At 50.8% G+C, this 50,776-nt stretch overlaps 3 protein-coding genes and 1 long non-coding RNA gene across 4 annotated transcripts; 2 read left to right on the forward strand and 2 right to left on the reverse strand.

Annotated features, from left to right (window-relative positions):
• Positions 1 to 4,630: 4,630 nt before the first annotated feature.
• Positions 4,631 to 16,232, forward strand: ALOX12B (arachidonate 12-lipoxygenase, 12R type). The gene is made up of 15 exons (XM_004433102.3): positions 4,631 to 4,777; positions 5,900 to 6,104; positions 9,103 to 9,184; positions 9,282 to 9,368; positions 9,483 to 9,605; positions 9,964 to 10,067; positions 10,413 to 10,585; positions 10,802 to 10,945; positions 12,113 to 12,316; positions 12,558 to 12,644; positions 12,968 to 13,137; positions 13,409 to 13,530; positions 15,390 to 15,490; positions 15,700 to 15,870; positions 16,053 to 16,232. Exons 1-15 carry the CDS (start codon positions 4,631 to 4,633, stop codon positions 16,230 to 16,232), a joined length of 2,100 nt encoding a protein of 699 aa, XP_004433159.1.
• Positions 16,233 to 16,376: 144 nt separating this feature from the next.
• LOC101387996 (polyunsaturated fatty acid lipoxygenase ALOX15B-like) lies at positions 16,377 to 24,965 on the reverse strand. Its single transcript, XM_014789798.2, is given in 16 exon segments — positions 16,377 to 16,532; positions 16,534 to 16,557; positions 17,061 to 17,222; positions 17,324 to 17,424; positions 17,525 to 17,646; positions 19,095 to 19,264; positions 19,381 to 19,467; positions 19,551 to 19,754; positions 20,553 to 20,696; positions 21,432 to 21,604; positions 22,941 to 23,044; positions 23,186 to 23,308; positions 23,595 to 23,676; positions 24,348 to 24,570; positions 24,664 to 24,731; positions 24,734 to 24,965. Coding segments are annotated over 16 exon segments (2,175 nt in total).
• A 335-nt stretch (positions 24,966 to 25,300) lies between these two features.
• Positions 25,301 to 27,485, forward strand: LOC147914903 (uncharacterized). The gene is made up of 3 exons (XR_015554579.1): positions 25,301 to 25,341; positions 26,193 to 26,264; positions 26,650 to 27,485. It is a non-coding gene; the product is annotated as an uncharacterized LOC147914903 (long non-coding RNA).
• A 2,061-nt stretch (positions 27,486 to 29,546) lies between these two features.
• Positions 29,547 to 42,906, reverse strand: LOC101395773 (polyunsaturated fatty acid lipoxygenase ALOX15B). Its single transcript, XM_087440175.1, has 14 exons — positions 42,721 to 42,906; positions 42,412 to 42,634; positions 42,033 to 42,114; positions 35,074 to 35,196; positions 34,681 to 34,784; positions 33,180 to 33,352; positions 32,800 to 32,946; positions 32,494 to 32,697; positions 31,354 to 31,440; positions 31,033 to 31,202; positions 30,727 to 30,848; positions 30,521 to 30,621; positions 30,273 to 30,443; positions 29,547 to 29,900 (listed from the first exon to the last, which is right to left on the reverse strand). The coding sequence occupies exons 1-14, from the start codon at positions 42,865 to 42,867 to the stop codon at positions 29,721 to 29,723; spliced, it is 2,034 nt and encodes a 677-aa protein (XP_087296301.1). The 5' UTR covers positions 42,868 to 42,906; the 3' UTR covers positions 29,547 to 29,720.
• Between the last annotated feature and the right edge of the window lie 7,870 nt (positions 42,907 to 50,776).

Here is a 50,776-nt window from a genome sequence, read left to right on the forward strand (position 1 = left end):
TAGTGGGAAGCAAGCCAGCCCTTTTCCTCAGCTGGACTTGAGCAAGTCCCTCAGCCTTGGTGGCCCAAATCTGTCAGATAGATAGAACGGATGAGAAGACCTGGAAAGTCCCTTCCAGCACTGACATTCTAGAATCTGCTTGCCTCATGGCTCCTGTCTCCCTAGACGGGTTTCGAGACGTGGTGGAAGAAGCTGTGAGTCCCCTGGCACCATCCCTACTTCCACTGACTTACTGGGAGACAGACAACAAACACATAAATGAACACAGGAACAGATAAAGCCTTTCAGATGCTTGCTAGTGCAGTTGAGAGATGAAACCAGACAGTGTGTTAGCGTGACCGGGGGGTGAGGAGGTGAAACCCTAGGTCTAGTGGTCAGGGAAGGCCACTCTGAGGAGGTGACAGTTGAGTTGTGACCTGGATGAGAAGAACAAAACACTTGGAATAGCTTGGGGGGAAGGTGTTACAGACCAGAGGCGGCGCAAGCGCAAGGGCCTTGAAGGGTGTGGGTTCGAGGAGCATAGAGAAGGCCAGAGTGGCTGGAATAAGGTAACCGAGGGGTGGACAGAAGCTGGATCATGCACGGTCCTGTAGGCCACACTAATCCTTGGATTTGATTCTAAGGGCAACTTTGTTTTAACCTCTGGCAAGTTTTAAACAGAGGAGAGACCCAATTTGACTTTTTTCTCTCTGTCCTAGGGGGTGGGGCCCAGGGGTTGCTCTTTGCCTTGCAGGGCTTCAGGTGGAGTGGGGCGGGAGAGGGGAATGCCCCAGCAGTGAGCACTCGGCTTCCTGTGTGGGTGGCCCATTTTGAGCCAACCCAGCAAGCTTCCCAGGGGCCTCCTCTGCTCTCCAGGCCCACCCCGGGTCCAGGAGAACCAGTTCTTCAGCCCAACGAGCACCTACCCAGAGTCACGTATCCACGTTTTGGTTGGAACTGGGGAGTGCCCCATCTACATGCCAATGCCCAATGCCATGCATGTCCCCAGGCACGTTCATATCCCCACCATCCCATTTCCGTCTCTGTTTCCCTCAGGAACCTAATTCCCACTCTAGACCTGAGCCCTAATCAAACTCAGAGCCACCACTCCTGCTTTGTTTGGGACAGAGGGATTGCCTGGGTGACCTATTGATAGTGCGTTATGATTTGAGGAGGCAGCTTTTGGGGGATGGAGGTAGATCCCTACCATTTGTGGTGACACCCAAACTCTTCTACACCTTCCCCAAGGACCCCTCCCACCCTACCCTCCAGGCCGCCTGTGTGCCCCTGCCTCCTCCCCACCCCCTCACAGAGTAACCTTTCTGCTGGATGAGAAGGTTAAGGCTGGACCTTTTCCCCCCACTGCACTAGGACCCTGAATCCCAGAGGGGCCTGGAGGTGCAGTTTCCCGACCCCCTGAGCCTCAATTCCCACTCCACACCACTCTGCTCCTCACCAAACCTTAGTGACCCCCTGGGGGCACAGTCTCAAGGGAAGGGGAGTGGCTAGAAGGCAATAAGCTGGGATAATTTGCATGGAATTGACATCTTAAGAGGTGAATTTGCATCATCAGGCTCCTAGCAACCCCCAAGAGTCATCAGAGTGGCTGAGCGGAGCCCAGGAGGGAGAGCCTGACAAGCTTGACAGTTCCTGTCCTCATCTGGGGACAGGACTGTGCCCAGGCAGGTGAGACAGCCCTGCCGGTCACCCAGAGCACAGGCATAACTTTCATCCCAGCCTTCTTCCCAATCCTCTCTATCCCCTTAACCCATTTCCCTCCCCTACATCACTCCCTGCCCCTCACGCTTACCCCAACCTAGCTCTCCTCTCTGAATTTTCACCCTAATTCCAACCTCATTGTTGATTCAGTTCCCAACCCTGTACTCATCCTCATTAACCATCAAACCATTAAGAATCCTGTTTTGAGAGTCTCCCAGGTACCAGATACCATTCTAGGAGGTGGGGAGAAAACCAAGCCAGATTACAGACAGTCTAATCTAGTGGGGAAGATGGACATCAATCAAAGACATTCGCTACAGTGCTGTGAGAGCCATTAATAGTTAAATTTGGCCTTCCTTGATGAAGCAATTATCAAGCTAAGATCAGAAGGAAGAGGAAACGTTAACCAGGTCCAAGAGGTAGAGAGGGAATAGAGTATGCAAAGGCCCTGTGGTTGGAAGGAGCTGACCTCATTTCTTTCATGTCTTTACTCAAAAGTCCTTTTCTTAAAGAGCTAGTCCCTGGCCACTCTCTGAAGTTTGCTCCCCTGTATTTTATATTATCCTTCCCTGCTTTATTTTTTCCCTTCAGCACTTATCACTATTTAACATATTTAATTTACTTGGTTGTTAGGTAATATGGTCTGTTTCCCCCACTAGAATGTAGGCTTCAGAGGGAGAGCAGGGATTTGCTTTGGTTACATTGTATTCTTAGGGCCTGACAATGCCCAGTTCTGTTAGCGTCTGCTGCTGATGAATGAAAGGCACCCAGTCCCAGACAGAAGAGAGCCAAGGGGGACGTGGGGGCCCAGGGGGGCGGGGGGTGAGACCTACGAGGAAGCCACAGGGGCCACGTGAGGGGATGAGGTCATTATTCCAAAGGCAAGGGGGAGCCACTGCTAGGCTTGATCTGGGGTTGGAGGGGGTCAGGGGTGTTAGGAACAGATCTGGGCCTTAAAAAGGTAATTTCACTCCCTAACTCCAACCACATCCCTATCTCTATGCTCGACTCGAATTGCAATCTCATCCCCATCCCTCACCCAATATTGAGCCTACCGGAACCTTCTCTCCATCTCAGAATCCCAGCCTCCTTTGGCCCTAACTTGGCCCGGGGAACTGTGTGACCTTCCCTCAATGGTGACTGAGGGTGCCACCAGGGGCTGGTGCTTCCTGGTTGGCGAGAGCTGCTCCTGGGAGACAGAAGGAAAGAGGGCAGGTCCGGGAAATGGGCACAGGAACAGGGCTCTCTCCTCACTCTCCCTCGGTCCCAAACGCTGCTGAGAGTAGAACTCCCACTCTCTCCTAATCTAATCTTAGTCCCAACACCTCCCTCAGCTCAACCCAGGGCCTGATCCCACCTTTCCTCAGGGCTCTGGCTTCTGTGATTCATCAGAAACTCACCCCCAATCCCACCCGCCCCACCCTAGTTTTATTTTCTTCAGAGCACTTGATATCCAGAACTATAGCAAACAAATTCTTGTTTGCTGTTTCTTGTCCTGTGTGTATTTTATTTCTTCTTTGTATCCGCAGTGCCTGGAGCACTGTGTGTGCTCCATAAACATCTGAATGAATGAAGGCATGAATGACTTGGTTCACAAGAAACCCAATTCCTTTGAAGTCCAATCCTGATTCCAACTCTCTTCCCAGCTTTATTCTGTTTTTCTTTCTTTCGTTTTTTTGTGGGGGGTGAGGGGGTGTACTTGATAAAATTGAGGGATAACATGAATATAGTAAAATGCATCAAGTGCCCTATATACCACCCAGATCGAGATACAGAACATTTCTAGCTCCCTACGTGGCTCCCCCTTGCAGGTGTTCAGTCTGCACCCCCATTCCAGAGCACTCACTAGTCTGACTTTTATAAGAATTGTTTAGTTTTGCCTGTTCTAGAGCTTCGTGTCAATGGAATGATAGAACATGTGCTTTATTTCTGTCTGGCTTCTTTCACTCAGTATAATCTTTGTGAGATTCATCCACGTTGCAGTCCATTTTTTTTTAATTGCTGGGTAGAATTCTATGTTATGATTATACCACAAATTATATATCCATTCTTCAGCTTAATTCTTGTGCCCCAAATTTCACTCCAACTGTCTTCTCCTTTTGTATTCAATCCCAGTCCCTCCTCAGATGATCCCGGCCCTGCAGGAAGCGACAGACACCCACGCTCACATCTCCGATCACCTCTTCCTGGAACCTCTCTGCACCCTGGGGTCCCTGAGCTCCTGCTTCAGCACCCTTCCTATCATGGGCTCTGGGCCGTGGGGCAGAAGGATGGGCAGCCTTCCCACTGTGGCCACTGCCTGCTCCATCTCCCAGGGAGGAATGGCTGGGTAGCAGGCCAGTTGGACAGCTTGTGCTGTGCCCCCTCCCCTAACCCCCAACCTACCAGGGGCCCCAGAACCAATGCAGGTAACCCGCTGCCCATGGCCCTGCTTAGCAGGGGTGCCCAGCGCTGCAGCCAATGGAGGCAGACAGAAGGAAGAAGCTTATTAGGCTGATAGAGATCTGGGGGCCCCGCCTGGCCCCTCCCCCACCTTCCCTGGGGCCCTGGCTCAGGCTAGACTGGCTCCCCCACCCTGAAGTCTCCTTCATTCAAAGCATCTTCCACCCGCCCTCTCAGAGACAGGCCCAGCTCTCTGCCCCATCTGTTCCTCCCTGCCAGATCCCAGAGGGCTCGCAGCCTAGCCGCCTGCTCACTCGACAGGAGCACAGCCCCGCCCCAGCCTGCCCAGTTCCTATCCTGCCCATTGCCCATCCAGGGCAGCAGCTTCTCCAGGCTCTGGGCTGCCAGTGGGCCTCACCTCTCCACCACGGGAGGCTAGCCTTTTCCACTCCTCTCTGTGTCTGGCTTCCCCCGCCTGGCTTGGGCCCTGTGTGCCCACCCCCCCAGTGTCTGTGATTGAGCCCCCCGCTCTGCCTCCTGAAGAGCAGCCATGGCCACCTACAAAGTCAAGGTGGCTACTGGTACTGACCTCTTGTCAGGAACGACGGACTCCATCTCTCTGACCATCGTGGGGACCCAAGGAGAGAGCCATAAGCAGCTGCTGAACCACTTTGGGAGAGACTTTGCCACGGGAGCGGTGAGTGTGTGTGCATGTGTGTGTGTGTATGTGTGAGTGTGTATGTGTGTCTGTGTCTGGGGAGCACAGGGAGGGATGGAGCTGTGCAGGGGAGAGAGCCAGGGAGCCAGAGCTTGGCCAGGAGAGATTGGGGAGCTTCGGGAGAGGTCTGAAAGCAGTGGGGCTCCAAGGGTGGCTCGAGATGCCCCTCACCCCAGACCTGGCTCCCAACCTTCTCCTACTTCCCTGGTGGCTGGGCCATCCTTCTTCGTCCCTGTCTCTCACCTCTTATCCCTTCCTGGTCACTCCTCATTTCCTTCCCTTCCTTTGTCTCACTTCTCTCTCTCTGCCCATCATCCCTCTCCCTCTCTCTCATCACTCACCCCACAGCCCTCATCTCTCAACCCTCTCTCCCTTTATCTCTCTTCTTTCTCATCCCTTTCCCATTTCCTCTCTCCCCCTCTCCCTCATCCCTCTCTCTCTCATTCTCACTCACGCTTCCTAAGTTAAGTTGCTTCATAACTGGCTTAAATTCACATTGGATTCTCTGTGACTTGAAATGGCATCTGACCAGCCTGTCCAGTGGGGACCTGCCTGCTCCTTGACGGAAAGCACCCTTTGCTAGGCTCTCAACCCTCGGACCTGATTCTGAGTCAGGTCCAGCCACCTGCTGTTATGTGACCTTAATAGGTCACTCTATCTATGTGGCCATTTCTGAATCGCCACATCTTCATTGATAAGTGGGAGAAAAAGGGACTGCATGGACCACCTCTGCCCACTTTACGACTGCAGAAGCCTTGGGAGGCCCTGGACCCCATGGGACCCCTTTGTACACCAGCCCCTGGGGGTCTGCATGGCTCCTGCAGCCTCAGGTGATTGGGGAGGGGGTGGGAGGATGGGAGCCAAGGACCTGGGAATGGAGAAGGGAGTGCCTGGGGTCCTGCCCAGCCCTGGGCAGATGGGCCCAGCAGGAGACAGTCAGGTGGGAGGGGTGGGAGGAGAGCCCAAGGATCAGGTCACTCCTTCTAGGGAGGTGAGCATCTCCCAGCATGAGCACGACCTGGGTGAGGGGCCAGACCAGTGGGAGGCCCGAGGAGCCAGGATCGAGTCATACCTGCTTAGCTGGCCCTTTGCCCTTCCCAGGTGGACCAGTACACTGTCCAGTGCCAGCAGGACCTGGGGGAGCTCATCATCATCCGTCTGCACAAGGAGCGCTACTCCTTCTTTCCCAAGAAGTCCTGGTACTGCAACTACGTGCAGATCTGTGCACCCAATGGCCACACCTACCACTTCCCCGCCTACCAGTGGATGGATGGCTACGAGACCCTGGCGCTCCGTGAGGCTACAGGCAAGACCTCACCACACCATCCCATGCCATTAGGCCCCTTGCTCCAGCCTGGCCACCCCAGCCTGGCCATTCCAGGCTCCCAACAAGCCAACCAGGTGCCAGCCCCACAGGGACTCCCAAAAATGCCTGCCACTCTCACACATTACTCTCAGTCATTGCTGCCGTGCTGGTCCCAGCTCTGGGCTGCACCCTGGAGGAATGGAGATGAATGAGGCCCAGGGCTACCCTTAGGATCTCAGGATCCCAGGTTCTAGCTGAAGATAAGAGTGCTCTCCATTACCTCTCCAGTCCTCCCCTCAACTCTCACAGGGTGCCCAGCCACTCTAAAAAGACCCCTTGCTACTCTGAGTACAGGTCTCAGGACGCTGATAGGATGCCCTATTTATGCCAAATAGCATGTCCTGCTGCTCTAAAAAGACTCCCTGTTACTTCAGCAGGGCTCTGTTACTACAATAGATGACTTAGTACTCTAATAGGATGCCCCATTATTCCAACTGCTGCCTTATTGTTTCATAAGAAGCCTGGTTAGTTCAATAGTTCTCCGTGGTGCTGTAACAGGAGGGCTTGTACCTTATTATCATGGCCTGGTCTTCTTTTTTTTTTTAAGATTTTGTTTTTAATAATCTGAAATTTATTTTGGTTTGAGGTGTTTGTGTGTGTGTGTGTGTGTGTGTGAGGAAGATGGGCCCTGAGCTAACATCCATTGCCAATCCTCTTCTTTTTGCTGAGGAAGATTGGCTCTGAGCTAACATCCGTGCCCATCTTCCTCTCTTTTGTACATGGGACACCGCCACAGCATGGCCTGATGAGCGGTGTGTGGGTCCGCACCTGGGGTTCGAACCTGCAAACCCCAGGCAACTGAAGCAGCGTGCGCGAACTTAACCACTATGCCACAGGACCGGTCCTAAGGCCTGGTTTTCTAAATGAGCATTTTTTAGACTGATGGGACATTCTATTGCTCCAAAGGACTCCTTATTACTCCAATAGGACACTTATTTCTCTAATAGGACTCACTTCTACTGCAAAATGCCCCCTTAATCCAGCAAGGCTCCACAGCACTCTAGCAGGAGGTCCTGTTACTCCTACAGACTGCCGGGGATTTCCTTGGTGGCTGCTCAAGGCTGCCCAGCTGTTTTCCTGGTCGCTTCCTGCTCCCATGGAAGAGGGACAGGACCTGAGTGCCTCCTTGTGTCTACCCCCACCAGAGTCTTTGTCTAGTGGGCTTGGGTTGGCTTCCTAATATGTGGCTGCTGTAGGGGGACTGCAGGCCTGCCCACTTTTGGCCTCCCTCAAGGTGGATGGGAGGGGAGGGCAGAGCTGAGTGGATCCAGGGGCCTGGAGCCCCATCCTCCTTGCAGCCTACTACCCCTCTTCCGTCTCTCATTTCCCTGTGGTGAGAGCCTTTCCCTGGGAGCAGGGGAATGGGGAAAGGGGAGGCAGAGGCAGAGGGAGGCAGGCCTGGGAGAGGGTGGAGAGGCCAAGGGGAGGGTCTCACTGGGGATGTGGAGCAGCTTCCCACAGTGATGGGACTGAATGGCATGGAAGCAGGGCACAGGCAGGGTGACGCTATGTGGCCAGGAAGGAATGGGGTGGGGTGGGGCAGCTGCCACGCAACACCAGGGCAGGGACACTTGAGTCACTTTCTGGGCCCTGGAAGGAATGAGGCTCCCACCCTGGGGATGAAGCCAAGCTGGGTCTCCGGGTTGCACAACTCCAGGGGGCACTGTTCGTCCAGAATACAATGTGAGCTAAGGCAGATGGAGGAGGGGGAGGGTGGCGAAGGGGGCCTTGAGGGAAAATGACGGGGCTGCAGCGATAGGCACATGCCAGCTGGGGACTACCAGCCAAGACGCTGGAGAAAGACAGGCCTAGATTTGGACCTCAGCTCCACCACCTACCAGCTGGACATCTGGGTTCACTTCCGAAGTCTTCTAAACCTCAGTGTCCTCATCTGTAAAATGGGGCTAACAGAACCTACTTAGTAGGGTTGATGTGAGAATCCAATGACATAACCTCTAAAAGGAGTTTTAAAAAGGCTTAACAACTGTTGGTGGCTGTTAGCAGGTGATGGGTGAGTGGTCAGAAGCAGAATGCCTTGGTTCAAATCCCAGCTCACTGTTTTCTCTCTATGTAATATTGACTATTTTCTCCTTGTAAAATGAGCACGATGATATTGTCCCTTAGCTGAAACTGTTGGGGCCAGAGGTATTTTGAAATTCAGATATGATTTAGAAGATATATGTGTGTGTATATATATATATGTACACATGTATATATATGAAATATGTTTGTATATATCTATATATCTTCTATATATACAGACATACCATATATTATGTGATATATCTGCTAATCAAATATACTAATATTTCTGCAGCAAAAACTATGAATAGTTACACAAAATGTGTTACATAGAGACTATCTAGAGCCTCAGGTAAATTTAGAGCAGGTTTTGCCAACCAGGGAATTTGTGCCTAACTTGTGAATAAAACAAACCAACCTGCTTTCTATAGCCTGATGGATTTTGGAATTTGGAGACCAGGTTGTGGGCCTATAATAATAGTCACCTGCCTTGTAAGGTTGTTCTTGTGCTAAGTAATTATTAATACAAGTAAAGTGTTTAGAAAGTGCCCAGTACTTAGTAAGCGCCAAAGAACTGCTACTAACGTCTCAGTGGGTCTAGAAGAGGGACTTGCCGGCAGCAGCAGAGCCCAGCTTGAGGGGTAGAGCCAGGGGGAGGAGGGAGGTACCTGAGGCAGCAGCAGAGCCCAGCTTGAGGGGTAGAGCCAGGGGGAGGAGGGAGGTACCTGATCCTTCCGTCTGAGTGTTTGGGAGAAGACATACGCTCCGTCTCTCAGAGTAAGCCTTTCCCATTTTTGGCTGTGGGCCCCCCAGAGCCCACCCGAGAGGCAGAAGCTGAATTCTGATCCCTGAAGTGGGCAAGGGCAGGCAGGAGCCAGGGGTCAGACTTTGAGCATCCTCTTTGGTCTCCCTACAGGAAAGACAACAGCGGACGACAGGCTCCCCATCCTCCTGGAGCACCGACAGGAGGAGATCAGAGCCAAGCAGGACTTCTACCAGTGAGGGGCTGTGGGAGGTGGGGGGCCAGTAGTGCCCCCTCTGGCCCTGGGGTAGTGCATGGGCCTCAGGGCCCACCATCTCGGCTTCTCTTTGCAGCTGGAGGGTCTTTGTTCCCGGCCTGCCCAACTATGTGCATATCCCCAGTTACCGCCCTCCTGTCCGAAGAAACCCCAACCGGCCTGAGTAAGGACCTGAGGCTGCCCTAGGGCCCCTCCGATAGCTGACCCCTGGAATCTGCCCCTTCCCCAGCTGCCGGACCCCAGGTGCCTGGCCTCAGCTGTGCATTCCTTCCCACAGATGGAATGGCTATATCCCAGGATTCCCGATTCTCATCAACATTAAGGCCACCAAGTTCCTGAACTTGAATCTCCGCTACTCCTTCATCAAGACGGCCTCCTTCTTTCTCCGCCTGGGGCCCACGTTAGTGTGTGCGAGTGAGGGCGGTGAGGGCTCCTGTAAAGACTGTTCTTCTCCCCCTGCTCCGTGCCCGCCTCCACCACAGCCCCAGAGGTTGGAATGGCCGGGAAGGCAGAGGGAGCTGAAAGGACAGGCCAGAGGACCTGAGAGGTGACATTCAGAGACCTGGACATACAAAGACCTTGAGCTATGGGCCTGGGAGACCCTGAGACCCAGAGATCCAGAGCTCCAGAAATGCAGACTTTGAGACTCAGAGACCCCGAGATCTAGAGACCTAAGTGGGGTGGGGCAGCTCTGCCGCCGTCCCAGCGGGCGCTTGGCACCTGTCTGACGGCCTCCCCCCTCGAATCCCATCTCCTAGGGCACTCGGGTTCAAACTCCGCGGTCTGGTGGACTGCAAACGGTCGTGGAAGAGACTGAAGGACATTAAGAAAATTTTCCCGGCCAACAAGTCTGTCGTCTCCGGTATGGGGCGGGGCATCCCGAATCGAACACGGGGGAGCCGGGCGAACTCTGGCGGGAGGAACTCGAGGCGCCTTCGAGAGGCAGGACCCCCACGTCGCGGCAGCGGGATGGGACAGGCGGAACGAACCTCAGGCAGGAATCTCGAGTCGTGAGAGGCGCGCCCTCTGGCGGCTTATTGGGAAACGTCGCCCTAGGCTCCGGCGGCTAGAGGCTGGGGGCTTCGTTTTCCTCCCCCAGTCTTCTCTGCTGTCCGCTGTCTTCCTCTGTCCCGGGCCACAGCTCCATGCCTCTCTGTCCCTGAGGGGGATCGGGTCGCGTCCTGATGCCTCCGCGCCGTCCCCCCAGAGTACGTGGCCGAGCACTGGGCAGAGGACAGCTTCTTTGGGTACCAGTACCTCAATGGCGTCAACCCAGGCCTACTCCGCCGCTGCACGCGGATCCCAGATAAGTTCCCTGTCACAGAAGACATGGTGGCCCCGTTCCTGGGCGAGGGAACGTGCCTGCAAGCAGAGCTGGAGGTGAGGCCCGCTCTGGTGGAGACCCCCACAGCCTCCCTGCCTCGCTTTCTCCGGGGCATCCCCGTCTCTCCCCACTTCGGTCGCCCGCAGAGTCCTACCCCGACCCGCATCCCCCAGTCGGGTCCTGGCCAAGCCCTGCACCTGGGGGGCCAAGGCGTGGGTCACGGGTGCCCTATGTTGATACCTACCTGCCCGCCCATCATGGCTCCCCTCCAGAAGGGGAACATTTACCTGGCAGACTACCGCATCTTGGAGGGCATCCCCACTGTTGAGCTCAACGGCCTGAAGCAGCACCACTGCGCCCCTCTCTGCCTGCTGCACTTCGGCCCGGAAGGGAACATGATGCCCATCGCCATCCAGGTGCCTGGGGTGCAGGCCTGGGGCCACTGTATGAGCGTGTTGCCAGTGTGTCAGGCCCTGTGTGTGCATGAATGTGTATGTGCACTTACGTGAGTGTGTGGGTGTGTGTGTGTGTGCTTGTTATGCCCCTCTCCGTGTGATTGTATGGTCCGTGGGTCAGCCTCTGTGTGTGTGTGTGCATGGGAACCTTATGTACCTGGGTGTGCACTTATTTGTGAGAATTTGTGCCTGTTAGTGTGCACACCTGTGTGTAAGCACGTGTGTCCACGTGAGTGTATGTCCCTGTGTGTGCATCTGAGAATACACCTATGTTTATGTACGTCCCTATCTGTGTGTGTGGCTAGTGGTGGCCCTGTGTGGAAGCCTTGGGCTGAGTCCCTGTGTGTCCCTAGATGTGCGCCTCTGTGTGCGCCTCTGTGTGCTTGTATGCCCGGTCATGAACTTGGGTCCCTGCAGGTGCACTCGTGGGTGTGCTGTGTGTATATGCACAGAGGTGACCAGATAGGACTGTACTTTGGTATCGCAAGCTTGTCTCTTTGACTCCATTCACCCATCCACTTGATAAACCAATGCCCATTGTGGGCCAGGCCTCTGCTGGAAACACTGAGCTAATCAGACTTAGCTGCTGCCTTGAGAGTCCGGTCTGGCAGGAAAGGGAACTGCGGTGCTCCATTCCCAGAGGTCTCCACCAGGGTCATGTCCAAATTAGAAAAAGGCACCCCTCTGAGGGGGATCAGTCAAGCCCTGATGCTCCTAGCTCATTAGTGGAACACTGTAGGCTAGATTTCAGTGATCCCCCAGCCCCCCTGCCCCGGGGGCGCTGGGAACCCTCATGCAGTGCACAACCTGCACAGCTGAAAGTGGTGGCTGGGGCTTGAGATAAGGAGGGCTTCTCAGAGGAGGCAGCTTGTGAGCTGGTTCGTGAAGAATGAGTGAGAACTGCCAAGGAGAGAAAGGGTTAGGGGGAAGGTACTACAGGCAGAGGAAACAGCAAGAGCAAATGTGGAGGGAGGAAAGGCCCTGATGTGCTCAGGGGACCAGAGGGAGTGGAGTGTAGGGGGTGGAGCTTTTACGTCCTCAGACTCCCCTCTGCTTTCCTCCTGCAGTGAGGGCCCTTGTGTGTGTGTCTCTGCCCTCACCTAACCCTCCCTCCTGACGCACTCCCAGCTCAGCCAGACCCCCGGGCCCGATTGCCCCATCTTCCTGCCCAGTGACTCCGAGTGGGACTGGCTGTTGGCTAAGACATGGGTGCGCTATGCCGAGTTCTACTGCCACGAGGCCATCGCCCACCTGCTGGAGACCCACCTCATCGCTGAGGCCTTCTGCCTGGCCATGCTGAGGCAGCTACCCATGTGTCACCCCCTCTACAAGGTACGGGCCTGGGCGAAGCGGCCTCTAGGAGGCATTACTGCCCTCACTCGGCCTCAGAAAGCCACCTGGCTCACTTGGCCGTCAGAGGGAGTCCAGTTAGACTTGGGGAGGCAGCTGGGACCCACAAGAGAGGAGTTGAGATGGGTGGTGAAGGGGTTTGATGTTGCAGAAATGGGGGTGCTGAGGTTCTTTGGGGGTAACTTCAATCTTCTCTCATTGTCCTCCTTGCTTTCTCCTACAGCTCCTTGTCCCCCACACCCGATACACCGTCCAGATCAACAGCATCGGGCGGGCCCTCCTCCTGAATGAGGGGGGACTCTCGGCCAGAGTAAGACTTCTGTCCCCACCCCCACCAAGATATTTGCTTTTCTTCTGGCCTTTGCAGTTAGACTAAAAGCAGAACTTCGCACTTGCCTTCAGATAGTGAGGGGGCGTGGAGGGAGGGGGCCGGTTAAAGTGGGTGCTGTGTCTATGAGGGTGCAGAGGCAGGGGCTGGGTGTGCTGGCCTGGAATGTGATAATTCCTGGAGTGGGGCAGCCTGGGTGGGGGCTGGAGGGGCCCTCACTAGACTGTGGTGAGGTGGGTGTGATCCTCAGAAGGGGGGACTTGCAGGGACCTCTCCAGCTCCAGGGTCTGCCTCCTCCCTCACAGGCCATGTCCCTGGGCCTGGAGGGCTTTGCTGAGGTGATGGTGCGGGCTCTGTCAGAGACCACCTACGACAGCCTCTACCTCCCCAACGACTTTGTGGAGCGTGGGGTTCAGGACCTGCCAGGATATTATTACCGCGATGACTGCTTGGCAGTGTGGAACGCTCTGGAGAGGTGAGGTCAGGGCAGCAGTGGGTGGCACTTGGGGTGGACACCCTGGGATGTTGGAGGGGGTATGGGGAGCTTTTAAGGACCTGAGCTTAGGTCTGGTGCCATCTTCTGACCTTACCAAGCCACCCTCGCCACCTCTGCCCCCAGGACTTGCTCACCCACGGGCCTGGGGCAGCTCTGGGGCAGCCAAGGCCAGGGCATCCTGGGGGAGGTGGGAGAAGCATGGTTGGGGAGGACAGGGGGGATCCAAAGTGAGGCCCTGTCCCCCGGTCAGGTACGTGACAGAGATCATCACCTACTATTACCCATGTGATGCAGCCGTGGAGGGTGACCCGGAATTGCAGTCCTGGGTGCAGGAGATATTCAAGGAGTGCCTACTAGGGCGTGAGAGCTCAGGTATGGGCCTGGGCCCCCAGCAGGGCCCTGGGGCTGTGGGGAGGGCCCTCTGGGGCTGGGCCCGGAGCATGTCTTGTTGGGGACTGAAAGAGGCCAAATCACTGGCCTAGGACTTTGATAGGGCCCTGCCCTGGCCCCTGGAGCAGCGGCATCTTGGAGAGGTTGGGGAAGAAAGCATGGCTGGCCATTGGTCCCTCTCTGAGCTCAGGTGCTACGGGTCATCTCTGTAGAGACCTGGAGGGGTCCCAGTCCCCCATCCCAGAAACAACCTTTGTGGACTGAGAAGTGAGGCATGAGCTCAAAGAGGAAAGGGCAGAGCGTCCTGGAGGCTGGGGAGCTGGTGGGGATCTGGCCGGCTCCAGGAGAGGGTGGGAGAGCATCCTGAGGTCATGCCACGTGAGCACCCACTCAACAAATATTTAATGAGCGTCTATGATGTGACAAATGCTGTGCTGGTTACTGAGGAGGCAAAAGGGAACAAGACAGGTGACGGTGCTGCCCTCAAGTTCACAGTCTGGGAGGTGGTCTGCTTAAGTAAATAGCGGGACTGGTGTAGTTTGCGGTTGCATAGGAGCCCAGGGGAGGCACCTAACCCAGCTTGGGGAGGGGTGGTAGGTAGAGAGTGGGGTGGGTAGCAGAGGGTAAGGTCTAGCTGAGATCCAACATCGTGGCTAACATCTAGCTAAGATCTGCAGGATGGGGAGGTCAGCTGTGAGGTGACAGAGGTGGGGCTGGAGAGTTCTGGGTGGGAGCAGCAAGTGGAAAAGCCCAAAAGCAAGAGCAAGCAGAGTGACTTCTGGGAGCTGCTTACAGGTCCCTGCAACTGGTGTTGCGAGTGGGAGTTGGGCAGGCTCCCAGCAGGGCTCAGGCTGAAGCCATGAGCAGGGCCCGGGTTGCACAGCCTGGGTAGGGAGTTTGGAATTACCCCGAGCACCAGAGGGAGCCATCGAGGGGTTTGCAAGGAGCTCAGATTCGTAGGTTAGAATATTAGGCTGCACTGGCGGTCAGCAGACAGTTTGGGAGGCTGCTGTGGTGTCCAGGAGGGAGGTGACAGGGACCTGACTAGGGTGGGAGCTGTGGGGATGCAGAGAATTCCAGAGCCAGTGGGGATATAGAAATGACAGGACTTGGTGACTGGTTTGGGTTTGGCAGTGGGGGTTAGAGTAGGGGGGGCGGCCAAGGGTGACTGGCAGGTTTTAGGCTTTTGCAGCTGGGTGGATGGTGTGTGTCCTTCCTTGAGCTGGAAGCCGGGACAGAGGAGCGGTTTTGAGAGGAAGATGATGGGTCTGGTTTGAATGTGTTGGGCTTTTGAAACCTGGGGTCACCATGGCAACCAGGGCTGGCCACTCATTTGGGACAACAGGAAAGAGAAGCCAGCAGCTTGGTTAGTTGTAGGACAGAGAGCCAGGCTACTGAGAAATCCACCTGGAATGAGCAGAGTCTGGAAAGAAGTGTGTGTGTTTTGGGGGGTGTGGATGGGGGACTGTGCTGAGTCAGGGGAGGAAAGCCAGGATTCTTCTGAAGACTTCCCCCCCCCAGAGGCCTGGGACCAGAGAGGCACCCCTAAGAGAGCTGGAGCAGAGATCTGAGGGCCCCGCCTCAGGCAGGCCCCTGGAGCAGCCCTGGAGGACATCTGGCCAAGGCCAGTTGAGGCCCCCTCCCCAAGGCTTGTTGTGGTCTGGACTAGGGGAGATGGGGTTGTGGCCACAGGAGAGCCAAGCAGGCAGGATGAGGGCATGATGTGGTAGCTGGGAGTGTGGGCAGGACAAGGTGAGCCGGCTTGGTCGCACCCTCTGCCTGCCAGCCAGGACCAGGGCAGGACTGACGCTGCCTGCCTGTGCCCCCCGTTCCCCCTCCAGGTTTCCCCAGGTGCTTGCGAACGGTGCCTGAGCTGATCCGATATGTCACCATTGTCATCTACACCTGCTCTGCCAAGCACGCAGCTGTCAACACAGGGCAGGTACCTGTGCTCAGCAGCCCCTGCCCCAGACTCTGGCCCAGACCTAACCTTAGTCTCAGCCCCAACCTCAAACCCAACCTCAGCCATAACCCCTAGCCCAGCCCCGACCTGTCTCAACCTGAGTCCCAGCTTCAATCTCAGCCTCAATTTAAGCCCAAGAGTCCCGGGGTGCTCTCTGACCCAGAATCCCTCCTCTACCTCACCTCCAGCTGGAGTTCACCGCCTGGATGCCTAACTTCCCACCATCCATGCGGAACCCACCGATGCAGGCCAAGGGGCTGACCACTCTGGAGACCTTCATGGACACTTTGCCGGATGTGAAGACCACGTGCATCACCCTGTTGGTGCTCTGGACGCTAAGCCGGGAGCCCGACGACAAGGTGCCCTGGGGCCTCGGGGTGCAGGTGGGGGTAGGGGAACTCTGAGCATAGGAAGAGGGCTGGGGGGCCAAAGACAGGAGAGGGGGTGTCGAGGGCGGGAGGCAGGGAGAGAGAGGCTGCTGAAGGGGCAAGGCGGAGGAGTGAGGCCGCTCCGTCCCAGCTGCCCGGTTCTGTGCTCGCAGCGGCCCCTGGGCCACTTCCCCGACATCCACTTCGTGGAGGATGCCCCACGGAGGAGCATGGAGACCCTCCGCCAGCGCCTGGCCCAGATCTCGCACAACATCCGCCAGCGCAACAAGGGCCTCCCCATCCCCTACTACTACCTGGACCCCGTGCTGATCGAGAACAGCATTTCTATCTAGGACGGTCCTCCCCGCCTTGCCTCTCCCCGCCTGCGCGCGACTGTTTTCCAAAAAAGCACGTCAAACACAAGCCCTGGGTCCGTCGGCGCGCGGGGCCGTTTACCGGGGGCGCGGGGGGCGGGGAGGGGAGCGCCGAGCGCGCGGTCACACGGCGGCGCCGCTCTCCACTCTCGCGGGGTCCGGGTAGGCGTAGGGCAGCGCCAGGCCCCGGTTCCGCGCCCGGGTGTCCCGCGAGATCTGGGCCAGGCGGCTCTGGAAGGCGGCGATGCTCCTCCGCGGGGCTTGCTCGGTGAAGTGCTCGGTCTGGGTAGGTGCCCAGGCTCCCCTTGGGCCGGCAGGAGAGAAAGCTGGGACGTCCGCCCCGCGAGGCTCCGGCCTCATCTTTTAACCCAAAGGGATTCTGGTCCATCTTAAGTCAACCTACCTAGGCACCCAGACTACCGAGGACCCCAATTCACGAGAAAATCCACCCAAGGACACAGACCACCTGAGCCTCGCCCACTCACACCGCCCAAGACCCACGCAACTTGAAACATAAACCACCCACCCACCTAGGCAAAAGACAGCCTAAGCACAGCCTACCAGAAACCCAGACTACCCAATCCATGCTCACTTTGAAACCCAGACCGCTCTAAGCTCCACCTACTAGAAACCCACACTCCCCTAAACCACACCCACAGCAGCCTACATCACTCCAGGCCCTGGCATCAAGGAGCCCAGCCTGCTAAGTCCACCCTCCAAGTAACCCATTGTCCCTAGGACCCCTTCCTCACCCCACCTACTCTCCTGGAACCTGACTCCCCCACCGCCACCCTAGGGCTTGCTTACAGTGTCCTTGGTTTCGTTGCTGACACCCCAGAAAAGCACAAGAGCATGGCACGTGGCGTTGACTTCAGGGAGTAAGGCCACCAGGTCTGTCTGGCCTTTGGCGGTGGGCAGGGGGAGCCACATGGTGGTGGGAATATTGGGCATCCAGGCACTGAATTCCAACTGAACCCCCCAAACTCAGTAAGCACAGAGCTGCCAGTGCTCCTGCTAGGTCCACTCTCCCCATGACCCCGCTTGTCCCCCCGGGTCTGGCACAGCCTTACCTGGCCGCTGTTGACAGCAGCATGTTGGGCTGAGCAGTTGAAGATGATCATGGTGAGATACTCAGTGAGGCCAGCGCAGCTGTCCAGGGTGGAAGGGACCCCTAGAAGGAGGTGAGGTAGAGAACACAGAGCTGAAATCCAAGGGGCTGCTGCCGTGGGAAGTGGGGTCTAGAGGGCAGGAGACAGGGATGGACACCTCGCCTGAGCTCATGTAGCTTGGGAAACCCTCCTGGAAGATCTCCCTGACCCAGGCCTCCAGCTCCAAGTCCTTGCTCACTGCACTGTCCTCTGGGTAGCAGATGCCAACAATGCCGGACACAAAGCTGGGGATCCAGGAGTGCATGGTGATTAACAGTTAACAGATAACGGGAACCTTTGCTGCCCCAGAGGTATGAGCTGGAAGAGGCCACTGAGACCAGCTGCCCAAAAAGGAGGAAACTGAGGCCAGAGAAGGAAAATGGCCAACCACACCTTGTATGAAGCCTTGAGCTGAGCTTCAAACCTGAAGGCCTCAGTCTCCACCAGGGGGTGCAGACCTGGGCCTAGCCATAATCAGTTTGCAGGTGTGTTTTGATTGGCTGCCAAGGTTTTTTGTTTGTTTCTTTTTCAAGTTGAATCAATGGCCAATATTTAAATATTAGAAAATGTCTGGTTTCTCGTGAAAAATCTAAAGATCTGGCTATAGTCGTAGCTGGGTCGCCACTGTCCCCATCAACAAACATGAATTCTCCATTGGCCACAGTCTCTGCCCACTCCTCTTCCCTAGCTTTCTGCTGTTTACTGGGCCTGCGGGTATTTGCTTTCCAGCCTTTTGAGCTAGATCAAGCCACAGGGAAGGATTAGATACCAGGTCCCTCCGTGTGGGGACTGGTGGATTGGGACTGTCTCCTCCACTGTTTCCCAAAGGGCAGAGCTGGGTCTGCCTTGCACACCAGGGCATCCACTCTCAGCCACAGTAGGGCTCACGAAGGGTGTGTGGATCCATTGCTAAGAAAGGTTTTGACACTGGCAGCTCTAGCTGTGGGTGTTCATATGGGAGGAGTCCCTGAGGCCTTCAGGGGGAGGTGGGGCATGAGCTGGGCTTGAAGAAGCGGCAGTGTTTGGATAGTGAGAGAAGGAGAATCAGGGTGCCTGGCCTCCCTAAGCTCAATGTGTGCTGAGAAGGAAGGGTGGAAAGGGGGGGCCAGATTCCAAAGGGGCTGAGATGCTGCAGTGAACACTGCATTCCATGTGTCAAAAAACGCAGCCATGTGAGGCTCATGAGCAGCGCTGTCATAAAATCCCAGTGCCTGAGGGTCGTTTTGCAGGTTAATGGTGGGAGGTGGGGACCCAGGAGGAGGTCAGACATCAAGAACACCTGGCCACTGTGGCGGAGACTAGAGGTGCATCCCAACGAGGTCTCCTGTGAGGGAGATTTAGAAGGAGAACTAGAAACATGGAGACTTTATCTATGGGGTGAATATTAATAATAGCTAATGCTCTGAGAGCATTTCCTATTCACCTGAGCTTTGTTCTTAGGGCTTTACATTTAATCTTAATAACCTGTGAGGTAGGTGCTCTTATTATCCCTATGTTCCTATGAGGAAACAGACACAGAGAGGTTAAGTGACTTGCCCAAGGTCACAGAGCTGAGAAGGAAGAAGAGGAGGCAGGAAAGGACTATGAGACACCAGTGTGTTTGGGCAGAAGATGGGAAGAAATGGAAGAACGAGCTAACAGAGATGTGGCTGAGGGTGAGGCTTGGAGCCCTCATGCCCCAGCAGAGCTTCACCTCTCTATGGCTGCCCAGATCTGGAGCGCATCATCTCGATGGTAGTAGTGGGTGAGGTCCTGGACCTCACGGTCAGCCAGCTGGTGGGGCAGGCAGAGGGAGCGGTAGGTGACAGCCTCTAGCCCTTTGGCAATCAGCTCCAGGCAGCCCACCCGTCCCAGCGATGTTGACTGTAATGAGCAGAGAGCCCACTGTCGCCAGCAGAAGGAGGCTCAGGACCAAACCTCTGCCCCTTCCTGGCCCCCTCGGCTGACCACGAGGATCCCAGGCCTTCCAGGGCCCTGACGTGGTCGATGAGCTTTCCTGGTGCAAAGAGCCCAGTGTGGGCCTGGATGTTGATGTGCAAGGTGTAGCGGAAATGAGGAATGAGCAGCTGGGGAGGACCAGAGTCAGAGGTTAGATGAGAGAGCCCCTGGTCCCCCACACTCCTGGGACTGAAGGAGGGGTCCTCCCTACCTTAAAGATAGGGTGGCACATGGGCAGCTGTCGCAGCATGGAGAGAAAAAAGGTCTCCATCACAAAGTGAGTTCGAAGCAGATGAGTGACCATCTCGTGTACCGAGAACTCTGAGTGGCGCACCCAGGTCTTGGCCAGGAGCCAGTCCTGGGCCTCATCACTGGGTAGGAAGATGGGGCTGTCTGGGCCAGGAGTCTGAGTGAGCTGGAGTCGGGGGCACAGGGGAGGGTAGGTGTCAGGCAGAAACTGGCTGCAGAAAGTGTGGCCCATTACCGTGTCCACGGGGCCAAATCACGTGGTCAACTCCCTTACTAGCTGTGTGTCCTCGGGAAAGTGAATTAACCTCTCTGTGACTCAGGTTCCTTATCTGTAAAATGAGGTTGATGATAATAATCCCTTTCTCATTGGGTTGTTCTGAGGATTAAATGAGTTAAGGCCAGTGAAGTACTTAGAACAGCGCGAGGCACGCAGTAAGTGCCATATGAGTGTTTCCTATTGTGATCACTTCTAGTACAACAGGAGAGGAAACAGAGTTGCTGAGAGGCGAAGTGACCCCAGGCCACCTTGTTGTTATGTGTGGTGGAGCCGGTTGAGGGCTCCTTGTCCCAGCCTGAAGTCAGCCAGATCCCTAGTTGTGTGGGGCAGAGACTGGAAGGGTGGGAAGGTGGGAAGGGAGGGTGTGGAGACGTGTCCAGAAGGGGTCATGTTTTTTAACCGTTGGGAGCATGATTGAACTGTCAAAGGTGCATGATTCAATAGAGTTGATTTTGAAACCCATGTCAAGATGCAGTTTGTTTTCTGACACTGAATATCACAACCTTTCCATCAAGATAGAAATCAAAGAGGCCAAGCAGAAAAACTAGAAAAAAACAATTAGGGAGGGGCTGGGTAGGATTCGATGAGAGTGATGAGCAGCAGCATTTAGAGTACCATATGCTTTCAGTCATCCTGGGGGTACCATATGCTCCCCGCCCCCCAGCCTCCCCAGGGCTCCTTGCTGACCTGGATGGCGAAGGGCAGCAGGGGCCCGCCGGGGCGCTGGTGCAGCAGGGTCAGGGGTGCAGCCACGTACTGGGGCTGCCCGTTAATGACACTAGGGCGGAGGCCTGAGAGGATGGCGTGGTCCACTAGGTACAGAGAGCCCCTCTAGGCGAGGAGAGGAGGAGGAGGGCTGAGGGAGGGACAGCCCTGTGCAGTTCTGGGAAGCTAGGGGGAGGGAGGGGAAGTTACTCTGCACCCACAGGTATTTCACTTAAAGGAACCTCATTCCCTGGAGCCAGTGGGGCATTCCACCTCAGAACCACCTTCTGGTTCCAAAAAAAGAGACTCCCACCTGAATATTGGAGGGACTTCTGCTGTGGCCAGGCCCAAGTGTCAAGGGTAGGCAGTGAGAGAATTGAGCCCTGCTGGACAGTGCCTTATGATGCAGAAGGCATCTTCCTGAGGTTGGGGGTACATTTCATCCCAGTAGCCCAGAGAGAGGGCAGATAATAGCTCAGGGGAGTGCTCAGCTGACCAGCTGTAGGGCATCCTCAGTAACCATGACAACCGACTCATTGCCAAGGTTTCTGAGCTGTGGGGTCTGCCAAATGCACTGATCCTGGTAAAGTACCAGGAGAGAGTATTCCCCACTCACCCCGCCCCCTCAGCCCTTGCCATTGCAGAACAACATCCCCCCTTCAGTGATGAGCAGGAGGCATTGATTGACTCAGAGAAGAAGCTGAGCTAGCTGAGAAAGGAGGCTTGACAGGAATGGGAGGGGATGAAGGGCAGCCAGGGCTGGGCGGAAGAGATGGGCTCTGGGGGACTGGGAGCCCAGGCATCTGGGCTCCTGAAGGCACTGAGGGGAGGGAAGGGAGGCTGGACCCCTAGGCCCCTCACCTCCAGCTCAGCCTGCAGACTGGTTGCAGGGCCCAGCATGGGGGCCACCATGGCATCAGTGACAGGGAAGTTCTTTGGGAGGCTGTGACAGCGGCGGATCAGGATAGGGTTGACGCCATTCAGGAAATGGGAGGCAAAGAAGGTGTCCTCCCACCAATGTTGAAACACGCACTCTGCAGAGGGTGGGTGTGGAGAGGGTCACCCTGGTCCCCAGGGACCCAAGTCCTCTGCCTCCAGTGCTGCCACCACTCTGAGGACCCAGATCTCCAACCTTCCAGCACGGTCACTCTCTGGTGTTCCCTTTCTTCTACCCCAACTGGTTGGATAACTTTACCAGTTAGTGGCTTCTCGGAAGACAAGGGATTAGAGATTTGGGTTCTACCTGAGGAGTTACCAACTCCCTTAGCCCCACCCATTTTTTGGTGAAGCCTCAGGTGCTCTGTGGTTTGTATAAGACTGCATCCAGGATTTGAGTAGAATTTGAGAAAAATCAGAAGACTGAGGGATGCTGGATACCAGCAGAGCCCATCTTTCTAGCCCTCCTTCCTGGTTTCTGCTCTATGGGGGTCTCTCCAATTTCCTGTTGAAACTCACCAGGCCCGTGTCCTATTCTTCTGAAACTTTGCCAGCAGACACCCTGGATAGTTTGTTAAACCAGAACAATCATTCAAAGAGAGAGCTTGCACTGCCTTGGAGTGTGCTGTTGGTGCTAGGATTTTTGAACCGTTCAACATGTATAGTTTGAACCCCAGGTCAGAATGTACAGCTGGACCCACGGTGCACCCAGGGGGACAAGGATATTGGTGAGCGGAGACTCCTGACTTAGTTTGGTTTTCAAGTCTGCATGCGAGGCACAAGGCCCCACGTGAGTAGGTGGCAATTTTGAAACGGAAAAGTCTTTCTACTTCAGATGTTTTTTCCTAATTTGCTGAGGTTATTCACAGGACAGGTGTTTCCAGTTGTTCAGAGCCACTCGGTGTTGGGGACAGTTTGAAGATGTAGTTATGAAGTCAGGGAAGGGAGGTGACAAGCAAACAGACCCCAAGGCCCTAACTTAATTTCACCAGCTTTAGGAGCTTGGCTTGCTACGAAGCCAAGAGATGGCGAAAAAGGAGTGCTTGTGCCAGGAAGTGTTTCTACTTGTCTTGACAAAAAAATCAAGTTGTTAGAACTTACTTTCTGGCCATTCTTGCTGAAGTCCTGATGGATGAGAATGGCTCCCAGAACAGTGAGCCTTAGCCCATCCCGAGGGGGGACATTTGGGGTGGAGCATCCTCCCTGGATCCCTCAGCCCCCACCAGGGGCCAACTGTGCCGGCAGCCCTGGCTGACAGAAGTTGTGCTTTCTCTTCTCAGGGCAGGAATGAGGTTCTGTGAAGGACAGGGGAGGGAACTGGCGGCAGTGCAGGACAAGTTCTGTGATTTCCAGAATGTTCCAATTCCAGCTCCTGTTTCTCAGTCCTACCAGGTGACCACCCCAGACTCTCTGGCCCTCCCTCACTTCCCAGACCTGACATGGGTGATTTGGGGAAGACGAAGGTGCGCTGGATCTCATCCAGGCTTCTCCAGGGCCGTTGGCTAGCCAGCAGTCTCTTCAGCTTCAGGGCGATGTTCCTGCAGAAAGACATTCAGAATGGCCTGAGTGGGCTGACATTCAGAATGGCCTGAGTGGGCTGACATTCAGAATGGCCTGGGTGGGCTGGGAGGGAAACAAGCTGCAGCGAGGGAGCCGTGGGCTGGGGCAGGCAGGCTCACGGGAAGAGGAGGTGGAATTTCTGGCTGACTTCTTTGGTGACCCAGTAGCGCAGGTTGGGATCGAGCTCCTTGAGGTTTTCTGCATCTAGGCAGTGGGGTATGCCCAGGAAAAACTCACTCCACCTGGGCAAGGGCAGAGGTGGAGATGAGAGTGAGGCACTGATGGCTGGACTCCACCCTTCGGGACTGGAAAAGGTAATGGGCTGGGCCCCTGGGCCTGGTTGTGCAGGCAGGGCTTTGGGATTGGGAGCTCATGAAGTGGGGCTGTGCCAGGACTTGGGACTCCTCACGTACATGCTATTCTTGGTCAGACCTGAGACTTCAGCAAGCAGGAGCAAGGGAGCCCCTTTGTTGCCAGAAAACTAAGAAGTAGGGGCCTATCAGGCCCAAGTCCCCCTGAGCTGCTCACCGGTATTTCTGCTGCCTCTCCTTTATCTCTGCCTGGCGCTGGGCACAGAGCAGAGGGTGGCTGTCCTGCCAGATGACTTTGGCTGGTGGAGGGAACGAGTGAGAGGGGGGCCTGCCCCCAACCCTTAGCACCCCAGCCTCTCCTCAGACCCGGTGGGGGGCATCTCCGGACTGGAATTTGGGCCAGCCACTGGTTTCTTGGTCTGTTTTACCTCTTCCCCCAGGGATGGAGAAGCCCCTGCCCCCTCCTCCTCCCGTCCAAGGCAGATACTGCCTCAGCAGCCCCCTTCTATTCATTGACCCCAACTCAACAGCTGAGGCCAGAGGGGACCAAAGAGCAGAGCTGGAAAGAAAGAGAAAGGAAGGGAAGGCCCCCCCCCCACATGTTTGGCACCAGTTGCCTGCCTCCCCTCCCCTGTGCTTCCCAGTCCTGTTCTTCTTCCACCAGGCTCTCCCTCCTCCACCCATTACTCCCCACCCCCACCCCCACCCCCCAACGTCCCCACCTGATCTTGTCAGAACCACTCTTTCCTCCCTCTCATTGATCCCTCCACCAGGTCCCCCACAACCAATAAGTATGATTCCTCCCAATGATTCCTCCTCTTCCTTCTGGTGCCCCTCATGCCACCCCCAGCTGGTCTCCCCCCTCACTTCCCCCTCCTCCCGCTCTGTGGCCGCAGCAGGGCACCAGTGCCCTCCCCTGACCCACGACCACACTAGCCTCCCCTAGCCCCAGCCTTGTCCCCTCCCTCACCTGCCCCCTCCCGCAGCACCAGGGTCCCCGCCCCCTCCAGCCACTGGTAGCAGGGGAAGCAGAGCCGGGCGCCCCGTGGCGACGTGAGCTGGAACCAGCGGCAGAATCAGGCGTCGGGAACCAAGGGCCCAGGCGGGTGGGACAGCGCCCGGGGCGCCTTGTGCACGCGCAGCAGCAGCACCGGGCCCACGTCCTGGGGGGGCTTCACCTCGAAGTCCTCCTCCTGGGGGCGGGGGGAGTGGGCGGAGACGGAGAAGGCTCGCAGGGTGAAGTGGGGTGGAATGCGAGGAGGGCCAGGGCCCGCGCGGGCACTCACCGCGCCCGGATTGAAGTCCTTCCCGAAGTTGTCCAGCCGCAGGGCCGGGCTCTCGCCTGCGGGTCCACCAGGCTTACTGACACTTTGTCCCAGGTTCCCGAGCCCAGGAAGGAGCCGGTGGCCACACGCACCCGGTACTCGCCCGTGGCCTGCCGTCGATGAGGTCCGGAGTGCCGCAGGAGACAAGGCGAGGGCGGGCTGGCTGGAGGATTGAGAGTCGTTGGGGCGGCGGGGCAGGCGGGTCTGGGGAGACTCGTGTGCGCCTGGCTCGGGCTCCAGTGGTCTGTGCCCGCAGGCAGCATCTCCACCCGGGCGCGGCGCGATCCCGCGTGCCGCCCAGCACCTGCCCTCGGCCCAAGCCCTCGCCCCCAGCCCGCGGGCTAACCTCAGCTCCTTAAGCTGTAGCCTTGGCTTGCCTCTACCTCTCCGGACCTGGGTCGGCTTTTGGCTCCGGAGACACTCCCTGTCCACGCCTCCGGGTGACTCCGCCCCCCTCCCGGTGCCCCGGGAGAGAACTGCGGGCGCCTCCTCCTCGGCCTCTCCGCCCTGCCCACTCCCAGCCCTGGTAAACCACCCAGTCCGGGTAAACCACTCTGAGCAGCGAAGACTGAGTCACCGCGTGTCCTCACGCAGCCAGCCCGTCGCTTACCTCCATCCCCGTCCTCAGCTCTTTCTCAGGTCGGTGGAGGTGGGAGTGGAGACGTGATCTGTTCCCCATCCTCCCTGGGTAGTGAGCAAAGGCATCCGGGAAGTCCATCCTGGATGGCAGGAGGGAGCAGGGGGCTCACAAAGATAGGGAGGAAGCTGGAAGGGGACCTGGCAATGAGGGAAGAAGGGACGGGGCTCTAGGCACCGTGAGGGTGGGACATAGGGCCCCTCCCTCCAGCCTAAGTATTATTTTCAAAAAAATTAAAGACATGATTCATACAAATTAGAATGAACACAAGTCAAAGATTTAATTCAGCTCAGCAAGGTGGTAATGCTGGTTCCAAGAACAGTTGAGGAGCCGGGTATTTATAGGCATTTATAGGCAATTTTATAAAGGAATTAAGGTTAGGATAGGATTCCTGAGTTACATACAAAAGTAGCTAATGTCCTATGGGGCAATAAACTGTAATTGTTGGGGTTATCTTTTTTTACCGAACAGAAATCATTTGCATCTCTATCAGACACAAGTTACATACTTCACATAGACTGAGGCCTTTATTAATAATAAATAGCAAAATCAAACAATGGTATATTCTTCTAGAAAATTAAATATCCTTGAAAAGACAGGCAGTTGTCCTCTTGACTATTGATCAGTTTTGGATACTTTTCCTTAACAAGGCTGTTCCCTGTGAGTATATCCATCAGGCAATCAAATAGATCTCATTTTCCCAGGTGTCCCCCCCACCCCCACCCCTGCGCGCCGTGTCTCTTTCTCTGTGTGTGTGTGTCACTGTCTTTTTCTGTGTGTGTGTGTCTCTCTCTGTCTCTTTGTGTGTGTGTGTGTGTCTCTCTCTCACTCTCTCTGTGTCTCTCTCTCTCAGGTGGAAGTCGCCATTCTCTTACTCCTCATCATGGCCCTGCTGTACAATCCCACTCCCTTTCTCAAACAACAGGTGGGTATGCATCTTTCCAGACTTCTTCCTTGGCATTTGTGTTGATTACACACTTAGCTTATTTTTTGTGCCATAAAAGGGGTCATACCATGCTTATAATTGTGTGACGTTTTCCACCTCTACAACAATACATCATGGATGTTTTTTCCATGTCAGCATTTATAGATTGGCTTGATTACCAGTTACATTATTTTTCATAGTAGGACTGTTTCCCAATTTAACATTTTCTTCCTGACGGACGTTCAAGTTTTTAAAAGTTTTTTTTCCTATTGTAACTAATATTGCGCAAAACATCATTGTAAACATTCCTTTATGCAAATATGGGTGTTTTCAGTAGGATACCTTTTTATAAGTGGTTTGCTGGATTAAATTTTTTTTTTTTTAGGTTTTGAAGTTTGATTGAGACTTCCAAAGGGTTCTCCTCCAAAGCTGCACTGCTACACTGTTTCACCAGGGACCGGTTGCTTCACACCCCTGACAACTCTAAATACCTTTCCTAATGACCAGTATGGTTAAATATCTTTTCACATGTTTATGAGACATTTAGGTTTATTTTATGAACTGCCTTTTGTGAATTTCCTGTTATATTATTTGCCCTCTTTTTTGCTGAGTTACTTGTAGAAGCTCTTTATATATTTCAGATATTTTCTATATGTGGCAAATAGTTGCTCCCATTGGTTACTTGCCTTTGATTTTTATGTCTGGCAACCCTTGCATTGTCTCATTAACCCAGTTCTGTGCTAGTATCTGAGTCTTGCTTCTCTGTTTCTACCCGTTTTGCTGCTACCTACCCATACCTTTGTCCTTCTCCTTCCCTGGTGACTCACTCCACCCTGTCCTGGAACATTGAGCAGGGAGTGGCAGCAGATAAGATGGGCTCCCGCCGCACTTCTGGGACCTTCCACCCTACACTCTTTCCTCTTTTCTCCTTCCATGACACCCTGATTCCCTAACTGAAAGACCTGGGATGGTGGAGGCAGGAGTCGGGGGTGGTAAAGAGGGAGCTGGTCCTCCCCTACTGCCAACAAGCCCAACTGGGGTGGGGAGTCTCTATGGCATAACGTTGGGGCCTGGATGCCCGATGCCTCATTGTCCATGAGGAAGTCCCCACCCTAGGCCAAGGGGACCACCACTCTGAAGAGTTAACTGGATATCCTCTAGAGGTGACTGTTACCTGTAACAACCTTCTCTTCTTACGGCTGGTCAGCCGAGAGCCCAAGGACTCGGTGTGTGTGTGCTTGTGTGTGTGTGTGTGTGTGTGTGTGTGTGTGTGTGTGTGTGAGAGAGAGAGAGAGAGACAGACAGACAGACAGACAGACAGAGACAGATGGAGAGACAGAAAGACAGAGGGAGAGAGAGAGATTCAGAGGGGCTCCCAGGGCCTGGGCAGTGGAGGCGGTAGTGGCTTCTCCAAGGAGGGTTGGAGACTGACAGCTTGGATTCCCACTGCTGAGCTGCCTTGGGGTCTCCAGTTTCTCCTGGAGATGATAATTGATCCCAGAAGACATAGAGTGAAGCAAATACCAGCTTATTGACTGGGGCACAACTGCCTTCCAACTCGCTAGTCCATCTATCCATCTATCCATCCATACATCCATACATCCATCCATTCTTCCTTTCATCCATCATTAAACAAACATTCGTTGAGTATTTCTCAGGTGTCAGCACAGTGCTGGGCACCATGCATATGACGTTGAATGAGACCAAGCTCCTGCCTTCAAGAAACTCATGGTCTAGTGGGGGAGACAAACAGGTAAATAAAAAAAGGCATAGAAGAGTTTTAGGAATCATTTGTGTATTAATTCCTCCATTCAACACCTACTTAACTTGAGCACTTGCAGTGTGCCAGACAGTGTGGTGGGCAGTTATGAACCTTGTCCTCGTGAGCTTACAGTCTAGTGATAGTGGGAAGGACAGGGCTCATGTCTTCTGGAACATGCCCCCAAGGCAGCCTCAAGGGCAAGAGAAGGATGGAGGAGGCACACTAGCTCTTAACTGCCTCTTCTTGGAAGTGACATACATCACTTCCTCTCACAGTCTATTGGCCAGAGTTGGTCATATGGCCTCAACCTAACTGAAAGATAGACTGGGAAATGTTGGGAAGTACCTGAGATATTTGGTGAGCACAAACTCTTTCTGCCACAGCAACCAATGGTTCCTGCCACTCCAAGTTAAGACAAATAGACTCTTCCTCATGGAATTTGAATATTGAGGCAAATAATTCAAGGACAAAAAATGGTAGGAACTTTGTCATTCCAATGGCAGTGCCTGAGGAGGATGTCCATTGGTTCCTGTGCCCAGTCCTTCCTGAGGACTGTGTTTCACTCTTACTGTGTTCAACTCTTTCTTCAATCCCTCAAGGCACTCAGTTTCTTTTCCATAAACTCTTTTATTGCTTGAGTTAGCAGGAATTGTTTTCTGTTGCTTGAAACCAGAGAAGTTTAATAGCTATATATCTCTAAATCATTTTTGGTACACTGAACTTCAGTAAAGAATGAACAGTTCAAATGTTGCCTGCTGGTCAACCAACATTGCACATTCTGAAGCACTGTTCTGTTTATTTCAATGGACGTGTTTGTGCAGTTACTCGAATATATGTTCCATTTTGTCCACATTGTTTTGTAAAAATTAATGAAACTGAAAAACCAAAGCTCTGATACCTGCAATATGAGACAGATGGAAATCATTAGGTGAATTCACAGGGACACATTTTTGGCCTAAATGGATGCTCGTTGAGTTGGAACAAGAAAAAAGAAAGAGAGAATTAAAGAATGTGTATGAGATGTTGGAATTCCATTATTGAGGACTGACTCTAGACGGCAACATATGATTAGTGATATAATATTTTCTAAGTCTCTGCAAATGGAAGCTGCTTTATAATATGCAAGCCTTTTGTCCAACTTTGGGGCAACTTTTCAAGAAAGCATACATGGGCACTGCCTGCATGCCCCAAGCCGTCCACCGTCCTCCTTCTGCCCTGCTTCCTGTGGCCCTTTCTCAGTGGGCTGCTCATTTTAAGGCTGGGACCATAGGTCAGCGTCAACTTCTTGGGCAGTTGTTGAACCAGCCATTTTTTGTGCTGCTGAGCAACCTATAGGAGGGCTGCCCTTGGGTCAGGTGACCATTAGGTCCAATCTGCTATGGTCAGGGTTACGCGCTCCTTCTACCCCCTTGGTAACGTAAGGTAAAGATGCAAAGCAACACAAGGTCACAAAACCCTTCAAGGGGGCTGTGGGTGTGCAGGCACTTTGAGGCTTAGAGACTTCAAAAGGTGCTGTCCCATGAGATTCTGTTCTCTGTATTTATTTCTTGTTTTGTTGGGCGGGGGTGAGTTACATGGGGCCTGGTTGTCCCAGGAGAGGCATGTGGGGGCCTGTTTTTCTGGGGAGTCCTTTTCTCTGAGACTAGAGCAACATGGTCAAAGGTTGTCATGCAAGGTCCTGCTCTCCAGGTAATTTAGATGGAGACGCTGTTCTCGATGAGGGGAGGGTCCAGGTAGGTATAGGGCAGCGCCAGGCCCTGGTTCCGTGCCCGGATGTCCTGTGAGATCTGGGCCAGGCGGCTCTGGAAGGCAGCGATGCTCTGCCGCGGGGCTTCCTCGGTGAAGTGCTCGTCCGGGTAGGTGCCCAGGGGCCGCTGGGGACCAACCACAAGGTTGAGTGAAGGGGCTGCTGAGAAGCTGTCACCTGCCTTAGCCGGCTCTGGCCCCAGCCCTCCACCCTGAGGACCTGGACCAGCCTCCGTCTGAGCCTCACCCACACCCCCTCCCCGCAAACACCTGGAGCGCGATTACATGTTGCCTTTGCAGCTAAGGGTGACGCTGCACTATCTCATTTGGCCATTTGACCCTCGGCTGTGAGATGTCCAAGGCTCATGTTTCCCCCTGGGAAGGTTAAGTGGGGTGAGGGGACTGGGCTTCTTGATGGAAGAGTGGGGTCTGGGCCAGAGAGGGGAAACAACACCCCTCCCTTACTCCAGGGCAGGCCTGACTCCCAGCCCCACACTCACTCGGTCTCCAGGCTCCTTGCTCAGCAGCCAGAGGGTAATGATGACATCACAGGAGGCATTGACCGGTGGGAGGGTGGCTATGAACCCCTCTGGCCTGGCCTGGCCTTTGGAGGTGGGTGGTGGCAGTTGCATGCTGGGTGGCAAGTTGGGCACCCAGGCACAGGAGTCAAACTGAGGGCTGAGAGAGCAGAGTGAAGCCTAGGAGTCCGGCCCCTCCATCCTGCCACCCCTGCACTGACCCTTCTCACCTGCCCTGCACTGACGGCAGAGTGCTTGGCTGAGCAGTTGAATATCACCATGGTGACATACTGCACCAGGGCTTCCCGGGTCTCCAGCGAGGAGGGCAGACCTGCAGGGAGAGTTGGGCTGAGGTTGGGGCTACGAGGGTCCTGAGGACCATGCTGCAGAGGCCTGGCAGGGGGGGGGAGTGGCTCAAGCACTGAGGTCCCTGTACCTGAGCTCTCCCGGCCTAGGAAGCCCTTGGAGAAGATCTCCCACACCCAGGCCTGGAGTTCATTGTCATCACGGACAGATATATCGCTCGGGTAGTAGATGCTGATTATCTCAGAGACAAAGCTGCAAGGTGCACCAGGTTTGGATTCAGTCCCGGCCTTCAACCCGACCCTCTCTGAGGCATGCCCCTGCTCAGTCTCATTAATGTCCAGTCCTCCTTGTCAAGAGTCTCTTTGGGCCCTCCCTCTCCTTCCCAGCCTTCCTGCCTCCCCTCAAGCCCCCAGCTCTCTGGGGACGGCCCCCTCACCACTCCACTGCACCCCAGATCTGCATCCCATCATCCCGGTAGTAGTAGCCTGGGATGTCTTCGACTCCTCGGGCCCGGATATCCTCAGGCAGACATAGGACGGAATAGTTCAGCTGTTCCATGTTCCTCTGTATCAGCTCAGAGAAGCCTCCGATGCCAAGGCCTGTGGACTGGGAGACGGGACTACTGGGTACCAAAGCCCTTGCCCCAGAAGCAGGAGGTGGTACTGGTGGGGGAGAGACTGCCACTCCCACCCCAGGACCCCAGATTCTTTAAACTGAAGGAATGTGCCACCCCTGCCCTCCCTAAGGCAGCACTCACCCTGTCCACCACCTGCTTGGGGGCGATGAGCAGCTCGCGGGCCAGCGTGTTGATGTGCAGGGTGTACCATGTGTGTGGGATCAGCAGCTGTAAGGGCCAGAGAAGGGAGAGCCCGGTGAGGCCTGGGTGTCTCTGGCACCAGACCTCCCCCTACTGAGGCACCCAGTCCTATAAATCACTCATGGAAAGAGATGACAGGGACCAGAGGGAAAATCCAGGATAGGGATGCGGGCTCCGGGCACAGTGATAGGGGCTGAGTTCCACCAGCCTCTTGTTCTGTGACCTCGGGCATGTGCCTTCCTCTCTCTGGGCATCAGATCATTGGGCAAATGAGGGAGCTGAGCCGGATGAGCACTATGAGCCCCTCAGCTCTGGCATCCTGTGATTTCCTAACCCCTGAGCAGGAAAAGCACCATGAAAACCAGGGCCTGGCAATGTGGACTGGTCCCCCAGAGCCCACCTCTCAGGGTCAGACCCAGGGAGCTGCAGGTGATCTGAAAGAATCAGCCTGGATTGAAGAGGACAGAGCGGGGCCTGCACCCAGGACCAAGAGACTGAGCAGCCATCGACCCTGCACAGGGGAAATCCTGCCTTACACAGAGGAGAGGCCTCAGGTCCCTGGGGGAAATGAATCTGGGCCATCTGAAGGCTTAGCAGAGCCCAGAGGACCTCCAGAGCCCACCTTAGAGACATGGGTCTCCCTCCCAGGGCTCCCCCACCCCTGCTGCTATCTGCAGAAAACCTGTTGGTCCCTTAAAGCCATGTCCATACTTTGACATCTGCCAGCCCCAGATGTCTCATTTCCTAGGAGTTGGGCTTCTGTAATGGCTGTTGGGTGTTGGTCTGATCTCCCCTAAGAAGGGAACCTCTCTGGGTTCAGAGAGGTCTCACATGCGGTCCCTCCCTCGCTCCAGTCCCTAGTCACCTCACCCCAGCACAGGGCCTGCTGGAAAGCAGGCTCTCCGGGGAGTTGCGCAGGGAGATGCGGCTGAAGCAGGATTGGGGCTCTGCATCCCAGCCTGGAAGGGTAGGGCCATGTGGGGACAGGCTGCTTAGAAGAGGCACCCCAAGGGGTAGGCCATGTTGCAGGGACTTGCAGGCTTGGGGCACAGTCGGAGCTGCCTTGCTTGAGCCACTGACCTTGAAGAGTGGGTGGCAGTGGGGCAGCTGGCGCAGTGTAGCCAGAGTGAAGACCTCAGGCAGCAGGTGTGCCTGCAACAGGTGCGTGAGGGCCTCGTGGACAGAGAACTCGGCGTTGCGCACCCATGTCTTGGCCAGCAGCCAGTCCCACTTGTCATCGCTGGGCAGGAAGATGGGGCTGTCTGGCCTGGGGGTCTGGCTGAGCTGCAGCAGAGGCCAGTGGGGAAAGAGGCGGCCATGAGTGTCTGCTAACCACTCAGTCAGACCCCTCCCCGCCCCTGCCCTGCCCCCTGCCTGGCTGCTGACCTGGATGGCGAGGGGCAGCAGGGGCCCGGGCCCTGGGCGCTGGTATAGCAGGGTCATCGGAGCCGCGGAGAACTGAGGTCTCCCATTAATGACATTGGTACGGACGCCAGAAAGGATGCCATGATCCACTAGGAACAGGGAGCCCCTCTGTGGGAGAGAGAAGGGGAGCTGGAGCTGCCATCTGGCTTTCTAAAGGATGGAGGGGGTACAGCAGGGAATGGACTCAGGGCTGGGAAAGGAGTGTGCATGGGGGAGGGTGCTCTTCACAGACAGCACACGGTAGGTCCTTAATGAATGCGAGTGCTGTCCCCCTCCAGTGGGGATGGGCCTGAAGGCACTGAGATGGGGGTGTGCAGAGCCTGGACCCCGGCACCCCTCACCTCCAGCTCAGCCTGCAGACTGGTCCCAGGGCCCAACACCGGGGCCACCATGGCATTGGTGACAGGGAAGTTCTCTGGGAGGCGGTGACAGCGGCGGATCAGGACAGGGTTGAGGCCGTTCAGGAACTGGGAGGCGAAGAAGGTGTCTTCCTGCCAGTGCTCAAAAACATACTCTGTGGGGGGCGGGGGGGGAGATGGGAACTGGGTCACCCCAGCCCCCAGAGGTCTCCCCCTGAGCTTCATGGTGGACTTGCTCCTGGGTCCATCCTGGGCTCCCTTCTCTTCTAAATCTATACCTTTCTCAAGGTGACCTCCTCTCGCTCCTAGGCTTCAGTCACTGCCCGTTCACCAAACAGCAAATCTTAGTTCCCAGCCCACCTGTCCCACTGTCTACCCAACACCCCAACCCCAGGACTCACTAGCCTCAAATGCAGCATATCTGAGACTGAACGTGGGCTCCTCCTCCAGCCCAGCCCCTCCCATTGCCTGGCATCCCAGGAAATGGCACCTCCATCTACCCAGTTGCTGTGGCAGAGTCTGGGGACCTCTCTTCCTCTTCCCATCAAGATCCCCCCTCCTCCTCTTCCCGTCAAGTCCCATTGATTCTCCATCCTGAGTAGCTCTTGGTCCACCTGTCCACTCCACCTCTGTTGTCACTGCCTTGCTGAGGCCACCATCCTCTGCAGACCAAGGCCAGAGCCTCATAACTGGTCCTCCTGCTTCCACTCTTGTCCCCTAACAACGCACCACCCACAGAGCACACACGGCCATCTTACTCCCCAGCTGGCAGCCAGTCGAAGCTTCCTATTGCACTTAGGAAAGGCCCAAGTTCCTGCCAGGGCTTACACAGTCCTGCATGACCCGGGTCCCCTGTACCTCGACTGCTGTATCTCTTATCTTCCTTCCCTGACTCAATACCCACTGGCCACAGCAGATTCTTTCTTTCCCCAAAAACTCTCCGATCCTTCCATCTTCAGGGCCCTCACATGCACTGTCCCCCGAACCAGAAACGCTCTCTGCCGCAACACCCTATTCTTGGCACTGTTAACAACGACTCAACTTTGAAGTCTCAGCATAAAAGTCACCTCCTTGGGAGAGATTTCCAGGACTCCCACGACAGACTAGGGCAGGTCCCCCTTCACACACTCTCACTGGAGCCGATGTGCAGGTTTCACAAGTGAAACTCGTTATTTTGATTTTGAGTCTAGCGTCCACTTGCCTGCTCAACTGTGAGCCCTGCCGGGACAAGGACTGTGTCCACAGCCCTAACCTGGTATCTGATGTGTAGTAGCCCAACAAATGTCTGTTGGGTTAAAAGGCATTAGGCAGTCAGAGATGCCCCCAGCATCCTTTGTATTTGTGGAGAAAGTAAGGTCTAGCGAGGGACAGGGTCCTGCCCAGGGTCACACAGTGAATTGGTCTTGGTTTTCTGAGACTCCTGACAGCCAGGAGTGCTGATGCCTCAGGAAAGAGGTCAGAAGCCCTGGCCCAAGCTCCTCACCAACGGCTGGGGTCTTCCGGAAACTGAACACCCTTTTCATCTCGCTCAGACTCTTCCAGGACCCCTTGCGATCCAGCAGCCCCTTGATTTTCAGCTCTGCAAACCTGCCAGAAGATGTGATGGGTGGGGAGGGGGCAAGAGGCCCTGGGAGACCCTCCCCTGTCAGCTAGCTGCATCCCTCCTGGGATCCTGAACCACCCTCCAGGTCCTGAAGTAGCTGCTGTCCCTGAGGCAGCCACTGCCCTTTGGGAATTGGTGGTGGGCAGAGGCCATGCACTGGGTAGGCTGTGTGACCTATATCCCTGATGGTGGGGGAGCTGAGTAGGGAAGGGCAGAAGGTAGGGGTCCTAGGGTATCTGAGGCTCAGGGGCAGGGCAGGGTGGGTGTCCTCACGCAGAGCCTCCTCGCAGGTAGAAGTTGGCGTTCTTGGCTACGGAGTATTTGATATTGAGGTCCAGGTCTTTCACGGTCTCCTCATCCAGGCAGTGAGGCCAGCCTGGGTTGTAAGTCTTCCAGCTGGAGGGAGGAGTGGGAAGGTGGTCAGCAAGAGGCCTCAGGGAGCCCCTTGACTCCCTGAGCAGAGGGAGTGGCGGGTCCCTTGGAGGCCCTGATCAGAGCCAGCCCACTTCTACAAACAGGGGCCTTCCTGTACTCTGCCCTTCCTCTCCACCCACACGGCTGCAAGGGAGCTGCCATGGTCCCACAGTGAGACTTCTCCCCTGGTCACAACTGATTGGTACAGGGTTGGGCACCTGACCACAGCTGGGCCAATCAGAGTCCTTCCCAGGGAACTGGCTATTGGGGCTGAGCCAGAGAGGCCATCTCTCTCTGGATATCTAGATTATAACATGTAAACGTAGAGACTGTTCGTTATGGCCATTTTCCACTGTGTGGACTGGGAACCAAAGAAAGCTGTTCTGCAGAGAGAGAGAAAAGTGAAGCAGGAGAGAGAAGCATCCAGGGAACTGCAGAGACAGAGAGTGTCACCTTGGTTTCTAGCCTGTGAGATCTGAGGTGATACTTCCAGCTCTCACTTCTGTGAAAACCTCTGTGTCCTGTTAACACATTCCCCTTTTTTCTATCTGCTGGTTGGAGTCTGTTTTTGTTCTTGCAACCACAAAACTCCTGACTAACACAGCTGCATCTCGCAGAGAGGAGGCTGTTCTGAAGCAGGGAGTGCAGAAAGGCTTTAGTTGCCTTTGGCAGGCATCCCATGGAGAGGCCCTTCAGCCTCCATAGCTTGGGGGATCCCACCAGTTTACTCTGCCTTGGCCTAAGGCATTTCTAAGTCTCATTATCAAGCAAGCAATACAGCCTGAAGTCCTTCAGGTGAAAGGGTAAAATCACGTCCCTGCAAAGCTGAGGACCACCAGCCAGTCCTCCTCTCATTCATTCTTGTTCATCCAAATTACCTTTGGGTTTGAACTTTCAACTTCAAAGGACAATTTGCAATAAAAGCACACTGCCACCAGGTGGTGGCCAAACCCTGCTTCTCAAACGTTAGTGTATAAACGATTCACCTAGGGATCTTGGTAAAATGCAGATTCTGATTTGGTAGGTCTGGGGTTGGTGGGCCCAAGAACCTGCATTTCTAACAAGCTCCCAGGTGATGCTGGTACTGTGGATCTGAGATCTCACTTTAAGTACTGAGGGCCTGGACAGTTGGAACAGGGGTAATTGAGAGACATTATGAACAACAGTAACAGTACACATTTGTGCAGGGTTTGGCAGTTGTCTAGCTGCATTCTTAACACAAATTTTTTCATTTGTTCTTCCTAATAACACAAATCAGACTGGTATTCTTAGTTTCTTTTGCAGAAGAAAATAGGATCAAAAAGGCTAAATGATTGCCTAAGATTTCACAATTCCTTTCAGCAGGGCCTAGATTGGCCCTGGGTCTCCTGACTCCTGTGTCTTTGTTTTGACAAGAAAGGAAGAAAGGCCACTCCACGAACACAGTAGACCTCCACATCTGTTCCCTCACCTGGGCTATTGCTGGAAGATTTGGTGCAATGGTTTTCTTGGGGATATAATTCACAACGTATGTGGAATCACCAGGAACCAAATGAGCCTGCAGCTGCTGTGTCCCCAGAGACCTGGTGCAACAGCCTGCAGCCCAGGCTTCAGACAGGAGCCAAGTTGGCCACACCATGATCTTTTGAAAATCTGCACCTGAGTGCACTTCTTAGCTTTCTACCTCAGGAATCCTCACCAGCAGCCTCAGCTCTTCCACAACCTCTATCCGCTGCCAGAGTGGCCTTTCAGACCCAGCTCTCCCTGCTGAACTCCAACAACATCGAGCCCAGAGCAGAGAAAGAGCCCCAATCTCACCCCTTGCCCTCCCTGGGGTGTGGGGTGGTTTATTTCCAGTTCTGCCCACATTTCCGGGAGGACACAACAACTGATGTGTGAAAAAGGCCCAGGGCACAGAAGACACCAACAAGGGTGAAGCATTTAGAGCAGTGGTTTTCAAACTTTAGTGGGCACCAGAGTCGTTTGTAAGGCTTGTTAAAACAATATTGCTTTTGCTCTCTTCCTTTGTAGTTTGACGACTTTCTGTAGTATATTTGTATTCCTTTCTGTTTGTCTTTTGTGTGTTTACTATAGGTTTTTGCTTTGTGGTTACCATGAGACCTACATATAATAAATTATATCTTTTTTTGTTTTACATTTTTTAAATGGCACCCATTAAATGCTGAAATAGTAAAAATTTGAGACATCGTTACATATTCAGTACTTTAAAAGTTCATGGACAACAATGAATTAAAAGGCACTTTTAAAAATCTAGTTTTTCACTACACTCGAAAAGAAACACTTCATGGTAGTACAGTTTCTAAAACTCATCCTAGTTGATAAGGAATGATTAGTTTTGGCACCAGAGGATCCTATCTGCAAATGGTAGGTGAAAGAGTCAGTCCACAGGACATATTTTGACCAGGGCTATCTTGCACTCTTGCTCTCCACAAAAAAAGAAGAAAGGAACAGAGAGGAACTATGAAAACAGCCAGTAAACAATGAACAAAATAAGTAAGTATATATCAATAATTACTTTAAATGTAAATGAACTAAATTCTTCAATCGAAAGACACAGAGTTGCTGAATGGATGAAAAAACAAGATCCATCTATATACTGCCTACAAGAGACTCACTTTAGATGTAAGGACACACACAGACTGAAAGTGAAGGGAAGGAAAAAGATATTCCATGCAAAAGAAAACCAAAATAAAGCTGGAGTAGGTGTACTTATATCAGATGAAATAGACTTTAAAACAAAGACTGCAATAAAAGACAAAGATGGGCATTGCATAATGATAAGGGGGCCAATCCAATAAGAAAATGTAATATTTGTAAATATTTAAGGACCCAACATAGGAGCACCTAAATATATATAGCAAATATTAACTGACCTAAAGGGAGAAATAGACAGCAATACAATAATAGTAAGGGATTTTAATACCCCACTTACATCAATGGATAGATCATCCAGACAGAAAATCAATAAGGAAACATCAGCCTTAGATGACACGTTAGACCAGATGGACTTTACAGATATTTACAGAACATTCCATCCAAAGCAACAGAATACACATTCTTCTCAAGTGCACATGGAACATTTTCCAGGATAGATCATATGTTAAACCACAAAACAAGTTTTAATAAATTTAACAGGACTGAAATCATATCAAGCATCTTTTCCAAACGCAATGGTATGAAACTAGAAATTAATTACACAAAAAAACTAGAAAATTTATGAATATGTGAAGATTAAACAACATGCTATTGAACAAGCAATGGGTCAAAGAAGAAATCAAAAGAGAAATAAAAAATACCTTGAGACAAATAAAAATGGAAATATTACATAGTAATATTTGTGGGATGCAGTTCTAAGAGGGAAATTCATAGTCATAAATGCCTATCTCAAGAAACAAGAAAAGTCTCAACCAAATAACCAAACTTTACACTTCAAGGAACTAGAGAAAGAAGAATAAACAAAGCCCAAAGTTACTAGAAGGAAGGAAATACCAAAGATTAGAGCAGAAATAAATGAAATAGAGGCTAAAAAGACAACAAAGAAGATTAATGAAACTAAGAGCTGGTTCTTTGCAAAGATAAACAAAATTGACAAGCCTTTTGCTAGACTCACCAAGAAAAAAAGAGAGAGGACTCAAATAAATAAAATCAGAAATGAAAGAGGAGATGTAACAACTGATACCACAGAAATACAAAAGATCATAAGAGATTACCATGAACAATTATACACCAACAAATTGGACAGCCTAGAAGAAATGGATAAATTCCTAGAAACACACAACCTACCAAGACTCAATAATGATGAAATAGAAAGTCGGAACAGACTGTTTACTAGCAAGGAGATTGAATTAGTAATCAAAACCTCCCAATGAACAAAAGTCCAGAACCAGATGGCTTCACTGGTGAATTCTGCCAAGCACTCAAAGAAGAATAAATACCAATTCTTCTCAAACTCTCCCAAAAATAGAAGAGGAGGGAACTCTTCCAAACTCATTTTATGAAGCCAGCATTACCTTGATACCAAAACAGATAAGGATGCCACAAGAAAAGAAAATTACAGGCCAATAATTTCCCTGATGAACATAAATGCAAAAATCCTCAGCAAAATATTAGCAAATTGAATTCAACAATAGATTAAAAAGATCATACACCATGATCAGTGGGATTTATTCAAGGGATGCAAGGATGGTTCAATATCCACAAATCAAGGTGATACACCACATTAACAAAATGAAGGATAAAAAATCATATGATCATCTTGATAGATGCATAGAAAGCATCCGAGAAAAAATTCAACATCCATTTATGATAAAACTCTCAACTTAGTGGGTATAGAGGGAACATACCTCAACATAATAATATGACAAGCCCACAGCTAACATCATACTCAATGGTGAAAAGCTGAAAGCCTTTCCTCTAAGATCAGGAACAAGACAAGGATGCCCATGCTCACCACTTTTATTTAACATAGTATTGGAATTCCTAGCCAGAGCAATTAGACAAGAAAAAGAAATAAAAGGCATCCAAATTGGAAAGACAGAAGTAAAACTATCACTATTTGCAAATGACATGATATTACATATATAAAACCCTAAAGACTCCATCAAAAAACTGTTAGAACTAATAAATGAATTCTGTAAAGTTAAATATGCAATACACAAAATACCCAATACACAAAAATCTGTTGTGTTTCTATATGCTAATAACAAACTATCAGAAAGAGAAACAAAGAAAACAATTCCATTTACAATTGGATTAAAAAGAATAAAATACCTAGAAATAAATTTAACCAAGGAGGTGAAAGACCTGTATATTGAACTACAAGATGTCAATGAAAGAAATTGAAGAAGACACAAATAAATGGAATGATATTTCATGCTTGTAGATTGGAAGACTCTATATTGCTTAAATGTTCATACTCAAAGCAATCTACAGATTCAGTGCAATCCCCATCAAAATTCCAATGGCATTTTGCAAACAGAACAAATAATTCTAAAATTTGTATGGAACCACAAAAAAACCCTAATAGCAAATCGATCTTGAGAAAGAAGAACAAAGCTGGAGGCCTCATGCTCCCTGATTTCAAAATATATTACAAAGCTATAGTAATTAAAACAGTATGTTACTGGCATAAAAACAGACACATAGATCAATGGAACAAAATAAAGATCCCAGAAATAAACCCATGCATATAGGGTGAATTAATTTATGACAAAGGAGTCAAGAATATACAACAGGGAAAGAACAGTCTCTTCAATAAACAGTGTTAGGAAAACTGGACAGCCCCATGCAAAAGAATGAAACTTGACCACTATCTTACACCACACACAAAAATTAACTCAAAATGGATTAAAGACTTGAACATAAGACCTGAAACCATAAAACTCCAAGAAGAAAACATAGGCGGTAAGCTCCTTGACTTAGGTCTTCGTGATGATTTTTTGAATCTTACACCAAAAACAAAAGCAACAATAAAACAGTGGGACTATGTCATAATAAAAAGCTTCTGCACAGCAAAGGAAAGCATCAACAAAATGAAAAGGCAAACTACTGAACGAGAGAAAATATTTGCAAATCATATATCTGATAAGAGGCTAATATCCAAAATATATAAAGAACTTATACAACTCAACAGCAAAAAAACAAACAATCCAATTTAAAAAATGGGCAGAAGATCTAAACAGACATTTTTCCAAAGAAGATATACAAATAGCCAACAGGTACATGAAAAGATGCTCAACATCATTAATCATCAGGGAAATGAAATCAAAACCACAATGAGATATCACCTCACACCTGTTAGAATGGCTGTTATCAAAAAGACAAGAAATAACAAGTGTTGGCGAGGATATGGAGAAAAGGGAACCCTTGTGCACTGTTGGTGGAAATGTAAATTGGTGCAGCCAGTACGGAAAACAGTATGGAGGTTCCTCAAAAAATTAAAAATAGAACTACCATATGATCTGGCAATTCCTCTTCTGGGTATTTATGTGAAGAAAATGAACGCTCACTTGAAAAGGTATATGCACCGCCATGTCCGTTGCAGCATTGTTTACAATAGCCAAGATATGGAAGCAACCTAAGAATCCATCAAAGGATGAATGGATAAAGAAATTGTAGTATATATATATACAATGGAATATTATTCAGCCATAAAAAAGAATGAAATCTTGCCATTTGTGACAACATAGATGAACCTCGGGGGCATTATGCTAAGTGAAATCAGTCAGACAGAGAGAGACAAATATCGTATAATCTCTTGTATATGTGGAATCTAAAACAACAACAACAAAAAACAAGCTCATGATATAGAAAACAGATTGGTGGTTTCCAGAGGCAGGGGATGGGGGGTGGGAGAAATGGGCAAAGGGGGTCAAAAGGTAAAAAGAAAAAAACAAAGAAATTATGGTGACAAAAAAAAAAAATCCTTAGCTTTCCCTCAGTTGTACAAATACCCTACAGGGTGTTTATATAACATAAGATCTGGATCCAAGGATTCCCCAGTTAAACAGGGCCTCTCTGAGCATCCTAATCTACACTATAGCTTTGGGAAGGGCAAACTAAGTCAGAAAAAACCCCACATTTGTCAAAAAAAAAAAACCCCAACAACATCTTGATAGATGCCCCCCCCCCCCCAATATCTGATTCAGTAAGTCTGAGAATTTGCATTTCTAACAACTTCCTGGGTGATGGTTTCAGGTCTTACGTTCAGAGAGCACAAAGCAGGGACTTTAGTCAGCATCATCACCAGGGGCACCAGGCTGACCCTGGTGGGTGATCTCACCCCGCCCCCCCACACCCTCACCCTACCCCCTCCTCACCTGTACATCTCCTGCCTGGCCTGTATCTCCTCCTGGCGCTGTTGCTGGAGCTTGTGGTGGTGGTCTGCCCAGGAGACCTTCGCTGTGGGAGGAGAGGAGTGGGTGGGGAAGGCAGAGAAACTCCCCTGATCTCTGGCCCCAGCCACTCTCCCCTCCACTCGAGCCACCCCCTACCAGTTCCCTTCCCCCTATAAGTACAGTTTCTCCCACACGGGGCTGCTACCTACCCCTCCCCACAGCCTCACCAGCCCCCATCCTCTGCCCCTTCCCTAGCGGCTACACCAGCTCACCTCTCCACTCCCCTTGCCCTTCACCCCCAACATCAGCCCCCTTCTCACTCCGTGCCCTTCCCCCAGCCCCAGTCCGTCCCCTCCCTCACCTGCCCCCTCCCGCAGCACCAGGGTCCCCGCCCCCTCCAGCCACTGGTAGCAGGGGAAGCGGAGGGGGGCGCCCCTCGGCGGCGTGAGCTGGAACCAGCGGCAGAACCAGGCGTCGGCAGCCAAAGGCCCGAGCAGGAGGGGCAGCGCTGGGGGCGCCTTGTGCACGCGCAGCAGCAGCACCTGGCCCACGTCCTGGGGGGGCTTCACCTCGAAGTCCTCCTCCTGGGGGGGTAGGTAGGTTTAATATCTGAGAGGACCGTCCCTCCTCCTTTCTCCTCCGCCCCCACCCCTAAGCCCCATGCACTCACAGCACCCGCAGTGAACTCTATGCCGAGATGGTCCAGGCGCAGTGGGGGGGTCTCTCCCTGGGTCCCCACGATGGTAACAGACATTTTGTCCCACGTGCCAGCCCCGAAGCCCTCCCCAGTGGACACCCTCACCCTGTACTTGGCCATGGTGCCAGCCAGAGTCTGGTTCTCTGCTGCTGATCCTCCTGCAGAACAAGGTGGCTTATCCTCAGTGACGCGCCCGGCCCCACCCCAGCCGGGCTCTAGTCAGGCAAGTATGGTTATTATCTGAGCTCCCACGGGGCCCCATGGAGGGCTCCACGCTGCCCCAAAAAGCATGCCGGGGCACAACCACCTGATTGAAGTTGGCATTTAAGATGAAACCTAGTGTCATCCTTAAGGTAAACTATGGCCCAGGGCAGTGTGGATCCAGAATAGAAGGGAGATAGGACTGAACTACTCGAGAGACTGGGGAGACTGAGTTAATTAGGACTCTCATTTGTAAGTAGCAGATACCCACAAGAGACAACTTGAGCAAAAAGGAGAACCTATTATAAGAACACAAGGCCAGGAATACAACTGGGCCTCAGGAACAGCCTAGAGGCTGGGACTGGAGCATTGTAGGAACTCAGGAAATTCTCTCTCTCCATCTCTCTTTTCTGCATGTCTGTTTTGTCTCCTTTCCCTCTCTCTCCCCCCCCCACCTCCCTCCCTCTCTCTCTCTCTCCACCAGTTCTTTCTGTTTCCCAGTCCACATGGCAGAGATGGCTGCCACACAGTTCATTCTTTGCCTGAGAGTAGACAGGTTTTGGAGTGTCTCCGTTCAAATTCCAAGTTCCTCAGCAAAGTGTTCTCAATGACCCAGCTTGGGCCAAGGACCCAATTGCAGTCCAATTACTTCTCTCCAGGAGGAAGAAGTCACACAAGATGCCAGGCTGCCTGTGTCCACCATAGCCATGTTGCTGACACTAATGAGTTGTGGGGGTAGTGTGGATTTTCCAGAAGTGTGCGGGGAGATCATTTCTGGTGTCGACCAAGGAAATATCACTACAATTAAAGAGCAGATATTTATTTGGGCAATTAGAATTGCAATTCTGGAGACACGGATTTAGGCAGAAACCCAAAATGTGTTCTGAGGAAGACAAAGGAGACAAAGGTTTATAATGGCAAAAAGAGATAAATTACACAGGGGCCAGCCTGGGGGCATAGTGGTTAAGTTTGGCATCCTCTGCTGCAGCGGCCTGGGTTTGTGTATTTGGATCCTGGGCACAGATCTACATTAGTCATCAAGTCATGCTGTGGCGGTGACCCATATACAAAATAGAGGAAGATGGGCACAGATGTTAGCTCAGGGCTAATCTTCCTCAAAAAAAAAAAAATGAGGAGGACTGGCAACAGATGTTAGCTCAGGGTGACTCTTCCTCAGCCAAAAAAAAAGAGATAAATTACACAGGTTGTTTTGCAAAATTTATGATTGGTGCTAGCAACCACTGTTACTTCTCGGCTATACGTGATTGGCTGCTAAGGCAATCTCTAAGGCAAAAAGTTCTTACCTGTGGGAGTAAGCATATTTCTTGAAAGAAGGTCAAGGTAATAACAGTGAGGAACAATTTGAAAGTTACATTTCCTTTGGGTGATGACGTGATGTGCATGCATAAGTCCCATTTCCTTAATGGCCTCCTAGCTCCATTTTAGAAGCCTTGAAATATGTTATTCCATTTTGTTAGCGCTGTCCACATTCCCCTCCCCCCTTTTTTTTGTGTGTGAGAGGAAGATCAGCCCTGAGCTAACATCTGATGCCAATCCTCCTCTTTTTTCTGAGGAAGACTGGCCCTGAGCTAACATCCGTGCCCATCTTCCTCTACTTTATATGGGACACCGCCACAGCATGGCTTGACAAGCAGTGAGTTGGTGCGCGCCTGGGATCTGAACCGGCGAACCCCGGGCCACTGCAGCGGAGTGCGTGCACTTAACCACTTGCGCCACTGGGCTGGCCCCACACACATTTTCCCCTTTTGATCAAGATCTTTCAGCAGAAAGCATTGCAGATCAATCATTTGATATATATATAGATATTTCCCTTGTTGCCAGGAAGGCTCATTCCTGAGAATTCATGTCCCACGTAGCAGGGGAGTGAGATGCTCAATCATCAGGAGGAGTAATGCAGTCAGAGGCTTTGGCCACATCTGAGTAACAGGGAGGTGGTCAGTAAATGAGTCTTAGACATAGACTTGATCTGGAGAAAGTATCAAGTCCTTTGTTCAGAGTTGCAAGATTGGTCAATCATCTCAAGTTGCTGAGCAATCATTATTCTGGAGGTAGAGACAGACATCAAGAAATGCGAATCATTAGTAGCTTGAAGGTGATAAAGACTGCGCAAGTCAGGACAATAATCTTAGTATAACTTGGAGCAGATCTGAGTGAGTAGTAGCATAAGAAGTTTAAAAACAAGTACACATAGCAAAACTCCAATAATAATCATAAACAATATTTGAGGTCTTGATCTCGTCCAAGTACCTATACCTGCAGGAAGCCAGCTGAAAACATCAATAGGGAGCCAGATGGTGTCATCAAAAGACATTGGACTGGAGAGATCCTGTGCTATTTTTATAATTTTTCCGAGTTCTAACTCGACTTCACTGGAAGAGTTGATCCAGGTACAGCAGGAGGTGTTGGCTATGGCACAAATGCTGCCCTGTTTTGTAAGGGTGCCATTCAATTATCTAATGTAACCCTCACTAGGGAATCCAGGGATCTTTGTTATTGAGCCAAGACTCGAGGGGTAGAATTTGCCAGTGGAGCTATGGTTGGAGGTAAAGTTTTTATCAACAAGTCAACATGGACAATGTCAATCCTAGGAACAAAGCCTTTGGCAATGGTAATCAATTCAATGGGAATCAATGGAGAGTAGATGGGGTGTAAAAAGGGGTCGCCAAGTTTCACCTAGAACTGTGAGATTGTGGTTGGGTTTTTTCCTTTAACAAAAACTTCAAATGGAATATTATGATATCCTAAAAGGCATTATCCTGTCACGTGCCAGCTGTCTAGACATACATAAGCCCATGTTTCCTCAGTAATCACACACGAAGCTGTACCCAAACAGGAGCACATAGTATGGAATGCCGTCTGGTTCTGTAGTAGTGTCAGCCATCAGGAGCACTTGGTAAAGTCCTTTCCAATGAGGCTTGAGGGCTGTGTTCCTCTGATGATGCTTCCAGAATACCCAGTCATCAGGCCTTAAACCGTGACCAACAGGATCCTTTAAATTGGAATCTGGGAAAGCTTCTTTAACCTGTTGATGACAGGCTTGAGCATAAGATAGTAGAGCCTTACAGACGCTGGTCAGACTCACATAAGACAACAAGGGATCAGCGGAAGGTTGTGTACCAATAGACACTGATCTGCTGGTGATTGTCTTATGTGAAGTTAGTTTATATTTTCCAAAGAGGGCACTGTGAACAGTCGGCCAGACCAAAGGCTGAGGGAGTTCAGTCTATAGGTATGTAACAAAACCTCAAGACAATTGACAGAACTAGAATCTAATATTTACAAAGGTGCAGACTTAAGTTTTCTCTCTATAATTACCCTTAATTTTTTTTAACCAAAAATAATCACAATAAAACTAATTTGCTTATATTAAAAACTTGGCCTGATTATTTATACAAGTGAAAATAAGAACACTCACGGAGAGTTTCTGAATTCTGGAGGGATCAGGTCGGGAGAAAAAGTAAATGTTTTATCTTTGTTCCAAAAGGTATGTCTTACCAAATTGTTGATAGCTTAAGAGAAAAGATTTCTTTAAATCCGTAAAAACAAAACATTAGAGTATCTTTCTCAGCTCATGTAGTCCCATATAGTTTAATATTTCTTCTGTTTGAATCCAGTTTTTCCATTAGTTTTCTCAACTTTGCCTGAAAATTGGGGATGATAGGAAGAGTGAGCATTTCAAGATGTTTGAAAGGTTTTTGTTAAGGCTAGCATAATTTTCCCACTCAAGTGGGTGCCTCGATCACTGGAGATTGTGGAAGGTATATCCAAAGTGGCAAATACATTTTCTGACAGTTTCTTTGCTATTGTGAGGACATGAACTTTGTGGCAAGGGATGGCTTTAACCCATCTGGAAAACATAAATACAATAGCAAGAACATAATGATAACCCATAGTAAGTAGCAATTGAGTGAAATCCTGCAGCAGGTGCTCAAGGGACCCAAAGGGAGGAGTTCTGAGGCCTCTGGGAACAGAAATAAGTTTTCTTAATGCACTATCGCTGGTGAAGGAATGTAAAAATGAAAAAAATGGAGTTTGCCAGGGAACCAGGAAGAACCAAGTGGCTGTCTTGGTAGCCCCGGCTGTTTGTTTGTTTACAGCCATTGTTTACTGACCTTAATTTCTCTGATTCAGGAGCAGAGTGTTGCTGTGTTACAAGGACATCAGGATGCTAAAAGTTTGGCAGTGAGGGGTCAGAATATATATATATATATATATATATATATATATATATATATATATATATAATATATATATTTTTCCCTTTTTTTTTTTGCAAGAGAAGCAGAATGGACTTCATCCACATGTGTGATAACCTTGATAGATTCTGTTGTTGCTGCCGATAGACAAGGTGATTTCCTGATATTTATGTGAACCTCAATTTTGATGACAGGCAACATTTTATACCAGGACATATTAGACTTCCAGGAACTCTTATAACATATAAAGACATAACATAAAGAAGGCTTAATATTATTATTATTGTGTGTGTGTGTGTGTGTGTGTGTGAGAGGAAGATCAGCCCTGAGCTAACATCCATGCTAATCCTCCTCTTTTTGCTGAGGAAGACCGGCTCTGAGCTAACATTCATTGCCAATCCTCCTCCTTTTTTTCTTCCCCAAAGCCCCAGTCATAGTTGCACATCCTTCTAGTTGCTGTATGTGGGACGTGGCCTCAGGTTGGCCGGAGAAGCAGTGCGTTGGTGCGCGCCCGGGATCTGAACCCCGGGTCACCAATAGCGGAGCGCGCACACTTAACCGCTAAGCCACCTGGCCGGCCCTATTATTATTATTTTTAAATATCAAAGGGCCAGTTAGTTTTTTTTTGGAAGAAGATTGGCCCTGCGCTAACTATCTGTCGCCAATCTTCCTCTTTTTCTTTTTTCTCCCCAAAGCCCCAGTACATAGCTGTGTATCACAGTTGTAGAGTTGTAGCTCTTCTATGTGGGACGCCGCCTCAGCATGGCTTGATGATCGGTGCAGAGGTCTGCGCACAGGATCCAAACTGGTGAACCCTGGGCCGCCGAAGCGGAACGCACAAACTTAATCACTACACCACCAGGCCGGCCCCTTAATATTATTTCTTATTTGACAATGCTTCCCATGTAATTTAACATATCAAATAAGCCTAATTAGTTTAATATCTCTCAGGTCAAAAAAAAGACTTTATTTAGAATTTGCTTTTTGGGAAGTTTGTCAAAAAATATCAAAAAGGTTTTAAATCATCTGATTAAAAAGGATCACAGATTTTTATGAAACAATACGTAATTATGTATTTAACCAAAGTGACAAAGAGATTTTAAAGGCAAACACAGAAAATTACATAGTTCTGGGAAAAACTCAGATTTTCTAAGTAATTGAAGACTTGATAAAGACAAAACACGGTTTTTGTTTCCTAGGCAAATTACATTAAAGGTAAAGAAACTTTGTTTACAATTTCTTATTAAGAGCAGACCAATAATCTGGGAAGACTTTGTCCTTTAATAGAGAGAAAAACCAAAATCTAATTTTGTACCAGTGTACTTTTGATATTAAAATTCATTTTTAAATAAATTCATTTTAATCTTAGCCAGCTTGACCACACCTCAAAATCTCTTGTTAAAGATTTATTTTTCACAAACCTTCTACAACTTTTATTTAGGTTTTGTCTTATCTTTTTCTTCTTATTTTGGAACAATCATATTATTTTCTTATTTTCCTTTAACAAAAATGCATCTTCATTCTCCATATCTTCGCATGCTGAAAACACATATCCTACTTTCCTTGTCTACTTTTCATATATAGTAATTTTCTTAATTTCAAAATCTTACCAAGTTTATTTTCAAAAAAGGGAATAATTCAAGGCAGTTGTTACAGAATAATTATAGATTTTACTCTTGGATGATGCATAATTGCCTATGCGTTACATTAAATGAATATAAACTCCTTCTATATAACAGTTAAAATAAACCCTATACTCTTTGGAAATTACAGTATGAGATTCACTTGTGTCCATAGGTTCATTCTGACATTACTTTGCTAAACTGGGAATGACAGAACAGGCAGAGGCAACAAGATCCCCACATTGTTGCTGAAGAGGGTTGCTCTAGGTTGGTAGGCAGAATACAGATTTGAAAGATGGAACAACAACTTCTAAACTGATGGCAGATCTATAAATATCTGAGAAGCCACCACCAGAATTCTCAGCCCTTGCAAGTAGTTATAAGAAATAGGAGAAGTTCTTTTAAACAAAGATTGTTGCATGCCTGTAAATCTAAAAAGATACGGCAACAAAGTATGAGTCCATCCGAGAGTGATTACAGCCTGGCCTTGGGGAGTTATCACTGTGTGGGTACAGGACAGAAAGAGTGGTTGTTCCTGTGTTGGCCTCTCCATCTGGCCGCATACACCGTTCTGTTGCTCAGTTTACTGTGGTATAAGAGCAGTTGGATCAAACATGTTGGATCATTCCATAGCAAGAAATATAGTATATGATATGGTCCAGCGTATGCTTACATATATAAAACCATATAAATAACTGAAAAAAAAATTTAATAAACTGACATGTATTTCCCATTTTTAGTATATGCCATACATGTATTCTATATTGCATTTTATGAAATATTTTCTTTTATTTATATATCATAAATAAATTTACAATAAATTTATCTGTGTTTTATAGATAAAATTGAAGATATATATTATCGGTTTGTCTATTTTTATAAATGTAGATACCATGTACATTTTCTATTTAAATAAACGTTATAATTTATCAGTGGTCTGTGACCATAGTTTGAAAAATAAGAAGTTACAGTAAATCCTTCCATAGGAGGAGAAAGCTCCATGAGAATTCCATTGCTTCTTATCTTTCAAAGGGATACCTGCTGCTTTGCCTGCATTCTCTCAGCATCAATGCACACAGTGTGCGTAGAGTTAATTTACATTTATTACTCTAAGTATTCTGACATTTTTTCTTTGGTTCATTTTGTATTCTCAGCTCTTCTTCCAACTTTTTTTTTTTTTTAAACTATTTGTAATCTTTGCTTTCCAGTGAAAACTAGGAAGCACGCAATTGTGACCTGTCCATCACAGGTAGTATCCTGTGGTAGATTAGCAAACCTATAAACACATTTCATAATTTCTAGAAGCATATTTCTCTTTACAGCAAACTTTTCAATGTGCCACAAAACATGTCTATTGATAACTCAAATATTGTTCATCCCTCTGAAAAAAAATTAGAAAGCCAAAACTAGACAAATATGTTTAGTAACCAGTGTCTCAGTATAGCATCCTATCCAGAAATGATTTAGATATTCAATGAATATCTATTATTTAGTATAAACTTTTATCTTATTTATATTTATTTAAAATGTAAATGTTTGGCTTAGACAATAAATAGTTAACCATCATCCCAAGTCATTCCCCCTGCAGACAAATTTCATAACAGAAACAGCAGGAGCCTATCCGACCAATAAACCTGGGTACAAAAAGTTGTATGTTTGCATTACATTCACTATTGATAACTCTGAACACGTGTCTGTTTTTATTAAACCAACAAACTTAAACTATCTTTCATCAAAGATTACTCAGATCACTTGAACTTGAAAAACATTTGGGTTAGTTTCTATGTTTCTGAGAGTTTTAGGAATACTTAATTTATATAGATGTTTAATTTTGGCAATATCACCTGGAAGTAGAAAAATATCATGTATATATAGAGAGAGACTTACATACACAGACATACAGACAGACACAAACAGAGGTCTTTAAAATTTTTAGCCATGTCTCAGGTACAAAACTCAAAGGAATAGTTGGATCCAAATTGTGTTTCT

The sequence above is a fragment of the Ceratotherium simum genome, chromosome 16, assembly GCF_057802395.1.
Source record: "Ceratotherium simum simum isolate JZ-2026a chromosome 16, ASM5780239v1, whole genome shotgun sequence".
Taxonomy (NCBI): domain Eukaryota; kingdom Metazoa; phylum Chordata; class Mammalia; order Perissodactyla; family Rhinocerotidae; genus Ceratotherium; species Ceratotherium simum.

What these genes read in the sequence shown, in the direction of transcription:
- ALOX12B (XM_004433102.3), top strand. Translation starts at nt 4,631, where the DNA reads ATGGCCACCTACAAAGTCAAGGTGGCTACTGGTACTGACCTCTTGTCA. An exon ending in GAGACTTTGCCACGGGAGCG is followed by an intron (nt 4,778 to 5,899) that starts GTGAGTGTGTGT and finishes TGCCCTTCCCAG; the next exon opens with GTGGACCAGTACACTGTCCA. An exon ending in AGAAACCCCAACCGGCCTGA is followed by an intron (nt 9,369 to 9,482) that starts GTAAGGACCTGA and finishes TCCTTCCCACAG; the next exon opens with ATGGAATGGCTATATCCCAG.
- LOC101395773 (XM_087440175.1), bottom strand. Translation starts at nt 42,867, where the DNA reads ATGGCCAAGTACAGGGTGAGGGTGTCCACTGGGGAGGGCTTCGGGGCT. An exon ending in GGTGCTGCGGGAGGGGGCAG is followed by an intron (nt 42,115 to 42,411) that starts GTGAGGGAGGGG and finishes CTCCTCCCACAG; the next exon opens with CGAAGGTCTCCTGGGCAGAC. An exon ending in TACCTGCGAGGAGGCTCTGC is followed by an intron (nt 34,785 to 35,073) that starts GTGAGGACACCC and finishes ATCTTCTGGCAG; the next exon opens with GTTTGCAGAGCTGAAAATCA.